Source organism: Heterodontus francisci, chromosome 28 (assembly GCF_036365525.1).
Source record: "Heterodontus francisci isolate sHetFra1 chromosome 28, sHetFra1.hap1, whole genome shotgun sequence".
Lineage (NCBI taxonomy): Eukaryota > Metazoa > Chordata > Chondrichthyes > Heterodontiformes > Heterodontidae > Heterodontus > Heterodontus francisci.
In genome coordinates this window covers 8611333-8683421 of record NC_090398.1, presented here as the reverse complement: position 1 = coordinate 8683421, position 72089 = coordinate 8611333, and positions in this window count along the sequence as shown.

Sequence of the window (72089 nt, the reverse complement as noted above, 5' to 3'; positions counted from 1 at the left end):
ACTCCCTCAGTACTGAAGCTCCGACAGTGCAGCACTCCCTCAGTATTGACCCTCCGACAGTGCAGCACTCCCTCAGTACTGAACCTCCGACAGTGCAGCACTCCCTCAGTACTGACCCTCCGACAGTGCAGCACTCCCTCAGTACAGGACCACCGACAGGTCAGCACTCCCTCAGTACTGAGCCTCCGACAGTGCAGCACTCCCTCAGTACAGAACCTCCGACAGTGCAGCACTCACTCAGTACTGACCCTCCGACAGTGCAGCACTCCCTCAGTACTGAACCTCCGACAGTGCAGCACACCCTCAGTACTGAACCACCGACAGTGCAGCACTCCCTCAGTACTGAACCTCCGACAGTGCAGCACTCCCTCAGTACTGACCCTCCGACAGTGCAGCACTCCCTCAGTACTGAACCTCCGACAGTGCAGCACTCCCTCAGTACTGACCCTCCGACAGTGCAGCACTCCCTCAGTACTGAAGCTCCGACAGTGCAGCACTCCCTCAGTATTGACCCTCCGACAGTGCAGCACTCCCTCAGTACTGAACCTCCGACAGTGCAGCACTCCCTCAGTACTGACCCTCCGACAGTGCAGCACTCCCTCAGTACAGGACCACCGACAGGTCAGCACTCCCTCAGTACTGAGCCTCCGACAGTGCAGCACTCCCTCAGTACAGAACCTCCGACAGTGCAGCACTCACTCAGTACTGACCCTCCGACAGTGCAGCACTCCCTCAGTACTGAACCACCGACAGTGCAGCACTCCCTCAGTACCGACACTCCGACAGTGCAGCACTCCCTCCGTACTGGACCACCGACAGTGCAGCACTCACTCATTACTGAACCTCCGACACTGCAGCACTCCCTCAGTACTGACCATCCGACAGTGCAGCACTACCTCAGTACAGAAAAACCGACAGTGCAGCACACCCTCAGTACTGACCCTCCGACAGTGGAGCACTCCCTCAGTACAGGACCACCGACAGTGCAGCACTCCCTCAGTACTGAACCTCCGACAGTGCAGCACTCCCTCAAGTACTGACCCTCCGACAGTGCAGCACTCCCTCAGTACAGGACCACCGACAGTGCAGCACTCCCTCAGTACTGAACCTCCGACAGTGCAGCACTCCCTCAGTACAGAACCACCGACAGTGCAGCACTCCCTCAGTACTGAACCACCGACAGTGCAGCACTCCCTCAGTACTGAACCACCGACAGTGCAGCACTCCCTCAGTACTGAACCACCGACAGTGCAGCACTCACTCAGTACTGAACCTCCGACAGTGCAGCACTCCCTCAAGTACTGACCCTCCGACAGTGCAGCACTCCCTCAGTACAGGACCACCGACAGTGCAGCACTCCCTCAGTACTGAACCTCCGACAGTGCAGCACTCCCTCAGTACAGAACCACCGACAGTGCAGCACTCCCTCAGTACTGAACCACAGACAGTGCAGCACTCCCTCAGTACTGAACCTCCGACAGTGCAGCACTCCCTCAGTACTGACCCTCCGACAGTGCAGCACTCCCTCAGTACTGAAGCTCCGACAGTGCAGCACTCCCTCAGTATTGACGCTCCGACAGTGCAGCACTCCCTCAGTACTGACCCTCCGACAGTGCAGCACTCCCTCAGTACTGAACCACCGACAGTGCAGCACTCCCTCAGTACTGACCCTCCGACAGTGCAGCACTCCCTCAGTACTGACCCTCCGACAGTGCAGCACTCCCTCAGTACTGAGCCACCAACAGTGCAGCACTCCCTCAGTACTGAACGACCGACAGTGCAGCACTCACTCAGTACTGAACGACCGACAGTGCAGCACTCCCTCAGTACTGACCCTCCGACAGTGCAGCACTCCCTCCGTACTGACCCTCCGACAGTGCAGCACTCACTCAGTACTGAACCACCGACAGTGCAGCACTCCCTCAGTACTGACCCTCCGACAGTGCAGCACTCCCTCCGTACTGGACCACCGACAGTGCAGCACTCACTCAGTACTGAACCTCCGACAGTGCAGCACTCCCTCAGTCCTGACCCTCCGACAGTGCAGCACTCCCTCAGTCCAGGACCACCGACAGGTCAGCACTCCCTCAGTACTGAGCCTCCGACAGTGCAGCACTCCCTCAGTACAGAACCTCCGACAGTGCAGCACTCCCTCAGTACTGAACCTCCGACAGTGCAGCACTCCCTCCGTACTGACCCTCCGACAGTGCAGCACTCACTCAGTACTGACCCTCCGACAGTGCAGCACTCGCTCAGTACTGAACCACCGACACTGCAGCACTCCCTCAGTACTGACCCTCCGACAGTGCAGCACTCCCTCTGTGCAGAAAAACCGACAGTGCAGCACTCCCTCAGTACTGAACCTCCGACAGTGCAGCACTCCCTCAGTACTGACAATCCGACAGTGCAGCACTCCCTCAGTACTGAACCACCGACAGTGCAGCACTCCCTCAGTACTGAACCTCCGACAGTGCAGCACTCCCTCAGTACTGACCCTCCGACAGTGCAGCACTCCCTCAGTACTGAACCTCTGACAGTGCAGCACTCCCTCAGTACTGACCCTCCGACAGTGCAGCACTCCCTCTGGACTGAAGCTCCGACAGTGCAGCACTCCTTCAGTATTGATACTCCGACAGTGCAGCACTCCCTCAGTACTGAACCACCGACAGTGCAGCACTCCCCCAGTACTGAACCACCAACAGTGCAGCACTCCCTCAGTACTGCCCCTCCGACAGTGCAGCACCCCCTCAGGACTGACCCTCCGACAGTGCAGCACTCCCTCAGTACTGACCCTCCGACAGTGCAGCACTCCCTCAGTACTGCCCCTCCGACAGTGCAGCACCCCCTCAGGACTGACCCTCCGACAGTGCAGCACTCCCTCAGTACTGACCCTCCGACAGTGCAGCACTCCCTCAGTACTGACCTTCCGACAGTGCAGCACTCCCTCAGTACTGAGCCACCGACAGTGCAGCACTCCCTCAGTACTGACCTTCCAACAATGCAGCACTCCCTCAGTACTGACCCTCCGACAGCGCAGCACTCACTAAGTACTGACCCTCCGACAGTGCAGCACTCGCTCAGTACTGAACCTCCGACAGTGCAGCACTCCCTCAGTACTGACCCTCCGACAGTGCAGCACTCCCTCCGTACTGACCCTCCGACAGTGCAGCACTCCCTCAGTACCGAACCACCGACAGTGCAGCACTCCCTCAGTACTGAACCTCCGACAGTGCAGCACTCCCTCAGTACTGACCCTCCGACAGTGCAGCACTCCCTCAGTACTGAACCTCCGACAGTGCAGCACTCCCTCAGTACTGACCCTCCGACAGTGCAGCACTCCCTCAGTACTGAAGCTCCGACAGTGCAGCACTCCCTCAGTATTGACACTCCGACAGTGCAGCACTCCCTCAGTACTGAACCACCGACAGTGCAGCACTCCCCCAGTTCTGAACCACCAACAGTGCAGCACTCCCTCAGTACTGACCCTCCGACAGTGCAGCACTCCCTCAGTCCTGACCCTCCGACAGTGCAGCACTCCCTCAGTACTGAGCCACCAACAGTGCAGCACTCCCTCAGTACTGACCCTCCGACAGTGCAGCACTTCATCAGGACTGAACCTCCGACAGTGCAGCACTCCCTCAGTACTGAACCACCGACAGTGCAGCACTCCATCAGGACTGAACCTCCGACAGTGCAGCACTCCCTCAGTACTGACCCTCCGACAGTGCATCACTCCCTCAGTACTGACCCAACGACAGTGCAGCACTCCCTCAGTACTGAAGCTCCGACAGTGCAGAACACCCTCAGTACTGACCCTCCGACAGTGCAGCACTCCCTCAGTACTGAACCTCCGACAGTGCAGCACTCCCTCAGTACTGACCCTCCGACAGTGCAGCACTCCCTCAGTACTGAAGCTCCGACAGTGCAGCACTCCCTCAGTATTGACGCTCCGACAGTGCAGCACTCCCTCAGTACTGACCCTCCGACAGTGCAGCACTCCCTCAGTACTAAACCACCGACAGTGCAGCACTCCCTCAGTACTGACCCTCCGACAGTGCAGCACTCCCTCAGTACTGACCCTCCGACAGTGCAGCACTCCCTCAGTACTGAGCCACCAACAGTGCAGCACTCCATCAGGACTGAACCTCCGACAGTGCAGCACTCCCTCAGTACTGACCCTCCGACAGTGCATCACTCCCTCAGTACTGACCCAACGACAGTGCAGCACTCCCTCAGTACTGAAGCTCCGACAGTGCAGAACACCCTCAGTACTGACCCTCCGACAGTGCAGCACTCCCTCAGTACTGAACCTCCGACAGTGCAGCACTCCCTCAGTACTGACCCTCCGACAGTGCAGCACTCCCTCAGTACTGAAGCTCCGACAGTGCAGCACTCCCTCAGTATTGACGCTTCGACAGTGCAGCACTCCCTCAGTACTGACCCTCCGACAGTGCAGCACTCCCTCAGTACTGAACCACCGACAGTGCAGCACTCCCTCAGTACTGACCCTCCGACAGTGCAGCACTCCCTCAGTACTGACCCTCCGACAGTGCAGCACTCCCTCAGTACTGAGCCACCAACAGTGCAGCACTCCCTCAGTACTGAACGACCGACAGTGCAGCACTCACTCAGTACTGAACGACCGACAGTGCAGCACTCCCTCAGTACTGACCCTCCGACAGTGCAGCACTCCCTCCGTACTGACCCTCCGACAGTGCAGCACTCACTCAGTACTGAACCACCGACAGTGCAGCACTCCCTCAGTACTGACCCTCCGACAGTGCAGCACTCCCTCCGTACTGGACCACCGACAGTGCAGCACTCACTCAGTACTGAACCTCCGACAGTGCAGCACTCCCTCAGTCCTGAACCTCCGACAGTGCAGCACTCCCTCAGTCCAGGACCACCGACAGGTCAGCACTCCCTCAGTACTGAGCCTCCGACAGTGCAGCACTCCCTCAGTACAGAACCTCCGACAGTGCAGCACTCCCTCAGTACTGAACCTCCGACAGTGCAGCACTCCCTCCGTACTGACCCTCCGACAGTGCAGCACTCACTCAGTACTGACCCTCCGACAGTGCAGCACTCGCTCAGTACTGAACCACCGACACTGCAGCACTCCCTCAGTACTGACCCTCCGACAGTGCAGCACTCCCTCTGTGCAGAAAAACCGACAGTGCAGCACTCCCTCAGTACTGAACCTCCGACAGTGCAGCACTCCCTCAGTACTGACCCTCCGACAGTGCAGCACTCCCTCAGTACTGAACCACCGACAGTGCAGCACTCCCTCAGTACTGAACCTCCGACAGTGCAGCACTCCCTCAGTACTGACCCTCCGACAGTGCAGCACTCCCTCAGTACTGAACCTCTGACAGTGCAGCACTCCCTCAGTACTGACCCTCCGACAGTGCAGCACTCCCTCTGGACTGAAGCTCCGACAGTGCAGCACTCCTTCAGTATTGATACTCCGACAGTGCAGCACTCCCTCAGTACTGAACCACCGACAGTGCAGCACTCCCCCAGTACTGAACCACCAACAGTGCAGCACTCCCTCAGTACTGCCCCTCCGACAGTGCAGCACCCCCTCAGGACTGACCCTCCGACAGTGCAGCACTCCCTCAGTACTGACCCTCCGACAGTGCAGCACTCCCTCAGTACTGACCTTCCGACAGTGCAGCACTCCCTCAGTACTGAGCCACCGACAGTGCAGCACTCCCTCAGTACTGACCTTCCAACAATGCAGCACTCCCTCAGTACTGACCCTCCGACAGCGCAGCACTCACTAAGTACTGACCCTCCGACAGTGCAGCACTCGCTCAGTACTGAACCTCCGACAGTGCAGCACTCCCTCAGTACTGACCCTCCGACAGTGCAGCACTGCCTCCGTACTGACCCTCCGACAGTGCAGCACTCCCTCAGTACCGAACCACCGACAGTGCAGCACTCCCTCAGTACTGAACCTCCGACAGTGCAGCACTCCCTCAGTACTGACCCTCCGACAGTGCAGCACTCCCTCAGTACTGAACCTCCGACAGTGCAGCACTCCCTCAGTACTGACCCTCCGACAGTGCAGCACTCCCTCAGTACTGAAGCTCCGACAGTGCAGCACTCCCTCAGTATTGACACTCCGACAGTGCAGCACTCCCTCAGTACTGAACCACCGACAGTGCAGCACTCCCCCAGTTCTGAACCACCAACAGTGCAGCACTCCCTCAGTACTGACCCTCCGACAGTGCAGCACTCCCTCAGTCCTGACCCTCCGACAGTGCAGCACTCCCTCAGTACTGAGCCACCAACAGTGCAGCACTCCCTCAGTACTGACCCTCCGACAGTGCAGCACTTCATCAGGACTGAACCTCCGACAGTGCAGCACTCCCTCAGTACTGAACCACCGACAGTGCAGCACTCCATCAGGACTGAACCTCCGACATTGCAGCACTCCCTCAGTACTGACCCTCCGACAGTGCAGCACTCCCTCAGTACTGAACCTCTGACAGTGCAGCACTCCCTCAGTACTGACCCTCCGACAGTGCAGCACTCCCTCTGGACTGAAGCTCCGACAGTGCAGCACTCCTTCAGTATTGATACTCCGACAGTGCAGCACTCCCTCAGTACTGAACCACCGACAGTGCAGCACTCCCCCAGTACTGAACCACCAACAGTGCAGCACTCCCTCAGTACTGCCCCTCCGACAGTGCAGCACCCCCTCAGGACTGACCCTCCGACAGTGCAGCACTCCCTCAGTACTGACCCTCCGACAGTGCAGCACTCCCTCAGTACTGACCTTCCGACAGTGCAGCACTCCCTCAGTACTGAGCCACCGACAGTGCAGCACTCCCTCAGTACTGACCTTCCAACAATGCAGCACTCCCTCAGTACTGACCCTCCGACAGCGCAGCACTCACTAAGTACTGACCCTCCGACAGTGCAGCACTCGCTCAGTACTGAACCTCCGACAGTGCAGCACTCCCTCAGTACTGACCCTCCGACAGTGCAGCACTGCCTCCGTACTGACCCTCCGACAGTGCAGCACTCCCTCAGTACCGAACCACCGACAGTGCAGCACTCCCTCAGTACTGAACCTCCGACAGTGCAGCACTCCCTCAGTACTGACCCTCCGACAGTGCAGCACTCCCTCAGTACTGAACCTCCGACAGTGCAGCACTCCCTCAGTACTGACCCTCCGACAGTGCAGCACTCCCTCAGTACTGAAGCTCCGACAGTGCAGCACTCCCTCAGTATTGACACTCCGACAGTGCAGCACTCCCTCAGTACTGAACCACCGACAGTGCAGCACTCCCCCAGTTCTGAACCACCAACAGTGCAGCACTCCCTCAGTACTGACCCTCCGACAGTGCAGCACTCCCTCAGTCCTGACCCTCCGACAGTGCAGCACTCCCTCAGTACTGAGCCACCAACAGTGCAGCACTCCCTCAGTACTGACCCTCCGACAGTGCAGCACTTCATCAGGACTGAACCTCCGACAGTGCAGCACTCCCTCAGTACTGAACCACCGACAGTGCAGCACTCCATCAGGACTGAACCTCCGACAGTGCAGCACTCCCTCAGTACTGACCCTCCGACAGTGCATCACTCCCTCAGTACTGACCCAACGACAGTGCAGCACTCCCTCAGTACTGAAGCTCCGACAGTGCAGAACACCCTCAGTACTGACCCTCCGACAGTGCAGCACTGCCTCAGTACTGAGCCTCCGACAGTGCAGCCCTCCCTCAGTACTGACCCTCCGACAGTGCAGCACTCCCTCAGTCCAGAACCACCGACAGTGCAGCACTCCCTCAGTACTAAACCTCCGACAGTGCAGCACTCCCTCAGTACAGAACCACCGACAGTGCAGCACTCCCTCAGTACTGAACCTCCGACAGTGCAGCACTCCCTCAGTACTGTCCCTCCGACAGTGCAGCACTCACTCAGTACTGAACCTCCGACAGTGCAGCACTCCCTCAGTACTGACCCTCCGACAGTGCAGCACTCCCTCAGTACTGAAGCTCCGACAGTGCAGCACTCCCTCAGTATTGACCCTCCGACCGTGCAGCACTCCCTCAGTACTGAACCTCCGACAGTGCAGCACTCCCTCAGTAGTGACCCTCCGACAGTGCAGCACTCCCTCAGTACAGGACCACCGACAGGTCAGCACTCCCTCAGTACTGAGCCTCCGACAGTGCAGCACTCCCTCAGTACAGAACCTCCGACAGTGCAGCACTCACTCAGTACTGACCCTCCGACAGTGCAGCACTCACTCAGTACTGATCCATCGACAGTGCAGCACTGCCTCAGTACTGAGCCTCCGACAGTGCAGCCCTCCCTCAGTACTGACCCTCCGACAGTGCAGCACTCCCTCAGTCCAAAACCACCGACAGTGCAGCACTCCCTCAGTACTGAACCTCCGACAGTGCAGCACTCCCTCAGTACAGAACCACCGACAGTGCAGCACTCCCTCAGTCCTGAACCTCCGACAGTGCAGCACTCCCTCAGTACTGACCCTCCGACAGTGCAGCACTCCCTCAGTACTGAACCTCCGACAGTGCAGCACTCCCTCAGTACTGACCCTCCGACAGTGCAGCACTCCCTCAGTACTGAAGCTCCGACAGTGCAGCACTCCCTCAGTATTGACCCTCCGACAGTGCAGCACTCCCTCAGTACTGAACCACCGACAGTGCAGCACTCCCTCAGTACTGAACCTCCGACAGTGCAGCACTCCCTCAGTACTGACCCTCCGACAGTGCAGCACTCCCTCAGTACTGAACCTCCGACAGTGCAGCACTCCCTCAGTACTGACCCTCCGACAGTGCAGCACTCCCTCAGTACTGAAGCTCCGACAGTGCAGCACTCCCTCAGTATTGACACTCCGACAGTGCAGCACTCCCTCAGTACTGAACCACCGACAGTGCAGCACTCCCCCAGTTCTGAACCACCAACAGTGCAGCACTCCCTCAGTACTGACCCTCCGACAGTGCAGCACTCCCTCAGTCCTGACCCTCCGACAGTGCAGCACTCCCTCAGTACTGAGCCACCAACAGTGCAGCACTCCCTCAGTACTGACCCTCCGACAGTGCAGCACTTCATCAGGACTGAACCTCCGACAGTGCAGCACTCCCTCAGTACTGAACCACCGACAGTGCAGCACTCCATCAGGACTGAACCTCCGACAGTGCAGCACTCCCTCAGTACTGACCCTCCGACAGTGCATCACTCCCTCAGTACAGACCCACCGACAGTGCAGCACTCCCTCAGTACTGAAGCTCCGACAGTGCAGAACACCCTCAGTACTGACCCTCCGACAGTGCAGCACTGCCTCAGTACTGAGCCTCCGACAGTGCAGCCCTCCCTCAGTACTGACCCTCCGACAGTGCAGCACTCCCTCAGTACTGAGCCACCAACAGTGCAGCACTCCCTCAGTACTGAACCTCCGACAGTGCAGCACTTCATCAGGACTGAACCTCCGACAGTGCAGCACTCCCTCAGTACTGAACCACCGACAGTGCAGCACTCCATCAGGACTGAACCTCCGACAGTGCAGCACTCCCTCAGTACTGACCCTCCGACAGTGCATCACTCCCTCAGTACTGACCCAACGACAGTGCAGCACTCCCTCAGTACTGAAGCTCCGACAGTGCAGAACACCCTCAGTACTGACCCTCCGACAGTGCAGCACTGCCTCAGTACTGAGCCTCCGACAGTGCAGCCCTCCCTCAGTACTGACCCTCCGACAGTGCAGCACTCCCTCAGTCCAGAACCACCGACAGTGCAGCACTCCCTCAGTACTGAACCTCCGACAGTGCAGCACTCCCTCAGTACAGAACCACCGACAGTGCAGCACTCCCTCAGTACTGAAACACCGACAGTGCAGCACTCCCTCAGTACTGAACCTCCGACAGTGCAGCACTCCCTCAGTACTGTCCCTCCGACAGTGCAGCACTCACTCAGTACTGAACCTCCGACAGTGCAGCACTCCCTCAGTACTGACCCTCCGACAGTGCAGCACTCCCTCAGTACTGAAGCTCCGACAGTGCAGCACTCCCTCAGTATTGACCCTCCGACCGTGCAGCACTCCCTCAGTACTGAACCTCCGACAGTGCAGCACTCCCTCAGTAGTGACCCTCCGACAGTGCAGCACTCCCTCAGTACAGGACCACCGACAGGTCAGCACTCCCTCAGTACTGAGCCTCCGACAGTGCAGCACTCCCTCAGTACAGAACCTCCGACAGTGCAGCACTCACTCAGTACTGACCCTCCGACAGTGCAGCACTCACTCAGTACTGATCCATCGACAGTGCAGCACTGCCTCAGTACTGAGCCTCCGACAGTGCAGCCCTCCCTCAGTACTGACCCTCCGACGGTGCAGCACTCCATCAGTCCAGAACCACCGACAGTGCAGCACTCCCTCAGTATTGAACCTCCGACAGTGCAGCACTCCCTCAGTACAGAACCACCGACAGTGCAGCACTCCCTCAGTCCTGAACCTCCGACAGTGCAGCACTCCCTCAGTACTGACCCTCCAACAGTGCAGCACTCCCTCAGTACTGAACCTCCGACAGTGCAGCACTCCCTCAGTACTGACCCTCCGACAGTGCAGCACTCCCTCAGTACTGAAGCTCCGACAGTGCAGCACTCCCTCAGTATTGACCCTCCGACAGTGCAGCACTCCCTCAGTACTGAACCACCGACAGTGCAGCACTCCCTCAGTACTGAACCTCCGACAGTGCAGCACTCCCTCAGTACTGACCCTCCGACAGTGCAGCACTCCCTCAGTACTGAACCTCCGACAGTGCAGCACTCCCTCAGTACTGACCCTCCGACAGTGCAGCACTCCCTCAGTACTGAAGCTCCGACAGTGCAGCACTCCCTCAGTATTGAAACTCCGACAGTGCAGCACTCCCTCAGTACTGAACCACCGACAGTGCAGCACTCCCCCAGTTCTGACCCTCCGACAGTGCAGCACTCCCTCAGTCCTGACCCTCCGACAGTGCAGCACTCCCTCAGTACTGAGCCACCAACAGTGCAGCACTCCCTCAGTACTGACCCTCCGACAGTGCAGCACTTCATCAGGACTGAACCTCCGACAGTGCAGCACTCCCTCAGTACTGAACCACCGACAGTGCAGCACTCCATCAGGACTGAACCTCCGACAGTGCAGCACTCCCTCAGTACTGACCCTCCGACAGTGCATCACTCCCTCAGTACTGACCCACCGACAGTGCAGCACTCCCTCAGTACTGAAGCTCCGACAGTGCAGAACACCCTCAGTACTGACCCTCCGACAGTGCAGCACTGCCTCAGTACTGAGCCTCCGACAGTGCAGCCCTCCCTCAGTACTGACCCTCCGACAGTGCAGCACTCTCTCAGTCCAGACCCACCGACAGTGCAGCACTCCCTCAGTACTGAACCTCCGACAGTGCAGCACTCCCTCAGTACAGAACCACCGACAGTGCAGCACTCCCTCAGTACTGAACCACCGACAGTGCAGCACTCCCTCAGTACTGAACCTCCGACAGAGCAGCACTCCCTCAGTACTGTCCCTCCGACAGTGCAGCACTCACTCAGTACTGAAGCTCCGACAGTGCAGCACTCCCTCAGTACTGAAGCTCCGACAGTGCAGCACTCCCTCAGTATTGACCGTCCGACCGTGCAGCACTCCCTCAGTACTGAACCTCCGACAGTGCAGCACTCCCTCAGTAGTGACCCTCCGACAGTGCAGCACTCCCTCAGTACAGGACCACCGACAGGTCAGCACTCCCTCAGTACTGAGCCTCCGACAGTGCAGCACTCCCTCAGTACAGAACCTCCGACAGTGCAGCACTCACTCAGTACTGACCCTCCGACAGTGCAGCACTCACTCAGTACTGATCCATCGACAGTGCAGCACTGCCTCAGTACTGAGCCTCCGACAGTGCAGCCCTCCCTCAGTACTGACCCTCCGACAGTGCAGCACTCCCTCAGTCCAGAACCACCGACAGTGCAGCACTCCCTCAGTACTGAACCTCCGACAGTGCAGCACTCCCTCAGTACAGAACCACCGACAGTGCAGCACTCCCTCAGTACTGAACCACCGACAGTGCAGCACTCCCTCAGTCCTGAACCTCCGACAGTGCAGCACTCCCTCAGTACTGACCCTCCAACAGTGCAGCACTCCCTCAGTACTGAACCTCCGACAGTGCAGCACTCCCTCAGTACTGACCCTCCGACAGTGCAGCACTCCCTCAGTACTGAAGCTCCGACAGTGCAGCACTCCCTCAGTACTGACCCTCCGACAGTGCAGCACTCCCTCAGTACTGAACCTCCGACAGTGCAGCACTCCCTCAGTACTGACCCTCCGACAGTGCAGCACTCCCTCAGTACAGGACCACCGACAGGTCAGCACTCCCTCAGTACTGAGCCTCCGACAGTGCAGCACTCCCTCAGTACAGAACCTCCGACAGTGCAGCACTCACTCAGTACTGACCCTCCGACAGTGCAGCACTCCCTCAGTACTGAACCACCGACAGTGCAGCACTCCCTCAGTACTGACGCTCCGACAGTGCAGCACTCCCTCCGTACTGGACCACCGACAGTGCAGCACTCCCTCATTACTGACCCTCCGACACTGCAGCACTCCCTCAGTACTGACCCTCCGACAGTGCAGCACTCCCTCAGTACAGAAAAACCGACAGTGCAGCACACCCTCAGTACTGACCCTCCGACAGTGCAGCACTCACTCAGTACTGAACATCCGACAGTGCAGCACTCCCTCAGTACTGACCCTCCGACAATGCAACACTCCCTCAGTACAGAACCACCGACAGTGCAGCACTCCCTCAGTACTGAACCTCCGACAGTGCAGCACTCCCTCAGTACTGACCCTCCGACAATGCAACACTCCCTCAGTACAGAACCACCGACAGTGCAGCACTCCCTCATTACTGAACCTCCGACACTGCAGCACTCCCTCAGTACTGACCCTCCGACTGTGCAGCAGTCCATCAGTACAGAAAAACCGACAGTGCAGCACTCCCTCAGTACTGACCCTCCGACAGTGCAGCACTCCCTCATTACTGAACCTCCGACACTGCAGCACTCCCTCAGTACTGACCCTCCGACTGTGCAGCACTCCCTCAGTACAGAAAAACCGACAGTGCAGCACTCCCTCAGTACTGACCCTCCGACAGTGCAGCACTCACTCAGTACTGAACATCCGACAGTGCAGCACTCCCTCAGTACTGACCCTCCGACAATGCAACACTCCCTCAGTACAGAACCACCGACAGTGCAGCACTCCCTCAGTACTGAACCTCCGACAGTGCAGCACTCCCTCAGTACTGACCCTCCGACAATGCAACACTCCCTCAGTACAGAACCACCGACAGTGCAGCACTCACTCAGTACTGAACCTCCGACAGTGCAGCACTCCCTCAGTACTGACCCTCCGACAGTGCAGCACTCCCTCAGTACAGGACCACCGACAGTGCAGCACTCCCTCAGTCCTGAGCCTCCGACAGTGCAGCACTCCCTCAATACAGAACCTCCGACAGTGCAGCACTCCCTCAGTACTGAACCTCCGACAGTGCAGCACTCCCTCCGGACTGACCCTCCGACAGTGCAGCACTCACTCAGTACTGACCCTCCGACAGTGCAGCACTCCCTCAGTACTGACCCTCCGACAGTGCAGCACTCACTCAGTACTGAACCACCGACAGTGCAGCACTCCCTCCGTACTGGACCACCGACAGTGCAGCACTCACTCAGTACTGAACATCCGACAGTGCAGCACTCCCTCAGTACTGACCCTCCGACAATGCAACACTCCCTCAGTACAGAACCACCGACAGTGCAGCACTCACTCAGTACTGAACCTCCGACAGTGCAGCACTCCCTCAGTACTGACCCTCCGACAGTGCAGCACTCCCTCAGTACAGGACCACCGACAGTGCAGCACTCCCTCAGTACTGACCCTCCGACAGTGCAGCACTCACTCAGTACTGAACCACCGACAGTGCAGCACTCCCTCAGTACTGAACCTCCGACAGTGCAGCACTCCCTCAGTACTGACCCTCCGACAATGCAGCACTCCCTCAGTACTGACCCTCCGACAGTGCAGCACTCCCTCAGTACTGAACCACCGACAGTGCAGCACTCCCCCAGTACTGAACCACCGACAGTGCAGCACTCCCTCAGTACAGAACCACCGACAGTGCAGCACTCCCTCAGTACTGAACCTCCGACAGTGCAGCACTCCCTCAGTACTGACCCTCCGACAGAACAGCACTCCCTCAGTACTGAGCCTCCGACAGTGCAGCACTCCCTCAGTACTGACCCTCCGACAGTGCAGCACTCCCTCAGTACTGACCCTCCGACAGTGCAGCACTGCCTCAGTACTGAGCCTCCGACAGTGCAGCACTCCCTCAGTACTGACCCTCCGACAGTGCAGCACTCACTCAGTACTGACCCTCCGAAAGTGCAGCACTCACTCAGTACTGAACCTCCGACAGTGCAGCACTGCCTCAGTACTGAGCCTCCGACAGTGCAGCACTCCCTCAGTACTGACCCTCCGACAGTGCAGCACTCCCTCAGTCCAGAACCACCGACAGTGCAGCACTCCCTCAGTACTGAACCTCCGACAGTGCAGCACTCCCTCAGTACTGACCCTCCGACAGTGCAGCACTCCCTCAGTACTGAACCTCCGACAGTGCAGCACTCCCTCATTACTGACCCTCCGACAGTGCAGTACTCCCTCAGTACTGAAGCTCCGACAGTGCAGCACTCCCTCAGTATTGACCCTCCAACAGTGCAGCACTCCCTCAGTACTGAACCTCCGACAGTGCAGCACTCCCTCAGTACTGACCCTCCGACAGTGCAGCACTCCCTCAGTACAGGACCACCGACAGGTCAGCACTCCCTCAGTCCTGAGCCTCCGACAGTGCAGCACTCCCTCAGTACAGAACCTCCGACAGTGCAGCACTCACTCAGTACTGACCCTCCGACAGTGCAGCACTCCCTCAGTACTGAACCACCGACAGTGCAGCACTCCCTCAGTACTGACCCTCCGACAGTGCAGCACTCCCTCCGTACTGGACCACCGACAGTGCAGCACTCCCTCATTACTGAACCTCCGACACTGCAGCACTCCCTCAGTACTGACCCTCCGACAGTGCAGCACTCCCTCAGTACAGAAAAACCGACAGTGCAGCACACCCTCAGTACTGACCCTCCGACAGTGCAGCACTCCCTCCGTACTGGACCACCGACAGTGCAGCACTCACTCAGTACTGAACATCCGACAGTGCAGCACTCCCTCAGTACTGACCCTCCGACAATGCAACACTCCCTCAGTACAGAACCACCGACAGTGCAGCACTCACTCAGTACTGAACCTCCGACAGTGCAGCACTCCCTCAAGTACTGACCCTCCGACAGTGCAGCACTCCCTCAATACAGGACCACCGACAGTGCAGCACTCCCTCAGTACTGAGCCTCCGACAGTGCAGCACTCCCTCAGTACAGAACCTCCGACAGTGCAGCACTCCCTCAGTACTGAACCTCCGACAGTGCAGCACTCCCTCCGTACTTACCCTCCGACAGTGCAGCACTCTCTCAGTACTGACCCTCCGACAGTGCAGCACTCCCTCAGTACTAACCCTCCGACAGTGCAGCACTCACTCAGTACTGAACCACCGACAGTGCAGCACTCCCTCAGTACTGAACCACTGACAGTGCAGCACTCCCTCAGTACTGAACATCCGACAGTGCAGCACTCCCTCAGTACTGACCATCCGACAGTGCAGCACTCCCTCAGTACTGAAGCTCCGACAGTGCAGCACTCCCTCAGTATTGACGCTCCGACAGTGCAGCACTCCCTCAGTACTGAACCACCGACAGTGCAGCAATCCCTCAGTACTGACCCTCCGACAGTGCAGCACTCCCTCAGTACTGACCCTCCGACAGTGCAGCACTCCCTCAGTACTGAGCCACCAACTGTGCAGCACTCGCACAGTACTGACACTCCGACAGTGCAGAACTTCATCAGGACTGAACCTCCGACAGTGCAACACTTCATCAGGACTGAACCTCCGACAGTGCAGCACTCCCTCAGTACTGAACCACCGACAGTGCAGCACTCCCTCAGTACTGACCCTCCGACAGTGCAGCACTCACTCAGTACTGAACCACCGACAGTGCAGCACTCCCTCAGTACTGACCCTCCGACAGTGCAGCACTCCCTCCGTACAGAAAAACCGACAGTGCAGCACACCCTCAGTACTGACCCTCCGACAGTGCAGCACTCCCTCCGTACTGGACCACCGACAGTGCAGCACTCACTCAGTACTGAACATCCGACAGTGCAGCACTCCCTCAGTACTGACCCTCCGACAGTGCAGCACTCCCTCAGTACAGAACCACCGACAGTGCAGCACTCACTCAGTACTGAACCTCCGACAGTGCAGCACTCCCTCAAGTACTGACCCTCCGACAGTGCAGCACTCCCTCAGTACAGGACCACCGACAGGTCAGCACTCCCTCAGTACTGAGCCTCCGACAGTGCAGCACTCCCTCAGTACAGAACCTCCGACAGTGCAGCACTCCCTCAGTACTGAACCTCCGACAGTGCAGCACTCCCTCCGTACTGACCCTCCGACAGTGCAGCACTCTCTCAGTACTGACCCTCCGACAGTGCAGCACTCCCTCAGTACTAACCCTCCGACAGTGCAGCACTCACTCAGTACTGAACCACCGACAGTGCAGCACTCCCTCAGTACTGAACCACTGACAGTGCAGCACTCCCTCAGTACTGAACCTCCGACAGTGCAGCACTCCCTCAGTACTGTCCCTCCGACAGTGCAGCACTCCCTCAGTACTGAAGCTCCGACAGTGCAGCACTCCCTCAGTATTGACGCTCCGACAGTGCAGCACTCCCTCAGTACTGAACCACCGACAGTGCAGCACTCCCTCAGTACTGACCCTCCGACAGTGCAGCACTCCCTCAGTACTGACCCTCCGACAGTGCAGCACTCCCTCAGTACTGAGCCACCAACTGTGCAGCACTCCCTCAGTACTGACCCTCCGACAGTGCAGAACTTCATCAGGACTGAACCTCCGACAGTGCAACACTTCATCAGGACTGAACCTCCGACAGTGCAGCACTCCCTCAGTACTGACCCTCCGACAGTGCAGCACTCCCTCCGTACTGGACCACCGACAGTGCAGCACTCACTCAGTACTGAACCTCCGACAGTGCAGCACTCCCTCAGTACTGACCCTCCGACAGTGCAGCACTCCCTCAGTACAGGACCACCGACAGGTCAGCACTCCCTCAGGACTCAGCCTCCGACAGTGCAGCACTCCCTCAGTACAGAAGCTCCGACAGTGCAGCACTCCCTCAGTACTGAACCTCCGACAGTGCAGCACTCCCTCCGTACTGACCCTCCGACAGTGCAGCACTCACTCAGTACTGACCCTCCGACAGTGCAGCACTCCCTCAGTACTGAACCACCGACAGTGCAGCACTCCCTCAGTACTGACCCTCCGACAGTGCAGCACTCCCTCAGTACTGAACCTCCGACAGTGCAGCACTCCCTCAGTACTGACCCTCCGACAGTGCAGCACTCACTAAGTACTGATCCATCGACAGTGCAGCACTGCCTCAGTACTGAGCCTCCGACAGTGCAGCCCTCCCTCAGTACTGACCCTCCGACAGTGCAGCACTCCCTCAGTCCAGAACCACCGACAGTGCAGCACTCCCTCAGTACTGAACCTCCGACAGTGCAGCACTCCCTCAGTACAGAACCACCGACAGTGCAGCACTCCCTCAGTACTGAACCACCGACAGTGCAGCACTCCCTCAGTACTGAACCTCCGACAGTGCAGCACTCCCTCAGTACTGACCCTCCGACAGTGCAGCACTCCCTCAGTACTGAACCTCCGACAGTGCAGCACTCCCTCAGTACTGACCCTCCGACAGTGCAGCACTCCCTCAGTACTGAACCTCCGACAGTGCAGCACTCCCTCAGTATTGACCCTCCGACAGTGCAGCACTCACTCAGTACTGACCCTCCGACAGTGCAGCACTCCCTCAGTACTGAACCACCGACAGTGCAGCACTCCCTCAGTACTGACCCTCCGACAGTGCAGCACTCCCTCCGTACTGGACCACCGACAGTGCAGCACTCACTCATTACTGAACCTCCGACACTGCAGCACTCCCTCAGTACTGACCCTCCGACAGTGCAGCACTACCTCAGTACAGAAAAACCGACAGTGCAGCACACCCTCAGTACTGACCCTCCGACAGTGGAGCACTCCCTCCGTACTGGACCACCGACAGTGCAGCACTCACTCAAGTACTGACCCTCCGACAGTGCAGCACTCCCTCAGTACAGGACCACCGACAGTGCAGCACTCCCTCAGTACTGAGCCTCCGACAGTGCAGCACTCCCTCAGTACAGAACCTCCGACAGTGCAGCACTCCCTCAGTACTGAACCTCCGACAGTGCAGCACTCCCTCCGTACTGACCCTCGGACAGTGCAGCACTCTCTCAGTACTGACCCTCCGACAGTGCAGCACTCCCTCAGTACTGATCCTCCGACAATGCAGCACTCACTCAGTACTGAACCAGCGACAGTGCAGCACTCCCTCAGTACTGAACCACTGACAGTGCAGCACTCCCTCAGTACTGAACCTCCGACAGTGCAGCACTCCCTCAGTACTGACCCTCCGACGGTGCAGCACTCCCTCAGTACTGAAGCTCCGACAGTGCAGCACTCCCTCAGTATTGACGCTCCGACAGTGCAGCACTCACTCAGTACTGAACCACCGACAGTGCAGCACTCCTTCAGTACTGACCCTCCGACAGTGCAGCACTCCCTCAGTACTGACCCTCCGACAGTGCAGCACTCCCTCAGTACTGAGCCACCAACTGTGCAGCACTCCCTCAGTACTGACCCTCCGACAGTGCAGCACTTCATCAGGACTGAACCTCCGACAGTGCAACACTTCATCAGGACTGAACTTCCGACAGTGCAGCACTCCCTCAGTACTGAACCACCGACAGTGCAGCACTCCCTCAGTACTGAACCACCGACAGTGCAGCACTCCATCAGGACTGAACCTCCGACAGTGCAGCATTCCCTCAGTACTGACCCTCCGACAGTGCAGCACTCACTCAGTACTGAACCACCGACAGTGCAGCACTCCCTCAGTACTGACCCTCCGACAGTGCAGCACTCCCTCAGTACTGAACCTCCGACAGTGCAGCACTCCCTCCGTACTGACCCTCCGACAGTGCAGCACTCACTCAGTACTGACCCTCCGACAGTGCAGCACTCCCTCAGTACTGAACATCCGACAGTGCAGCACTCCCTCAGTACTGACCCTCCGACAGTGCAGCACTCACTCAGTACTGAACCACCGACAGTGCAGCACTCCCTCCGTACTGGACCACCGACAGTGCAGCACTCACTCAGTACTGAACATCCGACAGTGCAGCACTCCCTCAGTACAGAACCACCGACAGTGCAGCACTCACTCAGTACTGAACCTCCGACAGTGCTGCACTCCCTCAGTACTGACCCTCCGACAGTGCAGCACTCCCTCAGTACAGGACCACCGACAGTGCAGCACTCCCTCAGTACTGACCCTCCGACAGTGCAGCACTCACTCAGTACTGAACCACCGACAGTGCAGCACTCCCTCAGTACTGAACCTCCGACAGTGCAGCACTCCCTCAGTACTGACCCTCCGACAATGCAACACTCCCTCAGTACAGAACCACCGACAGTGCAGCACTCACTCAGTACTGAACCTCCGACAGTGCAGCACTCCCTCAGTACTGACCCTCCGACAGTGCAGCACTCCCTCAGTACAGGACCACCGACAGTGCAGCACTCCCTCAGTACTGACCCTCCGACAGTGCAGCACTCACTCAGTACTGAACCACCGACAGTGCAGCACTCCCTCAGTACTGAACCTCCGACAGTGCAGCACTCCCTCAGTACTGACCCTCCGACAATGCAGCACTCCCTCAGTACTGACCCTCCGACAGTGCAGCACTCCCTCAGTACTGAACTACCGACAGTGCAGCACTCCCTCAGTACTGAACCACCGACAGTGCAGCACTCCCCCAGTACTGAACCACCGACAGTGCAGCACTCCCTCAGTACTGACCCTCCGACAGAACAGCACTCCCTCAGTACTGAGACTCCGACAGTGCAGCACTCCCTCAGTACTGACCCTGCGACAGTGCAGCACTTCATCAGGACTGAACGTCCGACAGTGCAGCACTGCCTCAGTACTGAGCCTCCGACAGTGCAGCACTCCCTCAGTACTGACCCTCCGTCAGTGCAGCACTCCCTCAGTCCAGAACCACCGACAGTGCAGCACTCCCTCAGTACTGAACCTCCGACAGTGCAGCACTCCCTCAGTACAGAACCACCGACAGTGCAGCACTCCCTCAGTACTGAACCTCCGACAGTGCAGCACTCCCTCAGTACAGAACCACCGACAGTGCAGCACTCCCTCAGTACTGAACCACCGACAGTGCAGCACTCCCTCAGTACTGAACCTCCGACAGTGCAGCACTCCCTCAGTACTGACCCTCCGACAGTGCAGCACTCCCTCAGTACTGAACCTCCGACGGTGCAGCACTCCCTCAGTACTGACCCTCCGACAGTGCAGCACTCCCTCAGTCCAGAACCACCGACAGTGCAGCACTCCCTCAGTACTGAACCTCCGACAGTGCAGCACTCCCTCAGTACTGACCCTCCGACAGTGCAGCACTCCCTCCCTACTGAACCACCGACAGTGCAGCACTCCCTCAGTACTGAACCACCGACAGTGCAGCACTCCCTCAGTACTGAACCTCCGACAGTGCAGCACTCCCTCAGTACTGACCCTCCGACAGTGCAGCACTCCCTCAGTACTGAAGCTCCGACAGTGCAGCACTCCCTCAGTATTGACGCTCCGACAGTGCAGCACTCCCTCAGTACTGAACCACCGACAGTGCAGCACTCCTTCAGTACTGACCCTCCGACAGTGCAGCACTCCCTCAGTACTGACCCTCCGACAGTGCAGCACTCCCTCAGTACTGATCCACCAACTGTGCAGCACTCCCTCAGTACTGACCCTCCGACAGTGCAGCACTTCATCAGGACTGAACTGCCGACAGTGCAACACTCCCTCAGTACTGAACCACCGACAGTGCAGCACTCCATCAGGACTGAACCTCCGACAGTGCAGCATTCCCTCAGTACTGACCCTCCGACAGTGCAGCACTCACTCAGTACTGAACCACCGACAGTGCAGCACTCCCTCAGTACTGACCCTCCGACAGTGCAGCACTCCCTCCATACTGGACCACCGACAGTGCAGAACTCACTCAGTACTGAACCTCCGACAGTGCAGCACTCCCTCAGTACTGACCCTCCGACAGTGCAGCACTCCCTCAGTACTGACCCTCCGACAGTGCAGCACTCCCTCCATACTGGACCACCGACAGTGCAGAACTCACTCAGTACTGAACCTCCGACAGTGCAGCACTCCCTCAGTACTGACCCTCCGACAGTGCAGCACTCCCTCAGTACTGAACCTCCGACAGTGCAGCACTCCCTCCGTACTGACCCTCCGACAGTGCAGCACTCACTCAGTACTGACCCTCCGACAGTGCAGCACTCCCTCAGTATTGAACCACCGACAGTGCAGCACTCCCTCCGTACTGGACCACCGACAGTGCAGCACTCCCTCAGTACAGAAAAACCGACAGTGCAGCACTCCCTCAGTACAGAAAAACCGACAGTGCAGCACTCCCTCAGTACTGACCCTCCGACAGTGCAGCACTCCCTCCGTACTGGACCACCGACAGTGCAGCACTCACTCAGTACTGAACATCCGACAGTGCAGCACTCCCTCAGTACTGAACATCCGACAGTGCAGCACTCCCTCAGTACTGAACCTCCGACAGTGCAGCACTCCCTCAGTACTGACCCTCCGACAATGCAACACTCCCTCAGTACAGAACCACCGACAGTGCAGCACTCACTCAGTACTGACCCTCCGACAGTGCAGCACTCCCTCAGTACTGAACATCCGACAGTGCAGCACTCCCTCAGTACTGACCCTCCGACAGTGCAGCACTCACTCAGTACTGAACCACCGACAGTGCAGCACTCCCTCCGTACTGGACCACCGACAGTGCAGCACTCACTCAGTACTGAACATCCGACAGTGCAGCACTCCCTCAGTACAGAACCACCGACAGTGCAGCACTCACTCAGTACTGAACCTCCGACAGTGCAGCACTCCCTCAGTACTGACCCTCCGACAGTGCAGCACTCCCTCAGTACAGGACCACCGACAGTGCAGCACTCCCTCAGTACTGACCCTCCGACAGTGCAGCACTCACTCAGTACTGAACCACCGACAGTGCAGCACTCCCTCAGTACTGAACCTCCGACAGTGCAGCACTCCCTCAGTACTGACCCTCCGACAATGCAACACTCCCTCAGTACAGAACCACCGACAGTGCAGCACTCACTCAGTACTGAACCTCCGACAGTGCAGCACTCCCTCAGTACTGACCCTCCGACAGTGCAGCACTCCCTCAGTACAGGACCACCGACAGTGCAGCACTCCCTCAGTACTGACCCTCCGACAGTGCAGCACTCACTCAGTACTGAACCACCGACAGTGCAGCACTCCCTCAGTACTGAACCTCCGACAGTGCAGCACTCCCTCAGTACTGACCCTCCGACAATGCAGCACTCCCTCAGTACTGACCCTCCGACAGTGCAGCACTCCCTCAGTACTGAACCACCGACAGTGCAGCACTCCCTCAGTACTGAACCACCGACAGTGCAGCACTCCCCCAGTACTGAACCACCGACAGTGCAGCACTCCCTCAGTACTGACCCTCCGACAGAACAGCACTCCCTCAGTACTGAGACTCCGACAGTGCAGCACTCCCTCAGTACTGACCCTGCGACAGTGCAGCACTTCATCAGGACTGAACGTCCGACAGTGCAGCACTGCCTCAGTACTGAGCCTCCGACAGTGCAGCACTCCCTCAGTACTGACCCTCCGTCAGTGCAGCACTCCCTCAGTCCAGAACCACCGACAGTGCAGCACTCCCTCAGTACTGAACCTCCGACAGTGCAGCACTCCCTCAGTACAGAACCACCGACAGTGCAGCACTCCCTCAGTACTGAACCTCCGACAGTGCAGCACTCCCTCAGTACAGAACCACCGACAGTGCAGCACTCCCTCAGTACTGAACCACCGACAGTGCAGCACTCCCTCAGTACTGAACCTCCGACAGTGCAGCACTCCCTCAGTACTGACCCTCCGACAGTGCAGCACTCCCTCAGTACTGAACCTCCGACGGTGCAGCACTCCCTCAGTACTGACCCTCCGACAGTGCAGCACTCCCTCAGTACTGAAGCTCCGACAGTGCAGCACTCCCTCAGTATTGACCCTCCGACAGTGCAGCACTCCCTCAGTACTGAACCTCCAACAGTGCAGCACTCCCTCAGTACTGACCATCCGACAGTGCAGCACTCCCTCAGTACAGGACCACCGACAGGTCAGCACTCCCTCAGTCCTGAGCCTCCGACAGTGCAGCACTCCCTCAGTACAGAACCTCCGACAGTGCAGCACTCACTCAGTACTGACCCTCCGACAGTGCAGCACTCCCTCAGTACTGAACCACCGACAGTGCAGCACTCCCTCAGTACTGACCCTCCGACAGTGCAGCACTCCCTCCGTACTGGACCACCGACAGTGCAGCACTCCCTCATTACTGAACCTCCGACACTGCAGCACTCCCTCAGTACTGACCCTCCGACAGTGCAGCACTCCCTCAGTACAGAAAAACCGACAGTTCAGCACACCCTCAGTACTGACCCTCCGACAGTGCAGCACTCCCTCCGTACTGGACCACCGACAGTGCAGCACTCACTCCGAATTGACCCTCCGACAGTGCAGCACTCTCTCAGTACTGACCCTCCGACAGTGCAGCACTCCCTCAGTACTAACCCTCCGACAGTGCAGCACTCACTCAGTACTGAACCACCGACAGTGCAGCACTCCCTCAGTACTGAACCACTGACAGTGCAGCACTCCCTCAGTACTGAACATCCGACAGTGCAGCACTCCCTCAGTACTGACCCTCCGACAGTGCAGCACTCCCTCAGTACTGAAGCTCCGACAGTGCAGCACTCCCTCAGTATTGACGTTCCGACAGTGCAGCACTCGCTCAGTACTGAACCACCGACAGTGCAGCACTCCCTCAGTACTGACCCTCCGACAGTGCAGCACTCCCTCAGTACTGACCCTCCGACAGTGCAGCACTCCCTCAGTACTGAGCCACCAACTGTGCAGCACTCCCTCAGTACTGACCCTCCGACAGTGCAGAACTTCATCAGGACTGAACCTCCGACAGTGCAACACTTCATCAGGACTGAACCACCGACAGTGCAGCACTCCCTCAGTACTGACCCTCCGACAGTGCAGCACTCACTCAGTACTGCACCACCGTCAGTGCAGCACTCCCTCAGTACTGACCCTCCGACAGTGCAGCACTCCCTCCGTACTGGACCACCGACAGTGCAGCACTCACTCAGTACTGAACCTCCGACAGTGCAGCACTCCCTCAGTACTGACCCTGCGACAGTGCAGCACTCCCTCCGTACTGACCCTCCGACAGTGCAGCACTCACTCAGTACTGACCCTCCGACAGTGCAGCACTCCCTCAGTACTGAACCTCCGACAGTGCAGCACTCCCTCCGTACTGACCCTCCGACAGTGCAGCACTCACTCAGTACTGACCCTCCGACAGTGCAGCACTCCCTCAGTACTGAACCTCCGACAGTGCAGCACTCCCTCCGTACTGACCCTCCGACAGTGCAGCACTCCCTCAGTACTGACCCTCCGACAGTGCAGCACTCCCTCCGTACTGACCCTCCGACAGTGCAGCACTCACTCAGTACTGACCCTCCGACAGTGCAGCACTCCCTCAGTACTGACCCTCCGACAGTGCAGCACTCACTCAGTACTGACCCTCCGACAGTGCAGCACTCCCTCAGTACTGAACCACCGACAGTGCAGCACTCCCTCCGTACTGGACCACCGACAGTGCAGCACTCACTCAGTACTGAACCTCCGACAGTGCAGCACTCCCTCAGTACTGACCCTCCGACAGTGCAGCACTCCCTCCGTACTGACCCTCCGAAAGTGCAGCACTCACTCAGTACTGAACCTCCGACAGTGCAGCACTCCCTCAGTACTGACCCTCCGACAGTGCAGCACTCACTCAGTACTGATCCATCGACAGTGCAGCACTGCCTCAGTACTGAGCCTCCGACAGTGCAGCACTCCCTCAGTACTGACCCTCCGACAGTGCAGCACTCCCTCAGTCCAGAACCACCGACAGTGCAGCACTCCCTCAGTACTGAACCTCCGACAGAGCAGCACTCCCTCAGTACAGAACCACCGACAGTGCAGCACTCCCTCAGTACTGAACCACCGACTGTGCAGCACTCCCTCAGTACTGAACCTCCGACAGTGCAGCACTCCCTCAGTACTGACCCTCCGACAGTGCAGCACTCCCTCAGTACTGAACCTCCGACAGTGCAGCACTCCCTCAGTACTGACCCTCCGACAGTGCAGCACTCCCTCAGTACTGAAGCTCCGACAGTGCAACACTCCCTCAGTATTGACCCTCCGACAGTGCAGCACTCCCTCAGTACTGAACCTCCGACAGAGCAGCACTCCCTCAGTACTGACCCTCCGACAGTGCAGCACTCCCTCAGTACAGGACCACCGACAGGTCAGCACTCCCTCAGTACTGAGCCTCCGACAGTGCAGCACTCCCTCAGTACAGAACCTCCGACAGTGCAGCACTCACTCAGTACTGACCCTCCGACAGTGCAGCACTCCCTCAGTACTGAACCACCGACAGTGCAGCACTACCTCAGTACTGACCCTCCGACAGTGCAGCACTCCCTCCGTACTGGACCACCGACAGTGCAGCACTCACTCAGTACTGAACCTCCGACAGTGCAGCACTCCCTCAAGTACTGACCCTCCGACAGTGCAGCACTCCCTCAGTACAGGACCACCGACAGTGCAGCACTCCCTCAGTACTGAGCCTCCGACAGTGCAGCACTCCCTCAGTACAGAACCTCCGACAGTGAAGCACTCCCTCAGTACTGAACCTCCGACAGTGCAGCACTCCCTCCGTACTGACCCTCCGACAGTGCAGCACTCTCTCAGTACTGACCCTCCGACAGTGCAGCACTCCCTCAGTACTGACCCTCCGACAGTGCAGCACTCACTCAGTACTGAACCACCGACAGTGCAGCACTCCCTCAGTACTGAACCACTGACAGTGCAGCACTCCCTCAGTACTGAACCTCCGACAGTGCAGCACTCCCTCAGTACTGACCCTCCGACAGTGCAGCACTCCCTCAGTACTGAAGCTCCGACAGTGCAGCACTCCCTCAGTATTGACGCTCCGACAGTGCAGCACTCCCTCAGTACTGAACCACCAACAGTGCAGCACTCCTTCAGTACTGACCCTCCGACAGTGCAGCACTCCCTCAGTACTGACCCTCCGACAGTGCAGCACTTCATCAGGACTGAACTTCCGACAGTGCAACACTCCCTCAGTACTGAACCACCGACAGTGCAGCACTCCCTCAGGACTGAACCTCCGACAGTGCAGCATTCCCTCAGTACTGACCCTCCGACAGTGCAGCACTCACTCAGTACTGAACCACCGACAGTGCAGCACTCCCTCAGTACTGACCCTCCGACAGTGCAGCACTCCCTCCGTACTGGACCACCGACAGTGCAGCACTCACTCAGTACTGAACCTCCGACAGTGCAGCACTCCCTCAGTACTGACCCTCCGACAGTGCAGCACTCCCTCAGTACTGAACCTCCGACAGTGCAGCACTCCCTCCGTACTGACCCTCCGACAGTGCAGCACTCACTCAGTACTGAACCACCGACAGTGCAGCACTCCCTCCATACTGGACCACCGACAGTGCAGCACTCGCTCAGTACTGAACCACCGACAGTGCAGCACTCCCTCATTACTGAACCTCCGACACTGCAGCACTCCCTCAGTACTGACCCTCCGACTGTGCAGCACTCCCTCAGTACAGAAAAACCGACAGTGCAGCACTCCCTCAGTACTGACCCTCCGACAGTGCAGCACTCCCTCCATACTGGACCACCGACAGTGCAGCACTCACTCAGTACTGAACATCCGACAGTGCAGCACTCCCTCATTACTGAACCTCCGACACTGCAGCACTCCCTCAGTACTGACCCTCCGACTGTGCAGCACTCCCTCAGTACAGAAAAACCGACAGTGCAGCACTCCCTCAGTACTGAACCTCCGACAGTGCAGCACTCCCTCAGTACTGACCCTCCGACAATGCAACACTCCCTCAGTACAGAACCACCGACAGTGCAGCACTCCCTCAGTACTGAACCTCCGACAGTGCAGCACTCCCTCAGTACTGACCCTCCGACAATGCAACACTCCCTCAGTACAGAACCACCGACAGTGAAGCACTCCCTCAGTACTGAACCTCCGACAGTGCAGCACTCCCTCCGTACTGACCCTCCGACAGTGCAGCACTCTCTCAGTACTGACCCTCCGACAGTGCAGCACTCCCTCAGTACTGACCCTCCGACAGTGCAGCACTCCCTCAAGTACTGACCCTCCGACAGTGCAGCACTCCCTCAGTACAGGACCACCGACAGTGCAGCACTCCCTCAGTACTGAGCCTCCGACAGTGCAGCACTCCCTCAGTACAGAACCTCCGACAGTGAAGCACTCCCTCAGTACTGAACCTCCGACATTGCAGCACTCCCTCCGTACTGACCCTCCGACAGTGCAGCACTCTCTCAGTACTGACCCTCCGACAGTGCAGCACTCCCTCAGTACTGACCCTCCGACAGTGCAGCACTCACTCAGTACTGAACCACCGACAGTGCAGCACTCCCTCAGTACTGAACCACTGACAGTGCAGCACTCCCTCAGTACTGAACCTCCGACAGTGCAGCACTCCCTCAGTACTGACCCTCCGACACTGCAGCACTCCCTCAGTACTGAAGCTCCGACAGTGCAGCACTCCCTCAGTATTGACGCTCCGACAGTGCAGCACTCCTTCAGTACTGAACCACCGACAGTGCAGCACTCCTTCAGTACTGACCCTCCGACAGTGCAGCACTCCCTCAGTACTGACCCTCCGACAGTGCAGCACTTCATCAGGACTGAACCTCCGACAGTGCAACACTTCATCAGGACTGAACTTCCGACAGTGCAACACTCCCTCAGTACTGAACCACCGACAGTGCAGCACTCCCTCAGTACTGACCCTCCGACAGTGCAGCACTCCCTCAGTACTGAACCTCCGACAGTGCAGCACTCCCTCCGTACTGACCCTCCGACAGTGCAGCACTCACTCAGTACTGAACCACCGACAGTGCAGCACTCCCTCCATACTGGACCACCGACAGTGCAGCACTCGCTCAGTACTGAACCACCGACAGTGCAGCACTCCCTCATTACTGAACCTCCGACACTGCAGCACTCCCTCAGTACTGACCCTCCGACTGTGCAGCACTCCCTCAGTACAGAAAAACCGACAGTGCAGCACTCCCTCAGTACTGACCCTCCGACAGTGCAGCACTCCCTCCGTACTGGACCACCGACAGTGCAGCACTCCCTCAGTACTGAACATCCGACAGTGCAGCACTCCCTCAGTACTGACCCTCCGACAGTGCAGCACTCCCTCAGTACTGACCCTCCGACAGTGCAGCACTCACTCAGTACTGACCCTCCGACAGTGCAGCACTCCCTCAGTACTGACCCTCCGACAGTGCAGCACTCCCTCCGTACTGGACCACCGACAGTGCAGCACTCCCTCAGTACTGAACTTCCGACAGTGCAGCACTCCCTCAGTACTGACCCTCCGACAATGCAACACTCCCTCAGTACAGAACCACCGACAGTGCAGCACTCCCTCAGTACTGAACCTCCGACAGTGCAGCACTCCCTCAGTACTGACCCTCCGACAATGCAACACTCCCTCAGTACAGAACCACCGACAGTGCAGCACTCACTCAGTACTGAACCTCCGACAGTGCAGCACTCCCTCAGTACTGACCCTCCGACAGTGCAGCACTCCCTCAGTACAGGACCACCGACAGTGCAGCATTCCCTCAGTCCTGAGCCTCCGACAGTGCAGCACTCCCTCAATACAGAACCTCCGACAGTGCAGCACTCCCTCAGTACTGAACCTCCGACAGTGCAGCACTCCCTCCGTACTGACCCTCCGACAGTGCAGCACTCACTCAGTACTGACCCTCCGACAGTGCAGCACTCCCTCAGTACTGACCCTCCGACAGTGCAGCACTCACTCAGTACTGAACCACCGACAGTGCAGCACTCCCTCCGTACTGGACCACCGACAGTGCAGCACTCACTCAGTACTGAACATCCGACAGTGCAGCACTCCCTCAGTACTGACACTCCGACAATGCAACACTCCCTCAGTACAGAACCACCGACAGTGCAGCACTCACTCAGTACTGAACCTCCGACAGTGCAGCACTCCCTCAGTACTGACCCTCCGACAGTGCAGCACTCCCTCAGTACAGGACCACCGACAGTGCAGCACTCCCTCAGTACTGACCCTCCGACAGTGCAGCACTCACTCAGTACTGAACCACCGACAGTGCAGCACTCCCTCAGTACTGAACCTCCGACAGTGCAGCACTCCCTCAGTACTGACCCTCCGACAGTGCAGCACTCCCTCAGTACTGACCCTCCGACAGTGCAGCACTCCCTCAGTACTGAACCACCGACAGTGCAGCACTCCCCCAGTACTGAACCACCGACAGTGCAGCACTCCCTCAGTACTGACCCTCCGACAGAACAGCACTCCCTCAGTACTGAGCCTCCGACAGTGCAGCACTCCCTCAGTACTGACCCTCCGACAGTGCAGCACTTCATCAGGACTGAACGTCCGACAGTGCAGCACTCCCTCAGTACTGACCCTCCGAAAGTGCAGCACTCACTCAGTACTGAACCTCCGACAGTGCAGCACTGCTTCAGTACTGAGCCTCCGACAGTGCAGCACTCCCTCAGTACTGACCCTCCGACAGTGCAGCACTCCCTCAGTCCAGAACCACAGACAGTGCAGCACTCCCTCAGTACTGAACCTCCGACAGTGCAGCACTCCCTCAGTACAGAACCACCGACAGTGCAGCACTCCATCAGTACTGAACCACCGACAGTGCAGCACTCCCTCAGTACTGAACCTCCGACAGTGCAGCACTCCCTCAGTACTGACCCTCCGACAGTGCAGCACTCCCTCAGTACTGAACCTCCGACAGTGCAGCACTCCCTCAGTACTGACCCTCCGACAGTGCAGCACTCCCTCAGTACTGAAGCTCCGACAGTGCAGCACTCCCTCAGTATTGACCCTCCGACAGTGCAGCACTCCCTCAGTACTGAACCTCCGACAGTGCAGCACTCCCTCAGTACTGACCCTCCGACAGTGCAGCACTCCCTCAGTACAGGACCACCGACAGGTCAGCACTCCCTCAGTCCTGAGCTTCCGACAGTGCAGCACTCCCTCAGTACAGAACCTCCGACAGTGCAGCACTCACTCAGTACTGACCCTCCGACAGTGCAGCACTCCCTCAGTACTGAACCACCGACAGTGCAGCACTCCCTCAGTACTGACCCTCCAACAGTGCAGCACTCCCTCCGTACTGGACCACCGACAGTGCAGCACTCCCTCAGTACTGACCCTCCGACAGTGCAGCACTCCCTCATTACTGAACCTCCGACACTGCAGCATTCCCTCAGTACTGACCCTCCGACAGTGCAGCACTCCCTCAGTACAGAAAAACCGACAGTGCAACACTCCCTCAGTACAGAACCACCGACAGTGCAGCACTCACTCAGTACTGAACCTCCGACAGTGCAGCACTCCCTCAAGTACTGACCCTCCGACAGTGCAGCACGCCCACAGTACTGAACCACCGACAGTGCAGCACTCCCTCTGTACTGACCCTCCGACAGTGCAGCACTCTCTCAGTACTGACCCTCCGACAGTGCAGCACTCCCTCAGTACTAACCCTCCGACAGTGCAGCACTCACTCAGTACTGAACCACCGACAGTGCAGCACTCCCTCAGTACTGAACCACTGACAGTGCAGCACTCCCTCAGTACTGAACATCCGACAGTGCAGCACTCCCTCAGTACTGACCCTCCGACAGTGCAGCACTCCCTCAGTACTGAAGCTCCGACAGTGCAGCACTCCCTCAGTATTGACGCTCCGACAGTGCAGCACTCCCTCAGTACTGAACCACCGACAGTGCAGCACTCCCTCAGTACTGACCCTCCGACAGTGCAGCACTCCCTCAGTACTGACCCTCCGACAGTGCAGCACTCCCTCAGTACTGAGCCACCAACTGTGCAGCACTCCCTCAGTACTGACCCTCCGACAGTGCAACACTTCATCAGGACTGAACCTCCGACAGTGCAGCACTCCCTCAGTACTGAACCACCGACAGTGCAGCACTCCCTCAGTACTGACCCTCCGACAGTGCAGCACTCACTCAGTACTGAACCACCGACAGTGCAGCACTCCCTCAGTACTGAACCACCGACAGTGCAGCACTCCCTCAGTACTGACCCTCCGACAGTGCAGCACTCACTCAGTACTGAACCACCGACAGTGCAGCACTCCCTCCGTACTGGACCACCGACAGTGCAGCACTCACTCAGTACTGAACCTCCGACAGTGCAGCACTCCCTCAGTACTGACCCTCCGACAGTGCAGCACTCCCTCCGTACTGACCCTCCGACAGTGCAGCACTCACTCAGTACAGAAAAACCGACAGTGCAGCACTCCCTCAGTACTGAACCTCCGACAGTGCAGCACTCCCTCCGTACTGAACCACCGACAGTGCAGCACTCCCTCAGTACTGAACCTCCGACAGTGCAGCACTCCCTCCGTACTGAACCACCGACAGTGCAGCACTCCCTCAGTACTGAACCTCTGACAGTGCAGCACTCCCTCAGTACTGACCCTCCGACAGTGCAGCACTCCCTCCGTACTGGACCACCGACAGGTCAGCACTCACTCAGTACTGAACATCCGACAGTGCAGCACTCCCTCAGTACTGACCCTCCGACAATGCAACACTCCCTCAGTACAGAACCACCGACAGTGCAGCACTCCCTCAGTACTGACCCTCCGACAATGCAACACTCCCTCAGTACAGAACCACCGACAGTGCAGCACTCACTCAGTACTGAACCTCCGACAGTGCCGCACTCCCTCAGTACTGACCCTCCGACAGTGCAGCACTCCCTCAGTACAGGACCACCGACAGTGCAGCATTCCCTCAGTCCTGAGCCTCCGACAGTGCAGCACTCCCTCAATACAGAACCTCCGACAGTGCAGCACTCCCTCAGTACTGAACCTCCGACAGTGCAACACTCCCTCCGTACTGACCCTCCGACAGTGCAGCACTCACTCAGTACTGACCCTCCGACAGTGCAGCACTCCCTCAGTACTGACCCTCCGACAGTGCAGCACTCACTCAGTACTGAACCACCGACAGTGCAGCACTCCCTCCGTACTGGACCACCGACAGTGCAGCACTCACTCAGTACTGAACATCCGACAGTGCAGCACTCCCTCAGTACTGACCCTCCGACAATGCAACACTCCCTCAGTACAGAACCACCGACAGTGCAGCACTCACTCAGTACTGAACCTCCGACAGTGCAGCACTCCCTCAGTACTGACCCTCCGACAGTGCAGCACTCCCTCAGTACAGGACCACCGACAGTGCAGCACTCCCTCAGTACTGACCCTCCGACAGTGCAGCACTCACTCAGTACTGAACCACCGACAGTGCAGCACTCCCTCAGTACTGAACCTCCGACAGTGCAGCACTCCCTCAGTACTGACCCTCCGACAATGCAGCACTCCCTCAGTACTGACCCTCCGACAGTGCAGCACTCCCTCAGTACTGAACCACCGACAGTGCAGCACTCCCCCAGTACTGAACCACCGACAGTGCAGCACTCCCTCAGTACTGAGCCTCCGACAGTGCAGCACTCCCTCAGTACTGACCCTCCGACAGTGCAGCACTTCATCAGGACTGAACGTCCGACAGTGCAGCACTCCCTCAGTACTGACCCTCCGAAAGTGCAGCACTCACTCAGTACTGAACCACCGACAGTGCAGCACTGCCTCAGTACTGAGCCTCCGACAGTGCAGCACTCCCTCAGTACTGACCCTCCGACAGTGCAGCACTCACTCAGTCCAGAACCACAGACAGTGCAGCACTCCCTCAGTACTGAACCTCCGACAGTGCAGCACTCCCTCAGTACAGAACCACCGACAGTGCAGCACTCCCTCAGTACTGAACCACCGACAGTGCAGCACTCCCTCAGTACTGAACCTCCGACAGTGCAGCACTCCCTCAGTACTGACCCTCCGACAGTGCAGCACTCCCTCAGTACTGAACCTCCGACAGTGCAGCACTCCCTCAGTACTGACCCTCCGACAGTGCAGCACTCCCTCAGTACTGAAGCTCCGACAGTGCAGCACTCCCTCAGTATTGACCCTCCGACAGTGCAGCACTCCCTCAGTACTGAACCTCCGACAGTGCAGCACTCCCTCAGTACTGACCCTCCGACAGTGCAGCACTCCCTCAGTACAGGACCACCGACAGGTCAGCACTCCCTCAGTCCTGAGCTTCCGACAGTGCAGCACTCCCTCAGTACAGAACCTCCGACAGTGCAGCACTCACTCAGTACTGACCCTCCGACAGTGCAGCACTCCCTCAGTACTGAACCACCGACAGTGCAGCACTCCCTCAGTACTGAACCACCGACACTGCAGCACTCCCTCAGTACTGACCCTCCGACAGTGCAGCACTCCCTCAGTACAGAAAAACCGACAGTGCAGCACACCCTCAGTACTGACCCTCCGACAGTGCAGCACTCCCTCCGTACTGGACCACCGACAGTGCAGCACTCACTCAGTACTGAACATCCGACAGTGCAACACTCCCTCAGTACAGAACCACCGACAGTGCAGCACTCACTCAGTACTGAACCTCCGACAGTGCAGCACTCCCTCAAGTACTGACCCTCCGACAGTGCAGCACTCCCTCAATACAGGACCACCGACAGTGCAGCACTCCCTCAGTACTGAGCCTCCGACAGTGCAGCACTCCCTCAGTACAGAACCTCCGACAGTGCAGCACTCCCTCAGTACTGAACCTCCGACAGTGCAGCACTCCCTCCGTACTGACCCTCCGACAGTGCAGCACTCTCTCAGTACTGACCCTCCGACAGTGCAGCACTCCCTCAGTACTAACCCTCCGACAGTGCAGCACTCACTCAGTACTGAACCACCGACAGTGCAGCACTCCCTCAGTACTGAACCACTGACAGTGCAGCACTCCCTCAGTACTGAACATCCGACAGTGCAGCACTCCCTCAGTACTGACCCTCCGACAGTGCAGCACTCCCTCAGTACTGAAGCTCCGACAGTGCAGCACTCCCTCAGTATTGACGCTCCGACAGTGCAGCACTCCCTCAGTACTGAACCACCGACAGTGCAGCACTCCCTCAGTACTGACCCTCCGACAGTGCAGCACGCCCTCAGTACTGACCCTCCGACAGTGCAGCACTCCCTCAGTACTGAGCCACCAACTGTGCAGCACTCCCTCAGTACTGACCCTCCGACAGTGCAGAACTTCATCAGGACTGAACCTCCGACAGTGCAACACTTCATCAGGACTGAACCTCCGACAGTGCAGCACTCCCTCAGTACTGAAACACCGACAGTGCAGCACTCCCTCAGTACTGACCGTCCGACAGTGCAGCACTCACTCAGTACTGAACCACCGACAGTGCAGCACTCCCTCAGTACTGACCCTCCGACAGTGCAGCACTCCCTCCGTACTGGACCACCGACAGTGCAGCACTCACTCAGTACTGAACCTCCGACAGTGCAGCACTCCCTCAGTACTGACCCTCCGACAGTGCAGCACTCCCTCAGTACTGAACCTCCGACAGTGCAGCACTCCCTCCGTACTGACCCTCCGACAGTGCAGCACTCACTCAGTACTGACCCTCCGACAGTGCAGCACTCCCTCAGTACTGAACCACCGACAGTGCAGCCCACCCTCAGTACTGACCCTCCGACAGTGCAGCACTCCCTCAGTACTGAACCTCCGACAGTGCAGCACTCCCTCCGTACTGACCCTCCGACAGTGCAGCACTCTCTCAGTACTGACCCTCCGACAGTGCAGCACTCCCTCAGTACTAACCCTCCGACAGTGCAGCACTCACTCAGTACTGAACCACCGACAGTGCAGCACTCCCTCAGTACTGAACCACTGACAGTGCAGCACTCCCTCAGTACTGACCCTCCGACAGTGCAGCACTCCCTCAGTACTGAAGCTCCGACAGTGCAGCACTCCCTCAGTATTGACGCTCCGACAGTGCAGCACTCCCTCTGTACTGAACCACCGACAGTGCAGCACTCCCTCAGTACTGACCCTCCGACAGTGCAGCACTCCCTCAGTACTGACCCTCTGACAGTGCAGCACTCCCTCAGTACTGAGCCACCAACTGTGCAGCACTCCCTCAGTACTGACCCTCCGACAGTGCAGCACTCACTCAGTACTGACCCTCCGACAGTGCAGCACTCCCTCAGTACTGAACCTCCGACAGTGCAGCACTCCCTCCGTACTGACCCTCCGACAGTGCAGCACTCACTCAGTACTGACCCTCCGACAGTGCAGCACTCCCTCAGTACTGAACCACCGACAGTGCAGCACTCCCTCAGTACTGACCCTCCGACAGTGCAGCACTCACTCAGTACTGATCCATCGACAGTGCAGCACTGCCTCAGTACTGAGCCTCCGACAGTGCAGCACTCCCTCAGTCCAGAACCACCGACAGTGCAGCACTCCCTCAGTACTGAACCTCCGGCAGAGCAGCACTCCCTCAGTACTGAACCTCCGACAGTGCAGCACTCCCTCAGTACTGACCCTCCGACAGTGCAGCACTCCCTCAGTACTGAACCTCCGACAGTGCAGCACTCCCTCAGTACTGACCCTCCGACAGTGCAGCACTCCCTCAGTACTGAAGCTCCGACAGTGCAGCACTCCCTCAGTACTGAACCTCCGACAGTGCAGCACTCCCTCAGTACTGACCCTCCGACAGTGCAGCACTCCCTCAGTACAGGACCACCGACAGGTCAGCACTCCCTCAGTACTGAGCCTCCGACAGTGCAGCACTCCCTCAGTACAGAACCTCCGACAGTGCAGCACTCACTCAGTACTGACCCTCCGACAGTGCAGCACTCCCTCTGTACTGAACCACCGACAGTGCAGCACTCCCTCAGTACTGACCCTCCGACAGTGCAGCACTCCCTCCGTACTGGACCACCGACAGTGCAGCACTCACTCATTACTGAACCTCCGACACTGCAGCACTCCCTCAGTACTGACCCTCCGACAGTGCAGCACTACCTCAGTACAGAAAAACCGACAGTGCAGCACACCCTCAGTACTGACCCTCCGACAGTGGAGCACTCCCTCCGTACTGGACCACCGACAGTGCTGCACTCACTCAGTACTGAACCTCCGACAGTGCAGCACTCCCTCAAGTACTGACCCTCCGACAGTGCAGCACTCCCTCAGTACAGGACCACCGACAGTGCAGCACTCCCTCAGTACTGAGCCTCCGACAGTGCAGCACTCCCTCAGTACAGAACCTCCGACAGTGCAGCACTCCCTCAGTACTGAACCTCCGACAGTGCAGCACTCCCAACGTACTGACCCTCCGACAGTGCAGCACTCTCTCAAAACTGACCATCCGACAGTGCAGCACTCCCTCAGTACAGAACCTCCGACAGTGCAGCACTCACTCAGTACTGACCCTCCGACAGTGCAGCACTCCCTCAGTACTGAACCACCGACAGTGCAGCACTCCCTCAGTACTGACCCTCCGACAGTGCAGCACTCCCTCAGTACAGAAAAACCGACAGTGCAGCACACCCTCAGTACTGACCCTCCGACAGTGCAACACTCCCTCCGTACTGGACCACCGACAGTGCAGCACTCACTCAGTACTGAACATCCGACAGTGCAACACTCCCTCAGTACAGAACCACCGACAGTGCAGCACTCACTCAGTACTGAACCTCCGACAGTGCAGCACTCCCTCAAGTACTGACCCTCCGACAGTGCAGCACTCCCTCAATACAGGACTACCGACAGTGCAGCACTCCCTCAGTACTGAGCCTCCGACAGTGCAGCACTCCCTCAGTACAGAACCTCCGACAGTGCAGCACTCCCTCAGTACTGAACCTCTGACAGTGCAGCACTCCCTCCGTACTGACCCTCCGACAGTGCAGCACTCTCTCAGTACTGACCCTCCGACAGTGCAGCACTCCCTCAGTACTAACCCTCCGACAGTGCAGCACTCACTCAGTACTGAACCACCGACAGTGCAGCACTCCCTCAGTACTGAACCACTGACAGTGCAGCACTCCCTCAGTACTGAACATCCGACAGTGCAGCACTCCCTCAGTACTGAGCCTCCGACAGTGCAGCACTCCCTCAGTACAGAACCTCCGACAGTGCAGCACTCCCTCAGTACTGAACCTCCGACAGTGCAGCACTCCCTCCGTACTGACCCTCCGACAGTGCAGCACTCTCTCAGTACTGACCCTCCGACAGTGCAGCACTCCCTCAGTACTAACCCTCCGACAGTGCAGCACTCACTCAGTACTGAACCACCGACAGTGCAGCACTCCCTCAGTACTGAACCACTGACAGTGCAGCACTCCCTCAGTACTGAACATCCGACAGTGCAGCACTCCCTCAGTACTGACCCTCCGACAGTGCAGCACTCCCTCAGTACTGAAGCTCCGACAGTGCAGCACTCCCTCAGTATTGACGCTCCGACAGTGCAGCACTCCCTCAGTACTGAACCACCGACAGTGCAGCACTCCCTCAGTACTGACCCTCCGACAGTGCAGCACGCCCTCAGTACTGACCCTCCGACAGTGCAGCACTCCCTCAGTACTGAGCCACCAACTGTGCAGCACTCCCTCAGTACTGACCCTCCGACAGTGCAGAACTTCATCAGGACTGAACCTCCGACAGTGCAACACTTCATCAGGACTGAACCTCCGACAGTGCAGCACTCCCTCAGTACTGAAACACCGACAGTGCAGCACTCCCTCAGTACTGACCCTCCGACAGTGCAGCACTCACTCAGTACTGAACCACCGACAGTGCAGCACTCCCTCAGTACTGACCCTCCGACAGTGCAGCACTCCCTCCGTACTGGACCACCGACAGTGCAGCACTCACTCAGTACTGAACCTCCGACAGTGCAGCACTCCCTCAGTACTGACCCTCCGACAGTGCAGCACTCCCTCCGTACTGACCCTCCGACAGTGCAGCACTCACTCAGTACTGACCCTCCGACAGTGCAGCACTCCCTCAGTACTGAACCTCCGACAGTGCAGCACTCCCTCCGTACTGACCCTCCGACAGTGCAGCACTCACTCAGTACTGACCCTCCGACAGTGCAGCACTCCCTCAGTACTGAACCACCGACAGTGCAGCCCACCCTCAGTACTGACCCTCCGACAGTGCAGCACTCCCTCAGTACTGAACCTCCGACAGTGCAGCACTCCCTCCGTACTGACCCTCCGACAGTGCAGCACTCTCTCAGTACTGACCCTCCGACAGTGCAGCACTCCCTCAGTACTAACCCTCCGACAGTGCAGCACTCACTCAGTACTGAACCACCGACAGTGCAGCACTCCCTCAGTACTGAACCACTGACAGTGCAGCACTCCCTCAGTACTGACCCTCCGACAGTGCAGCACTCCCTCAGTACTGAAGCTCCGACAGTGCAGCACTCCCTCAGTATTGACGCTCCGACAGTGCAGCACTCCCTCTGTACTGAACCACCGACAGTGCAGCACTCCCTCAGTACTGACCCTCCGACAGTGCAGCACTCCCTCAGTACTGACCCTCTGACAGTGCAGCACTCCCTCAGTACTGAGCCACCAACTGTGCAGCACTCCCTCAGTACTGACCCTCCGACAGTGCAGCACTCACTCAGTACTGACCCTCCGACAGTGCAGCACTCCCTCAGTACTGAACCTCCGACAGTGCAGCACTCCCTCCGTACTGACCCTCCGACAGTGCAGCACTCACTCAGTACTGACCCTCCGACAGTGCAGCACTCCCTCAGTACTGAACCACCGACAGTGCAGCACTCCCTCAGTACTGACCCTCCGACAGTGCAGCACTCACTCAGTACTGATCCATCGACAGTGCAGCACTGCCTCAGTACTGAGCCTCCGACAGTGCAGCACTCCCTCAGTCCAGAACCACCGACAGTGCAGCACTCCCTCAGTACTGAACCTCCGGCAGAGCAGCACTCCCTCAGTACTGAACCTCCGACAGTGCAGCACTCCCTCAGTACTGACCCTCCGACAGTGCAGCACTCCCTCAGTACTGAACCTCCGACAGTGCAGCACTCCCTCAGTACTGACCCTCCGACAGTGCAGCACTCCCTCAGTACTGAAGCTCCGACAGTGCAGCACTCCCTCAGTACTGAACCTCCGACAGTGCAGCACTCCCTCAGTACTGACCCTCCGACAGTGCAGCACTCCCTCAGTACAGGACCACCGACAGGTCAGCACTCCCTCAGTACTGAGCCTCCGACAGTGCAGCACTCCCTCAGTACAGAACCTCCGACAGTGCAGCACTCACTCAGTACTGACCCTCCGACAGTGCAGCACTCCCTCTGTACTGAACCACCGACAGTGCAGCACTCCCTCAGTACTGACCCTCCGACAGTGCAGCACTCCCTCCGTACTGGACCACCGACAGTGCAGCACTCACTCATTACTGAACCTCCGACACTGCAGCACTCCCTCAGTACTGACCCTCCGACAGTGCAGCACTACCTCAGTACAGAAAAACCGACAGTGCAGCACACCCTCAGTACTGACCCTCCGACAGTGGAGCACTCCCTCCGTACTGGACCACCGACAGTGCTGCACTCACTCAGTACTGAACCTCCGACAGTGCAGCACTCCCTCAAGTACTGACCCTCCGACAGTGCAGCACTCCCTCAGTACAGGACCACCGACAGTGCAGCACTCCCTCAGTACTGAGCCTCCGACAGTGCAGCACTCCCTCAGTACAGAACCTCCGACAGTGCAGCACTCCCTCAGTACTGAACCTCCGACAGTGCAGCACTCCCAACGTACTGACCCTCCGACAGTGCAGCACTCTCTCAAAACTGACCATCCGACAGTGCAGCACTCCCTCAGTACAGAACCTCCGACAGTGCAGCACTCACTCAGTACTGACCCTCCGACAGTGCAGCACTCCCTCAGTACTGAACCACCGACAGTGCAGCACTCCCTCAGTACTGACCCTCCGACAGTGCAGCACTCCCTCAGTACAGAAAAACCGACAGTGCAGCACACCCTCAGTACTGACCCTCCGACAGTGCAACACTCCCTCCGTACTGGACCACCGACAGTGCAGCACTCACTCAGTACTGAACATCCGACAGTGCAACACTCCCTCAGTACAGAACCACCGACAGTGCAGCACTCACTCAGTACTGAACCTCCGACAGTGCAGCACTCCCTCAAGTACTGACCCTCCGACAGTGCAGCACTCCCTCAATACAGGACTACCGACAGTGCAGCACTCCCTCAGTACTGAGCCTCCGACAGTGCAGCACTCCCTCAGTACAGAACCTCCGACAGTGCAGCACTCCCTCAGTACTGAACCTCTGACAGTGCAGCACTCCCTCCGTACTGACCCTCCGACAGTGCAGCACTCTCTCAGTACTGACCCTCCGACAGTGCAGCACTCCCTCAGTACTAACCCTCCGACAGTGCAGCACTCACTCAGTACTGAACCACCGACAGTGCAGCACTCCCTCAGTACTGAACCACTGACAGTGCAGCACTCCCTCAGTACTGAACATCCGACAGTGCAGCACTCCCTCAGTACTGACCCTCCGACAGTGCAGCACTCCCTCAGTACTGAAGCTCCGACAGTGCAGCACTCCCTCAGTATTGACGCTCCGACAGTGCAGCACTCCCTCAGTACTGAACCACCGACAGTGCAGCACTCCCTCAGTACTGACCCTCCGACAGTGCAGCACTCCCTCAGTACTGACCCTCCGACAGTGCAGCACTCCCTCAGTACTGAGCCACCAACTGTGCAGCACTCCCTCAGTACTGACCCTCCGACAGTGCAGAACTTCATCAGGACTGAACCTCCGACAGTGCAACACTTCATCAGGACTGAACCTCCGACAGTGCAGCACTCCCTCAGTACTGAACCACCGACAGTGCAGCACTCCCTCAGTACTGACCCTCCGACAGTGCAGCACTCACTCAGTACTGAACCACCGACAGTGCAGCACTCCCTCAATACTGACCCTCCGACAGTGCAGCACTCCCTCCGTACTGGACCACCGACAGTGCAGCACTCACTCAGTACTGAACCTCCGACAGTGCAGCACTCCCTCAGTACTGATCCATCGACAGTGCAGCACTGCCTCAGTACTGAGCCTCCGACAGTGCAGCACTCCCTCAGTCCAGAACCACCGACAGTGCAGCACTCCCTCAGTACTGAACCTCCGGCAGAGCAGCACTCCCTCAGTACTGAACCTCCGACAGTGCAGCACTCCCTCAGTACTGACCCTCCGACAGTGTAGCACTCCCTCAGTACTGAACCTCCGACAGTGCAGCACTCCCTCAGTACTGACCCTCCGACAGTGCAGCACTCCCTCAGTACTGAAGCTCCGACAGTGCAGCACTCCCTCAGTATTGACCCTCCGACAGTGCAGCACTCCCTCAGTACTGAACCTCCGACAGTGCAGCACTCCCTCAGTACTGACCCTCCGACAGTGCAGCACTCCCTCAGTACAGGACCACCGACAGGTCAGCACTCCCTCAGTACTGAGCCTCCGACAGTGCAGCACTCCCTCAGTACAGAACCTCCGACAGTGCAGCACTCACTCAGTACTGACCCTCCGACAGTGCAGCACTCCCTCTGTACTGAACCACCGACAGTGCAGCACTCCCTCAGTACTGACCCTCCGACAGTGCAGCACTCCCTCCGTACTGGACCACCGACAGTGCAGCACTCACTCATTACTGAACCTCCGACACTGCAGCACTCCCTCAGTACTGACCCTCCGACAGTGCAGCACTACCTCAGTACAGAAAAACCGACAGTGCAGCACACCCTCAGTACTGACCCTCCGACAGTGGAGCACTCCCTCCGTACTGGACCACCGACAGTGCTGCACTCACTCAGTACTGAACCTCCGACAGTGCAGCACTCCCTCAAGTACTGACCCTCCGACAGTGCAGCACTCCCTCAGTACAGGACCACCGACAGTGCAGCACTCCCTCAGTACTGAGCCTCCGACAGTGCAGCACTCCCTCAGTACAGAACCTCCGACAGTGCAGCACTCCCTCAGTACTGAACCTCCGACAGTGCAGCACTCCCAACGTACTGACCCTCCGACAGTGCAGCACTCTCTCAAAACTGACCATCCGACAGTGCAGCACTCCCTCAGTACAGAACCTCCGACAGTGCAGCACTCACTCAGTACTGACCCTCCGACAGTGCAGCACTCCCTCAGTACTGAACCACCGACAGTGCAGCACTCCCTCAGTACTGACCCTCCAACAGTGCAGCACTCCCTCCGTACTGGACCACCGACAGTGCAGCACTCCCTCAGTACTGACCCTCCGACAGTGCAGCACTCCCTCAGTACAGAAAAACCGACAGTGCAGCACACCCTCAGTACTGACCCTCCGACAGTGCAACACTCCCTCCGTACTGGACCACCGACAGTGCAGCACTCACTCAGTACTGAACATCCGACAGTGCAACACTCCCTCAGTACAGAACCACCGACAGTGCAGCACTCACTCAGTACTGAACCTCCGACAGTGCAGCACTCCCTCAAGTACTGACCCTCCGACAGTGCAGCACTCCCTCAATACAGGACTACCGACAGTGCAGCACTCCCTCAGTACTGAGCCTCCGACAGTGCAGCACTCCCTCAGTACAGAACCTCCGACAGTGCAGCACTCCCTCAGTACTGAACCTCTGACAGTGCAGCACTCCCTCCGTACTGACCCTCCGACAGTGCAGCACTCTCTCAGTACTGACCCTCCGACAGTGCAGCACTCCCTCAGTACTAACCCTCCGACAGTGCAGCACTCACTCAGTACTGAACCACCGACAGTGCAGCACTCCCTCAGTACTGAACCACTGACAGTGCAGCACTCCCTCAGTACTGAACATCCGACAGTGCAGCACTCCCTCAGTACTGACCCTCCGACAGTGCAGCACTCCCTCAGTACTGAAGCTCCGACAGTGCAGCACTCCCTCAGTATTGACGCTCCGACAGTGCAGCACTCCCTCAGTACTGAACCACCGACAGTGCAGCACTCCCTCAGTACTGACCCTCCGACAGTGCAGCACTCCCTCAGTACTGACCCTCCGACAGTGCAGCACTCCCTCAGTACTGAGCCACCAACTGTGCAGCACTCCCTCAGTACTGACCCTCCGACAGTGCAGAACTTCATCAGGACTGAACCTCCGACAGTGCAACACTTCATCAGGACTGAACCTCCGACAGTGCAGCACTCCCTCAGTACTGAACCACCGACAGTGCAGCACTCCCTCAGTACTGACCCTCCGACAGTGCAGCACTCACTCAGTACTGAACCACCGACAGTGCAGCACTCCCTCAATACTGACCCTCCGACAGTGCAGCACTCCCTCCGTACTGGACCACCGACAGTGCAGCACTCACTCAGTACTGAACCTCCGACAGTGCAGCACTCCCTCAGTACTGACCCTCCGACAGTGCAGCACTCCCTCCGTACTGACCCTCCGACAGTGCAGCACTCACTCAGTACTGACCCTCCGACAGTGCAGCACTCCCTCAGTACTGAACCTCCGACAGTGCAGCACTCCCTCCGTACTGACCCTCCGACAGTGCAGCACTCACTCAGTACTGACCCTCCGACAGTGCAGCACTCCCTCAGTACTGAACCACCGACAATGCAGCACTCCCTCAGTACTGACCCTCCGACAGTGCAGCACTCCCTCAGTACTGAACCTCCGACAGTGCAGCACTCCCTCCGTACTGACCCTCCGACAGTGCAGCACTCTCTCAGTACTGACCCTCCGACAGTGCAGCACTCACTCAGTACTGAACCACCGACAGTGCAGCACTCCCTCAGTACTGAACCACTGACAGTGCAGCACTCCCTCAGTACTGAACCTCCGACAGTGCAGCACTCCCTCCGTACTGACCCTCCGACAGTGCAGCACTCTCTCAGTACTGACCCTCCGACAGTGCAGCACTCACTCAGGACTGAACCTCCGACAGTGCAGCACTCCCTCAGTACTGAACCACCGACAGTGCAGCACTCCCTCAGTACTGACCCTCCGACAGTGCAGCACTCACTCAGTACTGAACCACCGACAGTGCAGCACTCCCTCAGTACTGACCCTCCGACAGTGCAGCACTCCCTCCGTACTGGACCACCGACAGTGCAGCACTCACTCAGTACTGAACCTCCGACAGTGCAGCACTCCCTCAGTACTGACCCTCCGACAGTGCAGCACTCCCTCCGTACTGACCCTCCGACAGTGCAGCACTCACTCAGTACTGACCCTCCGACAGTGCAGCACTCCCTCAGTACAGAAAAACCGACAGTGCAGCACACCCTCAGTACTGACCCTCCGACAGTGCAGCACTCCCTCCGTACTGGACCACCGACAGTGCAGCACTCACTCAGTACTGAACATCCGACAGTGCAACACTCCCTCAGTACAGAACCACCGACAGTGCAGCACTCACTCAGTACTGAACCTCCGACAGTGCAGCACTCCCTCAAGTACTGACCCTCCGACAGTGCAGCACTCCCTCAATACAGGACCACCGACAGTGCAGCACTCCCTCAGTACTGAGCCTCCGACAGTGCAGCACTCCCTCAGTACAGAACCTCCGACAGTGCAGCACTCCCTCAGTACTGAACCTCCGACAGTGCAGCACTCCCTCCGTACTGACCCTCCGACAGTGCAGCACTCTCTCAGTACTGACCCTCCGACAGTGCAGCACTCCCTCAGTACTAACCCTCCGACAGTGCAGCACTCACTCAGTACTGAACCACCGACAGTGCAGCACTCCCTCAGTACTGAACCACTGACAGTGCAGCACTCCCTCAGTACTGAACATCCGACAGTGCAGCACTCCCTCAGTACTGACCCTCCGACAGTGCAGCACTCCCTCAGTACTGAAGCTCCGACAGTGCAGCACTCCCTCAGTATTGACGCTCCGACAGTGCAGCACTCCCTCAGTACTGAACCACCGACAGCGCAGCACTCCCTCAGTACTGACCCTCCGACAGTGCAGCACGCCCTCAGTACTGACCCTCCGACAGTGCAGCACTCCCTCAGTACTGAGCCACCAACTGTGCAGCACTCCCTCAGTACTGACCCTCCGACAGTGCAGAACTTCATCAGGACTGAACCTCCGACAGTGCAACACTTCATCAGGACTGAACCTCCGACAGTGCAGCACTCCCTCAGTACTGAAACACCGACAGTGCAGCACTCCCTCAGTACTGACCCTCCGACAGTGCAGCACTCACTCAGTACTGAACCACCGACAGTGCAGCACTCCCTCAGTACTGACCCTCCGACAGTGCAGCACTCCCTCCGTACTGGACCACCGACAGTGCAGCACTCACTCAGTACTGAACCTCCGACAGTGCAGCACTCCCTCAGTACTGACCCTCCGACAGTGCAGCACTCCCTCCGTACTGACCCTCCGACAGTGCAGCACTCACTCAGTACTGACCCTCCGACAGTGCAGCACTCCCTCAGTACTGAACCTCCGACAGTGCAGCACTCCCTCCGTACTGACCCTCCGACAGTGCAGCACTCACTCAGTACTGACCCTCCGACAGTGCAGCACTCCCTCAGTACTGAACCACCGACAGTGCAGCCCACCCTCAGTACTGACCCTCCGACAGTGCAGCACTCCCTCAGTACTGAACATCCGACAGTGCAGCACTCCCTCCGTACTGACCCTCCGACAGTGCAGCACTCTCTCAGTACTGACCCTCCGACAGTGCAGCACTCCCTCAGTACTAACCCTCCGACAGTGCAGCACTCACTCAGTACTGAACCACCGACAGTGCAGCACTCCCTCAGTACTGAACCACTGACAGTGCAGCACTCCCTCAGTACTGAAGCTCCGACAGTGCAGCACTCCCTCAGTATTGACGCTCCGACAGTGCAGCACTCCCTCAGTACTGAACCACCGACAGTGCAGCACTCCCTCAGTACTGACCCTCCGACAGTGCAGCACTCCCTCAGTACTGACCCTCCGACAGTGCAGCACTCCCTCAGTACTGAGCCACCAACTGTGCAGCACTCCCTCAGTACTGACCCTCCGACAGTGCAGCACTCACTCAGTACTGACCCTCCGACAGTGCAGCACTCCCTCAGTACTGAACCTCCGACAGTGCAGCACTCCCTCCGTACTGACCCTCCGACAGTGCAGCACTCACTCAGTACTGACCCTCCGACAGTGCAGCACTCCCTCAGTACTGAACCACCGACAGTGCAGCACTCCCTCAGTACTGACCCTCCGACAGTGCAGCACTCACTCAGTACTGATCCATCGACAGTGCAGCACTGCCTCAGTACTGAGCCTCCGACAGTGCAGCACTCCCTCAGTCCAGAACCACCGACAGTGCAGCACTCCCTCAGTACTGAACCTCCGGCAGAGCAGCACTCCCTCAGTACTGAACCTCCGACAGTGCAGCACTCCCTCAGTACTGACCCTCCGACAGTGCAGCACTCCCTCAGTACTGAACCTCCGACAGTGCAGCACTCCCTCAGTACTGACCCTCCGACAGTGCAGCACTCCCTCAGTACTGAAGCTCCGACAGTGCAGCACTCCCTCAGTATTGACCCTCCGACAGTGCAGCACTCCCTCAGTACTGAACCTCCGACAGTGCAGCACTCCCTCAGTACTGACCCTCCGACAGTGCAGCACTCCCTCAGTACAGGACCACCGACAGGTCAGCACTCCCTCAGTACTGAGCCTCCGACAGTGCAGCACTCCCTCAGTACAGAACCTCCGACAGTGCAGCACTCACTCAGTACTGACCCTCCGACAGTGCAGCACTCCCTCTGTACTGAACCACCGACAGTGCAGCACTCCCTCAGTACTGACCCTCCGACAGTGCAGCACTCCCTCCGTACTGGACCACCGACAGTGCAGCACTCACTCATTACTGAACCTCCGACACTGCAGCACTCCCTCAGTACTGACCCTCCGACAGTGCAGCACTACCTCAGTACAGAAAAACCGACAGTGCAGCACACCCTCAGTACTGACCCTCCGACAGTGGAGCACTCCCTCCGTACTGGACCACCGACAGTGCTGCACTCACTCAGTACTTAACCTCCGACAGTGCAGCACTCCCTCAAGTACTGACCCTCCGACAGTGCAGCACTCCCTCAGTACAGGACCACCGACAGTGCAGCACTCCCTCAGTACTGAGCCTCCGACAGTGCAGCACTCCCTCAGTACAGAACCTCCGACAGTGCAGCACTCCCTCAGTACTGAACCTCCGACAGTGCAGCACTCCCAACGTACTGACCCTCCGACAGTGCAGCACTCTCTCAAAACTGACCATCCGACAGTGCAGCACTCCCTCAGTACAGAACCTCCGACAGTGCAGCACTCACTCAGTACTGACCCTCCGACAGTGCAGCACTCCCTCAGTACTGAACCACCGACAGTGCAGCACTCCCTCAGTACTGACCCTCCAACAGTGCAGCACTCCCTCCGTACTGGACCACCGACAGTGCAGCACTCCCTCAGTACTGACCCTCCGACAGTGCAGCACTCCCTCAGTACAGAAAAACCGACAGTGCAGCACACCCTCAGTACTGACCCTCCGACAGTGCAACACTCCCTCCGTACTGGACCACCGACAGTGCAGCACTCACTCAGTACTGAACATCCGACAGTGCAACACTCCCTCAGTACAGAACCACCGACAGTGCAGCACTCACTCAGTACTGAACCTCCGACAGTGCAGCACTCCCTCAAGTACTGACCCTCCGACAGTGCAGCACTCCCTCAATACAGGACTACCGACAGTGCAGCACTCCCTCAGTACTGAGCCTCCGACAGTGCAGCACTCCCTCAGTACAGAACCTCCGACAGTGCAGCACTCCCTCAGTACTGAACCTCTGACAGTGCAGCACTCCCTCCGTACTGACCCTCCGACAGTGCAGCACTCTCTCAGTACTGACCCTCCGACAGTGCAGCACTCCCTCAGTACTAACCCTCCGACAGTGCAGCACTCACTCAGTACTGAACCACCGACAGTGCAGCACTCCCTCAGTACTGAACCACTGACAGTGCAGCACTCCCTCAGTACTGAACATCCGACAGTGCAGCACTCCCTCAGTACTGACCCTCCGACAGTGCAGCACTCCCTCAGTACTGAAGCTCCGACAGTGCAGCACTCCCTCAGTATTGACGCTCCGACAGTGCAGCACTCCCTCAGTACTGAACCACCGACAGTGCAGCACTCCCTCAGTACTGACCCTCCGACAGTGCAGCACTCCCTCAGTACTGACCCTCCGACAGTGCAGCACTCCCTCAGTACTGAGCCACCAACTGTGCAGCACTCCCTCAGTACTGACCCTCCGACAGTGCAGAACTTCATCAGGACTGAACCTCCGACAGTGCAACACTTCATCAGGACTGAACCTCCGACAGTGCAGCACTCCCTCAGTACTGAACCACCGACAGTGCAGCACTCCCTCAGTACTGACCCTCCGACAGTGCAGCACTCACTCAGTACTGAACCACCGACAGTGCAGCACTCCCTCAATACTGACCCTCCGACAGTGCAGCACTCCCTCCGTACTGGACCACCGACAGTGCAGCACTCACTCAGTACTGAACCTCCGACAGTGCAGCACTCCCTCAGTACTGACCCTCCGACAGTGCAGCACTCCCTCCGTACTGACCCTCCGACAGTGCAGCACTCACTCAGTACTGACCCTCCGACAGTGCAGCACTCCCTCAGTACTGAACCTCCGACAGTGCAGCACTCCCTCCGTACTGACCCTCCGACAGTGCAGCACTCACTCAGTACTGACCCTCCGACAGTGCAGCACTCCCTCAGTACTGAACCACCGACAATGCAGCACTCCCTCAGTACTGACCCTCCGACAGTGCAGCACTCCCTCAGTACTGAACCTCCGACAGTGCAGCACTCCCTCCGTACTGACCCTCCGACAGTGCAGCACTCTCTCAGTACTGACCCTCCGACAGTGCAGCACTCACTCAGTACTGAACCACCGACAGTGCAGCACTCCCTCAGTACTGAACCACTGACAGTGCAGCACTCCCTCAGTCCAGAACCACCGACAGTGCAGCACTCCCTCAGTACTGACCCTCCGACAGAGCAGCACTCCCTCAGTACTGAACCTCCGACAGTGCAGCACTCCCTCCGTACTGACCCTCCGACAGTGCAGCACTCTCTCAGTACTGACCCTCCGACAGTGCAGCACTCACTCAGGACTGAACCTCCGACAGTGCAGCACTCCCTCAGTACTGAACCACCGACAGTGCAGCACTCCCTCAGTACTGACCCTCCGACAGTGCAGCACTCACTCAGTACTGAACCACCGACAGTGCAGCACTCCCTCAGTACTGACCCTCCGACAGTGCAGCACTCCCTCCGTACTGGACCACCGACAGTGCAGCACTCACTCAGTACTTAACCTCCGACAGTGCAGCACTCCCTCAGTACTGACCCTCCGACAGTGCAGCACTCCCTCCGTACTGACCCTCCGACAGTGCAGCACTCACTCAGTACTGACCCTCCGACAGTGCAGCACTCCCTCAGTACTGAACCTCCGACAGTGCAGCACTCCCTCCGTACTGACCCTCCAACAGTGCAGCACTCACTCAGTACTGACCCTCCGACAGTGCAGCACTCCCTCAGTACTGAACCACCGACAGTGCAGCACTCCCTCAGTACTGACCCTCCGACAGTGCAGCACTCACTCAGTACTGATCCATCGACAGTGCAGCACTGCCTCAGTACTGAGCCTCCGACAGTGCAGCACTCCCTCAGTCCAGAACCACCGACAGTGCAGCACTCCCTCAGTACTGACCCTCCGACAGAGCAGCACTCCCTCAGTACTGAACCTCCGACAGTGCAGCACTCCCTCTGTACTGACCCTCCGACAGTGCAGCACTCACTCAGTACTGACCCTCCGACAGTGCAGCACTCCCTCAGTACTGAACCACCGACAGTGCAGCACTCCCTCATTACTGAACCTCCGACACTGCAGCACTCCCTCAGTACTGACCCTCCGACTGTGCAGCACTCCCTCAGTCCAGAAAAACCGACAGTGCAGCACTCCCTCAGTACTGACCCTCCGACAGTACAGCACTCCCTCCGTACTGGACCACCGACAGTGCAGCACTCACTCAGTACTGAACCACCGACAGTGCAGCACTCCCTCAGTACTGACCCTCCGACAGTGCAACACTCCCTCAGTGCAGAACCACCGACAGTGCAGCACTCACTCAGTACTGAACCTCCGACAGTGCAGCACTCCCTCAGTACTGACCCTCCGACAGTGCAGCACTCCCTCAGTACTGAACCTCCGACAGTGCAGCACTCCCTCTGTACTGACCCTCCGACAGTGCAGCACCCACTCAGTACTGACCCTCCGACAGTGCAGCACTCCCTCAGTACTGAACCACCGACAGTGCAGCACTCCCTCCGTACTGGACCACCGACAGTGCAGCACTCGCTCAGTACTGAACCACCGACAGTGCAGCACTCCCTCAGTACTGACCCTCCGACAGTGCAGCACTCACTCAGTACTGACCCTCCGACAGTGCAGCACTCCCTCATTACTGAACCTCCGACACTGCAGCACTCCCTCAGTACTGACCCTCCGACTGTGCAGCACTCCCTCAGTCCAGAAAAACCGACAGTGCAGCACTCCCTCAGTACTGACCCTCAGACAGTGCAGCACTCACTCAGTACTGACCCTCCGACAGTGCAGCACTCCCTCATTACTGAACCTCCGACACTGCAGCACTCCCTCAGTACTGACCCTCCGACAGTGCAGCACTCCCTCCGTACTGGACCACCGACAGTGCAGCACTCCCTCAGTACTGAACATCCGACAGTGCAGCACTCCCTCAGTATTGACCCTCCGACAATGCAACACTCCCTCAGTGCAGAACCTCCGACAGTGCAGCACTCCCTCAGTACTGACCCTCCGACAGTGCAGCACTCCCTCAGTACAGGACCACCGACAGTGCAGCACTCCCTCAGTCCTGAGCCTCCGACAGTGCAGCACTCCCTCAATACAGAACCTCCGACAGTGCAGCACTCCCTCAGTACTGAACCTCCGACAGTGCAGCACTCCCTCCGTACTGACCCTCCGACAGTGCAGCACTCACTCAGTACTGACCCTCCGACAGTGCAGCACTCCCTCAGTACTGACCCTCCGACAGTGCAGCACTCACTCAGTACTGAACCACCGACAGTGCAGCACTCCCTCAGGACTGAACCTCTGACAGTGCAGCACTCCCTCAGTACTGAACCACCGACAGTGCAGCACTCCCTCAGTACTGACCCTCCGACAGTGCTGCACTCCCTCAGTACTGACCCTCCGACAGTGCAGCACTCCCTCAGTACTGAACCTCCGACAGTGCAGCACTCCCTCAGTACTGAACCACTGACAGTGCAGCACTCCCTCAGTACTGACCCTCCGACAGTGCAGCACTCCCTCAGTACTGACCCTCCGACAGTGCAGCACTCCCTCAGTACTGACCCTCCGACAATGCAGCACTCCCTCAGGACAGAACCACCGACAGTGCAGCACTCCCTCAGTACTGACCCTCCGACAGTGCTGCACTCCCTCAGTACTGACCCTCCGACAGTGCAGCACTCCCTCAGTACTGAACCACCGACAGTGCAGCACTCCCTCAGTACTGAACCACTGACAGTGTAGCACTCCCTCAGTACTGAACCTCCGACAGTGCAGCACTCCCTAAGTACTGACCCTCCGACAGTGCAGCACTCCCTCAGTACTGAAGCTCCGACAGTGCAGCACTCCCTCAGTATTGACGCTCCGACAGTGCAGCACTCCCTCAGTACTGAACCACCGACAGTGCAGCACTCCCTCAGTACTGAAGCTCCGACAGTGCAGCACTCCCTCAGTATTGACGCTCCGACAGTGCAGCACTCCCTCAGTACTGAACCACTGACAGTGCAGCACTCCCTCAGTACTCTCCCTCCGACAGTGCAGCACTCCCTCAGTACTGACCCTCCGACAGTGCAGCACTCCCTCAGTACTGACACTCCGACAATGCAGCACTCCCTCAGGACAGAACCACCGACAGTGCAGCAATCCCTCAGTACTGACCCTCCGACAGTGCTGCACTCCCTCAGTACTGACCCTCCGACAGTGCAGCACTCCCTCAGTACTGACCCTCCGACAGTGCAGCACTCCCTCAGTACTGAACCACCGACAATGCAGCACTCCCTCAGTACTGACCCTCCGACAGTGCAGCACTCCCTCAGTACTGAACCACCGACAATGCAGCACTCCCTCAGTACTGAACCACCGACAATGCAGCACTCCCTCAGTACTGAACCACCGACAGTGCAGCACTCCCTCAGTACTGAACCACTGACAGTGTAGCACTCCCTCAGTACTGAACCTCCGACAGTGCAGCACTCCCTCAGTACTGACCCTCCGACAGTGCAGCACTCCCTCAGTACTGAAGCTCCGACAGTGCAGCACTCCCTCAGGACTGACCCTCCGACAGTGCAGCACTCCCTCAGTACTGAACCACCGACAGTGCAGCACTCCCTCAGTACTGAACCACTGACAGTGTAGCACTCCCTCAGTACTGAACCTCCGACAGTGCAGCACTCCCTAAGTACTGACCCTCCGACAGTGCAGCACTCCCTCAGTACTGAAGCTCCGACAGTGCAGCACTCCCTCAGTATTGACGCTCCGACAGTGCAGCACTCCCTCAGTACTGAACCACCGACAGTGCAGCACTCCCTCAGTACTGAAGCTCCGACAGTGCAGCACTCCCTCAGTATTGACGCTCCGACAGTGCAGCACTCCCTCAGTACTGAACCACTGACAGTGCAGCACTCCCTCAGTACTGACCCTCCGACAGTGCAGCACTCCCTCAGTACTGACCCTCCGACAGTGCAGCACTCCCTCAGTACTGACACTCCGACAATGCAGCACTCCCTCAGGACAGAACCACCGACAGTGCAGCACTCCCTCAGTACTGACCCTCCGACAGTGCTGCACTCCCTCAGTACTGACCCTCCGACAGTGCAGCACTCCCTCAGTACTGACCCTCCGACAGTGCAGCACTCCCTCAGTACTGAACCACCGACAATGCAGCACTCCCTCAGTACTGACCCTCCGACAGTGCAGCACTCCCTCAGTACTGAACCACCGACAATGCAGCACTCCCTCAGTACTGAACCACCGACAATGCAGCACTCCCTCAGTACTGAACCACCGACAGTGCAGCACTCCCTCAGTACTGAACCACTGACAGTGTAGCACTCCCTCAGTACTGAACCTCCGACAGTGCAGCACTCCCTCAGTACTGACCCTCCGACAGTGCAGCACTCCCTCAGTACTGAAGCTCCGACAGTGCAGCACTCACTCAGTACTGACCCTCCGACAGTGCAGCACTCCCTCAGTACTGAACCACCGACAGTGCAGCACTCACTCAGTACTGACCCTCCGACAGTGCAGCACTCACTCAGTACTGTACCACCGACAGTGCAGCACTCCCTCAGTACTGACCCTCCGACAGTGCAGCACTCCCTCCGTACTGGACCACCGACAGTGCAGCACTCCCTCAGTACTGACCCTCCGACAGTGCAGCACTCCCTCAGTACAGGACCACCGACAGGTCAGCACTCCCTCAGTACTGAGCCTCCGACAGTGCAGCACTCCCTCAGTACTGACCCTCCGACAGTGCAGCACTTCATCAGGACTGAACCTCCGACAGTGCAGCACTCCCTCAGTACTGAACCTCCGACAGTGCAGCACTCCCTCAGTACTGAACCTCCGACAGTGCAGCACTCCCTCTGTACTGACCCTCCGACAGTGCAGCACTCACTCAGTACTGACCCTCCGACAGTGCAGCACTCCCTCAGTACTGAACCACCGACAGTGCAGCACTCCCTCATTACTGAACCTCCGACACTGCAGCACTCCCTCAGTACTGAACCTCCGACAGTGCAGCACTCCCTCTGTACTGACCCTCCGACAGTGCAGCACTCACTCAGTACTGACCCTCCGACAGTGCAGCACTCCCTCAGTACTGAACCACCGACAATGCAGCACTCCCTCAGTACTGAACCACCGACAGTGCAGCACTCCCTCAGTACTGAACCACTGACAGTGTAGCACTCCCTCAGTACTGAACCTCCGACAGTGCAGCACTCCCTCAGTACTGACCCTCCGACAGTGCAGCACTCCCTCAGTACTGAAGCTCCGACAGTGCAGCACTCCCTCAGTACTGACCCTCCGACAGTGCAGCACTCCCTCAGTACTGAACCACCGACAGTGCAGCACTCACTCAGTACTGACCCTCCGACAGTGCAGCACTCACTCAGTACTGTACCACCGACAGTGCAGCACTCCCTCAGTACTGACCCTCCGACAGTGCAGCACTCCCTCCGTACTGGACCACCGACAGTGCAGCACTCCCTCAGTACTGACCCTCCGACAGTGCAGCACTCCCTCAGTACAGGACCACCGACAGGTCAGCACTCCCTCAGTACTGAGCCTCCGACAGTGCAGCACTCCCTCAGTACTGACCCTCCGACAGTGCAGCACTTCATCAGGACTGAACCTCCGACAGTGCAGCACTCCCTCAGTACTGAACCTCCGACAGTGCAGCACTCCCTCAGTACTGAACCTCCGACAGTGCAGCACTCCCTCTGTACTGACCCTCCGACAGTGCAGCACTCACTCAGTACTGACCCTCCGACAGTGCAGCACTCCCTCAGTACTGAACCACCGACAGTGCAGCACTCCCTCATTACTGAACCTCCGACACTGCAGCACTCCCTCAGTACTGACCCTCCGACTGTGCAGCACTCCCTCAGTCCAGAAAAACCGACAGTGCAGCACTCCCTCAGTACTGACCCTCCGACAGTACAGCACTCCCTCCGTACTGGACCACCGACAGTGCAGCACTCACTCAGTACTGAACCACCGACAGTGCAGCACTCCCTCAGTACTGACCCTCCGACAGTGCAACACTCCCTCAGTGCAGAACCACCGACAGTGCAGCACTCACTCAGTACTGAACCTCCGACAGTGCAGCACTCCCTCAGTACTGACCCTCCGACAGTGCAGCACTCCCTCAGTACTGAACCTCCGACAGTGCAGCTCTCCCTCTGTACTGACCCTCCGACAGTGCAGCACCCACTCAGTACTGACCCTCCGACAGTGCAGCACTCCCTCAGTACTGAACCACCGACAGTGCAGCACTCCCTCCGTACTGGACCACCGACAGTGCAGCACTCGCTCAGTACTGAACCACCGACAGTGCAGCACTCCCTCAGTACTGACCCTCCGACAGTGCAGCACTCACTCAGTACTGACCCTCCGACAGTGCAGCACTCCCTCATTACTGAACCTCCGACACTGCAGCACTCCCTCAGTACTGACCCTCCGACTGTGCAGCACTCCCTCAGTCCAGAAAAACCGACAGTGCAGCACTCCCTCAGTACTGACCCTCAGACAGTGCAGCACTCACTCAGTACTGACCCTCCGACAGTGCAGCACTCCCTCATTACTGAACCTCCGACACTGCAGCACTCCCTCAGTACTGACCCTCCGACAGTGCAGCACTTCCTCCGTACTGGACCACCGACAGTGCAGCACTCCCTCAGTACTGAACATCCGACAGTGCAGCACTCCCTCAGTACTGACCCTCCGACAATGCAACACTCCCTCAGTGCAGAACCTCCGACAGTGCAGCACTCCCTCAGTACTGACCCTCCGACAGTGCAGCACTCCCTCAGTACAGGACCACCGACAGTGCAGCACTCCCTCAGTCCTGAGCCTCCGACAGTGCAGCACTCCCTCAATACAGAACCTCCGACAGTGCAGCACTCCCTCAGTACTGAACCTCCGACAGTGCAGCACTCCCTCCGTACTGACCCTCCGACAGTGCAGCACTCACTCAGTACTGACCCTCCGACAGTGCAGCACTCCCTCAGTACTGACCCTCCGACAGTGCAGCACTCACTCAGTACTGAACCACCGACAGTGCAGCACTCCCTCAGGACTGAACCTCTGACAGTGCAGCACTCCCTCAGTACTGAACCACCGACAGTGCAGCACTCCCTCAGTACTGACCCTCCGACAGTGCTGCACTCCCTCAGTACTGAACCTCCGACAGTGCAGCACTCCCTCAGTACTGAACCTCCGACAGTGCAGCACTCCCTCAGTACTGAACCACTGACAGTGCAAAACTCCCTCAGTACTGACCCTCCGACAGTGCAGCACTCCCTCAGTACTGACCCTCCGACAGTGCAGCACTCCCTCAGTACTGACCCTCCGACAATGCAGCACTCCCTCAGGACAGAACCACCGACAGTGCAGCACTCCCTCAGTACTGACCCTCCGACAGTGCTGCACTCCCTCAGTACTGACCCTCCGACAGTGCAGCACTCCCTCAGTACTGAACCACCGACAGTGCAGCACTCCCTCAGTACTGAACCACTGACAGTGTAGCACTCCCTCAGTACTGAACCTCCGACAGTGCAGCACTCCCTAAGTACTGACCCTCCGACAGTGCAGCACTCCCTCAGTACTGAAGCTCCGACAGTGCAGCACTCCCTCAGTATTGACGCTCCGACAGTGCAGCACTCCCTCAGTACTGAACCACCGACAGTGCAGCACTCCCTCAGTACTGAAGCTCCGACAGTGCAGCACTCCCTCAGTATTGACGCTCCGACAGTGCAGCACTCCCTCAGTACTGAACCACTGACAGTGCAGCACTCCCTCAGTACTGACCCTCCGACAGTGCAGCACTCCCTCAGTACTGACCCTCCGACAGTGCAGCACTCCCTCAGTACTGACACTCCGACAATGCAGCACTCCCTCAGGACAGAACCACCGACAGTGCAGCACTCCCTCAGTACTGACCCTCCGACAGTGCTGCACTCCCTCAGTACTGACCCTCCGACAGTGCAGCACTCCCTCAGTACTGACCCTCCGACAGTGCAGCACTCCCTCAGTACTGAACCACCGACAATGCAGCACTCCCTCAGTACTGACCCTCCGACAGTGCAGCACTCCCTCAGTACTGAACCACCGACAATGCAGCACTCCCTCAGTACTGAACCACCGACAGTGCAGCACTCCCTCAGTACTGAACCACTGACAGTGTAGCACTCCCTCAGTACTGAACCTCCGACAGTGCAGCACTCCCTCAGTACTGACCCTCCGACAGTGCAGCACTCCCTCAGTACTGAAGCTCCGACAGTGCAGCACTCCCTCAGTACTGACCCTCCGACAGTGCAGCACTCCCTCAGTACTGAACCACCGACAGTGCAGCACTCCCTCAGTACTGAACCACTGACAGTGTAGCACTCCCTCAGTACTGAACCTCCGACAGTGCAGCACTCCCTAAGTACTGACCCTCCGACAGTGCAGCACTCCCTCAGTACTGAAGCTCCGACAGTGCAGCACTCCCTCAGTATTGACGCTCCGACAGTGCAGCACTCCCTCAGTACTGAACCACTGACAGTGCAGCACTCCCTCAGTACTGACCCTCCGACAGTGCAGCACTCCCTCAGTACTGACCCTCCGACAGTGCAGCACTCCCTCAGTACTGACACTCCGACAATGCAGCACTCCCTCAGGACAGAACCACCGACAGTGCAGCACTCCCTCAGTACTGACCCTCCGACAGTGCTGCACTCCCTCAGTACTGACCCTCCGACAGTGCAGCACTCCCTCAGTACTGACCCTCCGACAGTGCAGCACTCCCTCAGTACTGAACCACCGACAATGCAGCACTCCCTCAGTACTGACCCTCCGACAGTGCAGCACTCCCTCAGTACTGAACCACCGACAATGCAGCACTCCATCAGTACTGAACCACCGACAATGCAGCACTCCCTCAGTACTGAACCACCGACAGTGCAGCACTCCCTCAGTACTGAACCACTGACAGTGTAGCACTCCCTCAGTACTGAACCTCCGACAGTGCAGCACTCCCTCAGTACTGACCCTCCGACAGTGCAGCACTCCCTCAGTACTGAAGCTCCGACAGTGCAGCACTCCCTCAGTACTGACCCTCCGACAGTGCAGCACTCCCTCAGTACTGAACCACCGACAGTGCAGCACTCACTCAGTACTGACCCTCCGACAGTGCAGCACTCACTCAGTACTGTACCACCGACAGTGCAGCACTCCCTCAGTACTGACCCTCCGACAGTGCAGCACTCCCTCCGTACTGGACCACCGACAGTGCAGCACTCCCTCAGTACTGACCCTCCGACAGTGCAGCACTCCCTCAGTACAGGACCACCGACAGGTCAGCACTCCCTCAGTACTGAGCCTCCGACAGTGCAGCACTCCCTCAGTACAGAACCTCCGACAGTGCAGCACTCCCTCAGTACTGAACCTCCGACAGTGCAGCACTCCCTCCGTACTGACCTTCCGACAGTGCAGCACTCACTCAGTACTGACCCTCCGACAGTGCAGCACTCCCTCAGTACTGAACCACCGACAGTGCAGCACTCCCTCAGTACTGACCATCCGACAGTGCAGCACTCCCTCCGTACTGGACCACCGACAGTGCAGCACTCGCTCAGTACTGAACCTCCGACAGTGCAGCACTCCCTCAGTACTGAACCACCGACAGTGCAGCACTCCCTCAGTACTGAACCTCCGACACTGCAGCACTCCCTCAGTACTGACCCTCCGACAGTGCAGCACTCCTTCAGTACAGAAAAACCGACAGTGCAGCACACCCTCAGTACTGAACCTCCGACATTGCAGCACTCCCTCAGTACAGAACCACCGACAGTGCAGCACTCCCTCAGTACTGAACCACCGACAGTGCAGCACTCCCTCAGTACTGAACCTCCGACAGTGCAGCACTCCCTCAGTACTGACCCTCCGACAGTGCAGCACTCCCTCAGTACTGAACCTCCGACAGTGCAGCACTCCCTCAGTACTGACCGTCCGACAGTGCAGCACTCCCTCGGGACTGAAGCTCCGACAGTGCAGCACTCCCTCAGTATTGACACTCCGACAGTGCAGCACTCCCTCAGTACTGAGCCACCAACAGTGCAGCACTCCCTCAGTACTGACCCTCCGACAGTGCAGCACTTCATCAGGACTGAACCTCCGACAGTGCAACACTTCATCAGGACTGAACCTCCGACAGTGCAGCACTCCCTCAGTACTGAACCACCGACAGTGCAGCACTCCCTCAGTACTGACCCTCCGACAGTGCAGCACTCACTCAGTACTGTACCACCGACAGTGCAGCACTCCCTCAGTACTGAACCACTGACAGTGCAAAACTCCCTCAGTACTGACCCTCCGACAGTGCAGCACTCCCTCAGTACTGACCCTCCGACAGTGCAGCACTCCCTCAGTACTGACCCTCCGACAATGCAGCACTCCCTCAGGACAGAACCACCGACAGTGCAGCACTCCCTCAGTACTGACCCTCCGACAGTGCTGCACTCCCTCAGTACTGACCCTCCGACAGTGCAGCACTCCCTCAGTACTGAACCACCGACAGTGCAGCACTCCCTCAGTACTGAACCACTGACAGTGTAGCACTCCCTCAGTACTGAACCTCCGACAGTGCAGCACTCCCTAAGTACTGACCCTCCGACAGTGCAGCACTCCCTCAGTACTGAAGCTCCGACAGTGCAGCACTCCCTCAGTATTGACGCTCCGACAGTGCAGCACTCCCTCAGTACTGAACCACCGACAGTGCAGCACTCCCTCAGTACTGAAGCTCCGACAGTGCAGCACTCCCTCAGTATTGACGCTCCGACAGTGCAGCACTCCCTCAGTACTGAACCACTGACAGTGCAGCACTCCCTCAGTACTGACCCTCCGACAGTGCAGCACTCCCTCAGTACTGACCCTCCGACAGTGCAGCACTCCCTCAGTACTGACACTCCGACAATGCAGCACTCCCTCAGGACAGAACCACCGACAGTGCAGCACTCCCTCAGTACTGACCCTCCGACAGTGCTGCACTCCCTCAGTACTGACCCTCCGACAGTGCAGCACTCCCTCAGTACTGACCCTCCGACAGTGCAGCACTCCCTCAGTACTGAACCACCGACAATGCAGCACTCCCTCAGTACTGACCCTCCGACAGTGCAGCACTCCCTCAGTACTGAACCACCGACAATGCAGCACTCCCTCAGTACTGAACCACCGACAGTGCAGCACTCCCTCAGTACTGAACCACTGACAGTGTAGCACTGCCTCAGTACTGAACCTCAGACAGTGCAGCACTCCCTCAGTACTGACCCTCCGACAGTGCAGCACTCCCTCAGTACTGAAGCTCCGACAGTGCAGCACTCCCTCAGTACTGACCCTCCGACAGTGCAGCACTCCCTCAGTACTGAACCACCGACAGTGCAGCACTCCCTCAGTACTGAACCACTGACAGTGTAGCACTCCCTCAGTACTGAACCTCCGACAGTGCAGCACTCCCTAAGTACTGACCCTCCGACAGTGCAGCACTCCCTCAGTACTGAAGCTCCGACAGTGCAGCACTCCCTCAGTATTGACGCTCCGACAGTGCAGCACTCCCTCAGTACTGAACCACTGACAGTGCAGCACTCCCTCAGTACTGACCCTCCGACAGTGCAGCACTCCCTCAGTACTGACCCTCCGACAGTGCAGCACTCCCTCAGTACTGACACTCCGACAATGCAGCACTCCCTCAGGACAGAACCACCGACAGTGCAGCACTCCCTCAGTACTGACCCTCCGACAGTGCTGCACTCCCTCAGTACTGACCCTCCGACAGTGCAGCACTCCCTCAGTACTGACCCTCCGACAGTGCAGCACTCCCTCAGTACTGAACCACCGACAATGCAGCACTCCCTCAGTACTGACCCTCCGACAGTGCAGCACTCCCTCAGTACTGAACCACCGACAATGCAGCACTCCATCAGTACTGAACCACCGACAATGCAGCACTCCCTCAGTACTGAACCACCGACAGTGCAGCACTCCCTCAGTACTGAACCACTGACAGTGTAGCACTCCCTCAGTACTGAACCTCCGACAGTGCAGCACTCCCTCAGTACTGACCCTCCGACAGTGCAGCACTCCCTCAGTACTGAAGCTCCGACAGTGCAGCACTCCCTCAGTACTGACCCTCCGACAGTGCAGCACTCCCTCAGTACTGAACCACCGACAGTGCAGCACTCACTCAGTACTGACCCTCCGACAGTGCAGCACTCACTCAGTACTGTACCACCGACAGTGCAGCACTCCCTCAGTACTGACCCTCCGACAGTGCAGCACTCCCTCCGTACTGGACCACCGACAGTGCAGCACTCCCTCAGTACTGACCCTCCGACAGTGCAGCACTCCCTCAGTACAGGACCACCGACAGGTCAGCACTCCCTCAGTACTGAGCCTCCGACAGTGCAGCACTCCCTCAGTACAGAACCTCCGACAGTGCAGCACTCCCTCAGTACTGAACCTCCGACAGTGCAGCACTCCCTCCGTACTGACCTTCCGACAGTGCAGCACTCACTCAGTACTGACCCTCCGACAGTGCAGCACTCCCTCAGTACTGAACCACCGACAGTGCAGCACTCCCTCAGTACTGACCATCCGACAGTGCAGCACTCCCTCCGTACTGGACCACCGACAGTGCAGCACTCGCTCAGTACTGAACCTCCGACAGTGCAGCACTCCCTCAGTACTGAACCACCGACAGTGCAGCACTCCCTCAGTACTGAACCTCCGACACTGCAGCACTCCCTCAGTACTGACCCTCCGACAGTGCAGCACTCCTTCAGTACAGAAAAACCGACAGTGCAGCACACCCTCAGTACTGAACCTCCGACATTGCAGCACTCCCTCAGTACAGAACCACCGACAGTGCAGCACTCCCTCAGTACTGAACCACCGACAGTGCAGCACTCCCTCAGTACTGAACCTCCGACAGTGCAGCACTCCCTCAGTACTGACCCTCCGACAGTGCAGCACTCCCTCAGTACTGAACCTCCGACAGTGCAGCACTCCCTCAGTACTGACCGTCCGACAGTGCAGCACTCCCTCGGGACTGAAGCTCCGACAGTGCAGCACTCCCTCAGTATTGACACTCCGACAGTGCAGCACTCCCTCAGTACTGAGCCACCAACAGTGCAGCACTCCCTCAGTACTGACCCTCCGACAGTGCAGCACTTCATCAGGACTGAACCTCCGACAGTGCAACACTTCATCAGGACTGAACCTCCGACAGTGCAGCACTCCCTCAGTACTGAACCACCGACAGTGCAGCACTCCCTCAGTACTGACCCTCCGACAGTGCAGCACTCACTCAGTACTGTACCACCGACAGTGCAGCACTCCCTCAGTACTGACCCTCCGACAGTGCAGCACTCCCTCAGTACTGACCCTCCGACAGTGCAGCACTCCCTCCGTACTGGACCACCGACAGTGCAGCACTCACTCAGTACTGAACCTCCGACAGTGCAGCACTCCCTCAGTACTGACCCTCCGACAGTGCAGCACTCCTTCAGTACAGGACCACCGACAGGTCAGCACTCCCTCAGTACTGAGCCTCCGACAGTGCAGCACTCCCTCAGTCCAGAACCTCCGACAGTGCAGCACTCCCTCAGTACTGAACCTCCGACAGTGCAGCACTCCCTCCGGACTGACCCTCCGACAGTGCAGCACTCACTCAGTACTGACCCTCCGACAGTGCAGCACTCCCTCAGTACTGAACCACCGACAGTGCAGCACTCCCTCAGTACTGACCATCCGACAGTGCAGCACTCCCTCCGTACTGGACCACCGACAGTGCATCACTCGCTCAGTACTGAACCTCCGACAGTGCAGCACTCCCTCAGTACTGACCATCCGACAGTGCAGCACTCCCTCCGTACTGGACCACCGACAGTGCAGCACTCCCTCAGTACTGAACCACCGACAGTGCAGCACTCCCTCAGTACTGAACCTCCGACACTGCAGCACTCCCTCAGTACTGACCCTCCGACAGTGCATCACTCGCTCAGTACTGAACCTCCGACAGTGCAGCACTCCCTCAGTACTGAACCACCGACAGCGCAGCACTCCCTCAGTACTGAACCACCGACAGTGCAGCACTCCCTCAGTACTGAACCTCCGACACTGCAGCACTCCCTCAGTACTGACCCTCCGACAGTGCAGCACTCCCTCAGTACAGAAAAACCGACAGTGCAGCACACCCTCAGTACTGAACCTCCGACATTGCAGCACTCCCTCAGTACTGAACCACCGACAGTGCAGCACTCCCTCAGTACTGAACCTCCGACAGTGCAGCACTCCCTCAGTACTGACCCTCCGACAGTGCAGCACTCCCTCAGTACTGAACCTCCGACAGTGCAGCACTCCCTCAGTACTGACCCTCCGACAGTGCAGCACTCCCTCGGGACTGAAGCTCCGACAGTGCAGCACTCCAACAGTATTGACACTCCGACAGTGCAGCACTCCCTCAGTACTGAACCACCAACAGTGCAGCACTCCCTCAGTACTGCCCCTCCGACAGTGCAGCACTCCCTCAGTACTGACCCTCCGACAGTGCAGCACTCCCTCAGTACTGACCCTCCGACAGTGCAGCACTCCCTCAGTACTGAGCCACCGACAGTGCAGCACTCCCTCAGTACTGACCCTCCGACAATGCAGCACTCCCTCAGTACTGACCCTCCGACAGTGCAGCACTCACTCAGTACTGACCCTCCGACAGTGCAGCACTCGCTCAGTACTGAACCTCCGACAGTGCAGCACTCCCTCAGTACTGACCCTCCGACAGTGCAGCACTCCCTCAGTACTGACCCTCCGACAGTGCAGCACTCACTCAGTACTGACCCTCCGACAGTGCAGCACTCCCTCCGTACTGGACCACCGACAGTGCAGCACTCCCTCAGTACTGAACCACCGACACTGCAGCACTCCCTCCGTACTGACCCTCCGACAGTGCAGCACTCACTCAGTACTGACCCTCTGACAGTGCAGCACTCGCTCAGTACTGAACCACCGACAGTGCAGCACTCCCTCATTACTGAACCTCAAACACTGCAGCACTCCCTCAGTACTGACCCTCCGACTGTGCAGCACTCCCTCAGTACAGAAAAACCGACAGTGCAGCACTCACTCAGTACTGAACATCCGACAGTGTAGCACTCCCTCAGTACTGACCCTCCGACAATGCAACACTCCCTCAGTACAGAACCACCGACAGTGCAGCACTCACTCAGTACTGAACCTCCGACAGTGCAGCACTCCCTCAGTACTGAGCCTCCGACAGTGCAGCACTCACTCAGTACTGAACCTCCGACAGTGTAGCACTTCCTCAGTACTGACCCTCCGACAATGCAACACTCCCTCAGTACAGAACCACCGACAGTGCAGCACTCACTCAGTACTGAACCTCCGACAGTGCAGCACTCCCTCAGTACTGACCCTCCGACAGTGCAGCACTCCCTCAGTACAGGACCACCGACAGTGCAGCACTCACTCAGTACTGAACCTCCGACAATGCAACACTCCCTCAGTACAGAACCACCGACAGTGCAGCACTCACTCAGTACTGAACCTCCGACAGTGCAGCACTCCCTCAGTACTGAGCCTCCGACAGTGCAGCACTCCCTCAGTACTGAGCCTCCGACAGTGCAGCACTCCCTCAATACAGAACCTCCGACAGTGCAGCACTCCCTCAGTACTGAACCTCCGACAGTGCAGCACTCCCTCCGTACTGACCTTCCGACAGTGCAGCACTCACTCAATACTGACCCTCCGACAGTGCAGCACTCCCTCAGTACTGACCCTCCGACAGTGCAGCACTCACTCAGTACTGAACCACCGACAGTGCAGCACTCCCTCCGTACTGGACCACCGACAGTGCAGCACTCCCTCAGTACTGAGCCTCCGACAGTGCAGCACTCCCTCAGTACTGACCCTCCGACAATGCAACACTCCCTCAGTACAGAACCACCGACAGTGCAGCACTCACTCAGTACTGACCTTCCGACAGTGCAGCACTCACTCAGTACTGACCCTCCGACAGTGCAGCACTCCCTCAGTACTGAACCACCGACAGTGCAGCACTCCCTCAGTACTGACCATCCGACAGTGCAGCACTCCCTCCGTACTGGACCACCGACAGTGCAGCACTCGCTCAGTACTGAACCTCCGACAGTGCAGCACTCCCTCAGTACTGAACCACCGACAGTGCAGCACTCCCTCAGTACTGAACCTCCGACACTGCAGCACTCCCTCAGTACTGACCCTCCGACAGTGCAGCACTCCCTCAGTACAGAAAAACCGACAGTGCAGCACACCCTCAGTACTGAACCTCCGACATTGCAGCACTCCCTCAGTACAGAACCACCGACAGTGCAGCACTCCCTCAGTACTGAACCACCGACAGTGCAGCACTCCCTCAGTACTGAACCTCCGACAGTGCAGCACTCCCTCAGTACTGACCCTCCGACAGTGCAGCACTCCCTCAGTACTGAACCTCCGACAGTGCAGCACTCCCTCAGTACTGACCGTCCGACAGTGCAGCACTCCCTCGGGACTGAAGCTCCGACAGTGCAGCACTCCCTCAGTATTGACACTCCGACAGTGCAGCACTCCCTCAGTACTGAGCCACCAACAGTGCAGCACTCCCTCAGTACTGACCTTCCGACAGTGCAGCACTTCATCAGGACTGAACCTCCGACAGTGCAACACTTCATCAGGACTGAACCTCCGACAGTGCAGCACTCCCTCAGTACTGAACCACCGACAGTGCAGCACTCCCTCAGTACTGACCCTCCGACAGTGCAGCACTCACTCAGTACTGTACCACCGACAGTGCAGCACTCCCTCAGTACTGACCCTCCGACAGTGCAGCACTCCCTCAGTACTGACCCTCCGACAGTGCAGCACTCCCTCCGTACTGGACCACCGACAGTGCAGCACTCACTCAGTACTGAACCTCCGACAGTGCAGCACTCCCTCAGTACTGACCCTCCGACAGTGCAGCACTCCTTCAGTACAGGACCACCGACAGGTCAGCACTCCCTCAGTACTGAGCCTCCGACAGTGCAGCACTCCCTCAGTACAGAACCTCCGACAGTGCAGCACTCCCTCAGTACTGAACCTCCGACAGTGCAGCACTCCCTCCGGACTGACCCTCCGACAGTGCAGCACTCACTCAGTACTGACCCTCCGACAGTGCAGCACTCCCTCAGTACTGAACCACCGACAGTGCAGCACTCCCTCAGTACTGACCATCCGACAGTGCAGCACTCCCTCCGTACTGGACCACCGACAGTGCATCACTCGCTCAGTACTGAACCTCCGACAGTGCAGCACTCCCTCAGTACTGACCATCCGACAGTGCAGCACTCACTCCGTACTGGACCACCGACAGTGCAGCACTCCCTCAGTACTGAACCACCGACAGTGCAGCACTCCCTCAGTACTGAACCTCCGACACTGCAGCACTCCCTCAGTACTGACCCTCCGACAGTGCATCACTCGCTCAGTACTGAACCTCCGACAGTGCAGCACTCCCTCAGTACTGAACCACCGACAGCGCAGCACTCCCTCAGTACTGAACCACCGACAGTGCAGCACTCCCTCAGTACTGAACCTCCGACACTGCAGCACTCCCTCAGTACTGACCCTCCGACAGTGCAGCACTCCCTCAGTACAGAAAAACCGACAGTGCAGCACACCCTCAGTACTGAACCTCCGACATTGCAGCACTCCCTCAGTACTGAACCACCGACAGTGCAGCACTCCCTCAGTACTGAACCTCCGACAGTGCAGCACTCCCTCAGTACTGACCCTCCGACAGTGCAGCACTCCCTCAGTACTGAACCTCCGACAGTGCAGCACTCCCTCAGTACTGACCCTCCGACAGTGCAGCACTCCCTCGGGACTGAAGCTCCGACAGTGCAGCACTCCAACAGTATTGACACTCCGACAGTGCAGCACTCCCTCAGTACTGAACCACCAACAGTGCAGCACTCCCTCAGTACTGCCCCTCCGACAGTGCAGCACTCCCTCAGTACTGACCCTCCGACAGTGCAGCACTCCCTCAGTACTGACCCTCCGACAGTGCAGCACTCCCTCAGTACTGAGCCACCGACAGTGCAGCACTCCCTCAGTACTGACCCTCCGACAATGCAGCACTCCCTCAGTACTGACCCTCCGACAGTGCAGCACTCACTCAGTACTGACCCTCCGACAGTGCAGCACTCGCTCAGTACTGAACCTCCGACAGTGCAGCACTCCCTCAGTACTGACCCTCCGACAGTGCAGCACTCCCTCAGTACTGACCCTCCGACAGTGCAGCACTCACTCAGTACTGACCCTCCGACAGTGCAGCACTCCCTCCGTACTGGACCACCGACAGTGCAGCACTCCCTCAGTACTGAACCACCGACACTGCAGCACTCCCTCCGTACTGACCCTCCGACAGTGCAGCACTCACTCAGTACTGACCCTCTGACAGTGCAGCACTCGCTCAGTACTGAACCACCGACAGTGCAGCACTCCCTCATTACTGAACCTCAAACACTGCAGCACTCCCTCAGTACTGACCCTCCGACTGTGCAGCACTCCCTCAGTACAGAAAAACCGACAGTGCAGCACTCACTCAGTACTGAACATCCGACAGTGTAGCACTCCCTCAGTACTGACCCTCCGACAATGCAACACTCCCTCAGTACAGAACCACCGACAGTGCAGCACTCACTCAGTACTGAACCTCCGACAGTGCAGCACTCCCTCAGTACTGAGCCTCCGACAGTGCAGCACTCACTCAGTACTGAACCTCCGACAGTGTAGCACTCCCTCAGTACTGACCCTCCGACAATGCAACACTCCCTCAGTACAGAACCACCGACAGTGCAGCACTCACTCAGTACTGAACCTCCGACAGTGCAGCACTCCCTCAGTACTGACCCTCCGACAGTGCAGCACTCCCTCAGTACAGGACCACCGACAGTGCAGCACTCACTCAGTACTGAACCTCCGACAATGCAACACTCCCTCAGTACAGAACCACCGACAGTGCAGCACTCACTCAGTACTGAACCTCCGACAGTGCAGCACTCCCTCAGTACTGAGCCTCCGACAGTGCAGCACTCCCTCAGTACTGAGCCTCCGACAGTGCAGCACTCCCTCAATACAGAACCTCCGACAGTGCAGCACTCCCTCAGTACTGAACCTCCGACAGTGCAGCACTCCCTCCGTACTGACCTTCCGACAGTGCAGCACTCACTCAATACTGACCCTCCGACAGTGCAGCACTCCCTCAGTACTGACCCTCCGACAGTGCAGCACTCACTCAGTACTGAACCACCGACAGTGCAGCACTCCCTCCGTACTGGACCACCGACAGTGCAGCACTCCCTCAGTACTGAGCCTCCGACAGTGCAGCACTCCCTCAGTACTGACCCTCCGACAATGCAACACTCCCTCAGTACAGAACCACCGACAGTGCAGCACTCACTCAGTACTGAACCTCCGACAGTGCAGCACTCACTCAGTACTGAACCTCCGACAGTGCAGCACTCCCTCAGTACTGACCCTCCGACAGTGCAGCACTCCCTCAGTGCAGGACCACCGACAGTGCAGCACTCCCTCAGTACTGACCCTCCGACAGTGCAGCACTCACTCAGTACTGAACCACCGACAGTGCAGCACTCCCTCAGTACTGACCATCCGACAGTGCAGCACTCCCTCTGTACTGGACCACCGACAGTGCAGCACTCGCTCAGTACTGAACCTCCGACAGTGCAGCACTCCCTCAGTACTGAACCACCGACAGTGCAGCACTCCCTCAGTACTGAACCTCCGACACTGCAGCACTCCCTCAGTACTGACCCTCCGACAGTGCAGCACTCCCTCAGTACAGAAAAACCGACAGTGCAGCACACCCTCAGTACTGAACCTCCGACATTGCAGCACTCCCTCAGTACAGAACCACCGACAGTGCAGCACTCCCTCAGTACTGAACCACCGACAGTGCAGCACTCCCTCAGTACTGAACCTCCGAAAGTGCAGCACTCCCTCAGTACTGACCCTCCGACAGTGCAGCACTCCCTCAGTACTGAACCTCCGACAGTGCAGCACTCCCTCAGTACTGACCCTCCGACAGTGCAGCACTCCCTCGGGACTGAAGCTCCGACAGTGCAGCCCTCCCTCAGTATTGACACTCCGACAGTGCAGCACTCCCTCAGTACTGAACCACCGACAGTGCAGCACTCCCTCAGTACTGACCCTCCGACAGTGCAGCACTCACTCAGTACTGAACCTCCGACAGTGCAGCACTCCCTCAGTACTGACCCTCCGACAGTGCAGCACTCCCTCCGTACAGGACCACCGACAGGTCAGCACTCTCTCAGTACTGAGCCTCCGACAGTGCAGCACTCCCTCAGTACAGAACCTCCGACAGTGCAGCACTCCCTCAGTACTGAACCTCCGACATTGCAGCACTCCCTCAGTACAGAACCACCGACAGTGCAGCACTCCCTCAGTACTGAACCACCGACAGTGCAGCACTCCCTCAGTACTGAACCTCCGACAGTGCAGCACTCCCTCAGTACTGACCCTCCGACAGTGCAGCACTCCCTCAGTACTGAACCTCCGACAGTGCAGCACTCCCTCAGTACTGACCCTCCGACAGTGCAGCACTCCCTCGGGACTGAAGCTCCGACAGTGCAGCACTCCCTCAGTATTGACACTCCGACAGTGCAGCACTCCCTCAGTACTGAACCACCAACAGTGCAGCACTCCCTCAGTACTGCCCCTCCGACAGTGCAGCACTCCCTCAGTACTGACCCTCCGACAGTGCAGCACTCCCTCAGTACTGACCCTCCGACAGTGCAGCACTCCCTCAGTACTGACCCTCCGACAGTGCAGCACTCCCTCAGTACTGAGCCACCGACAGTGCAGCACTCCCTCAGTACTGACCCTCCGACAATGCAGCACTCCCTCAGTACTGACCATCCGACAGTGCAGCACTCACTCAGTACTGACCCTCCGAGAGTGCAGCACTCCCTCAGTACTGAACCTCCGACAGTGCAGCACTCCCTCAGTACTGACCCTCCAACAGTGCAGCACTCCCTCCGTACTGACCCTCCGACAGTGCAGCACTCACTCAGTACTGACCCTCTGACAGTGCAGCACTCGCTCAGTACTGAACCACCGACAGTGCAGCACTCCCTCATTACTGAACCTCCGACACTGCAGCACTCCCTCAGTACTGACCCTCCGACTGTGCAGCACTCCCTCAGTACAGAAAAACCGACAGTGCAGCACTCACTCAGTACTGACCCTCCGACAATGCAACACTCCCTCAGTACAGAACCACCGACAGTGCAGCACTCACTCAGTACTGAACCTCCGACAGTGCAGCACTCCCTCAGTACTGAGCCTCCGACAGTGCAGCACTCACTCAGTACTGAACCTCCGACAGTGTAGCACTCCCTCAGTACTGACCCTCCGACAATGCAACACTCCCTCAGTACAGAACCACCGACAGTGCAGCACTCACTCAGTACTGAACCTCCGACAGTGCAGCACTCCCTCAGTACTGACCCTCCGACAGTGCAGCACTCCCTCAGTACAGGACCACCGACAGTGCAGCACTCACTCAGTACTGAACCTCCGACAATGCAACACTCCCTCAGTACAGAACCACCGACAGTGCAGCACTCACTCAGTACTGAACCTCCGACAGTGCAGCACTCCCTCAGTACTGAGCCTCCGACAGTGCAGCACTCCCTCAGTACTGAACCTCCGACAGTGCAGCACTCCCTCCGTACTGACCTTCCGACAGTGCAGCACTCACTCAATACTGACCCTCCGACAGTGCAGCACTCCCTCAGTACTGACCCTCCGACAGTGCAGCACTCACTCAGTACTGAACCACAGACAGTGCAGCACTCCCTCCGTACTGGACCACCGACAGTGCAGCACTCCCTCAGTACTGAGCCTCCGACAGTGCAGCACTCCCTCAGTACTGACCCTCCGACAATGCAACACTCCCTCAGTACAGAACCACCGACAGTGCAGCACTCACTCAGTACTGAACCTCCGACAGTGCAGCACTCACTCAGTACTGAACCTCCGACAGTGCAGCACTCCCTCAGTACTGACCCTCCGACAGTGCAGCACTCACTCAGTACTGAACCTCCGACAGTGCAGCACTCCCTCAGTACTGACCCTCCGACAATGCAGCACTCCCTCAGTACAGAACCACCGACAGTGCAGCACTCCCTCAGTACTGACCTTCCGACAGTGCTGCACTCCCTCAGTACTGACCCTCCGACAATGCAGCACTCCCTCAGTACTGAACCACCGACAGTGCAGCACTCCCTCAGTACTGAAGCTCCGACAGTGCAGCACTCCCTCAGTATTGACGCTCCGACAGTGCAGCACTCCCTCAGTACTGAACCACTGACAGTGCAGCACTCCCTCAGTACTGACCCTCCGACAGTGCAGCACTCCATCAGTACTGACCCTCCGACAGTGCAGCACTCCCTCAGTACTGACACTCCGACAATGCAGCACTCCCTCAGGACAGAACCACCGACAGTGCAG